Below are 72,089 nucleotides of genomic sequence, written 5' to 3'. Positions count from 1 at the left end.
CCCCCCCCCCTCCACTTCTGTGTGCTCCACTTTTTTTGTCAGGCAGCGTACCTGCAACGACGTTCAGACTGCTGTTACAAATATGGTTTGATACTCAGTAAATTCGTAGTTTGTTCACTTAATGACTGTGTGGAACAGTATCGAATGCCTTTTGGCGTCAAGGAACACCACATCAACATGGGCTCCTTTGTTTTTTGCATACTGAGTTTTGCAACATTTTTTTGTGTAATCAATATTTGTAGAGGAGATTTTCGTTCTCCAAAATGGTGAGAGCATAATACATGTTCCATAACAAAGAAGAATGTGTAACTACGTCATTCTAAGGAACTGTATGTCATAATCTACTTCTAATTCCGACAATCTACCAACAAAAAGTATCCTATATGCCACGGAGACCTCGTTTTTGGAACCTCCTGATAGGATGACGACAGATAAAAATCACGTTATTAGAAGGGCGAGTGGAGAAAACCGGCAGTCTCCCAATGTGGACGATAGACAACAAAAAAAGGCTTATTATCACTAGCTCTTCCAACACCCTGGGGTTGTGTTGATAGTGTCGTCTTTTGCAGTACGAAAATTATTATAGTATCGTAAAAGGGGTATAACTAACTTGGAAAGCAGGCGAAAATCTGTGGGCCGGGGGGGGGGGGGGGGGAGGATCAATTTATAAATATTGAAGAATAAAGTGGCACGAAACTAAGAGTCTCGAAAATGACAAGGATTCCAGAAAATTAAAAAATATCTTTAACACAGGATGCCTACCAGTTGCTAGTTCACATGGATGGACTTGTAGTCTAACTGGCTGCAGAGAACAATGCAGCCAGGAAAAGGCGCCCATTCACTGGCTGACCATAGCTGCTGTCAACAGAAGTCCAACATGATTTGTGAGTCCACAATAAGAATTGCAAACTACCAGAAGTTAAGTAATACAAGCCAGGAAACGAGAGATGCATGATGAAGAAAAACAGTAACAGCGACTGACTTGCCAGGATGTAAATGGAATCCTCCTAGAGAAACATCATTCCTCACCATTTACGCCCTCACATAGCTGTCATCTACAGAGCCATGTTCACAATGATAGTGCTAAGTGAAACACTGATAATAGTGAGCACACACTTTACGTTTATTGTGTTTAAATTAGGTCTTTGTCATGGTTATGAGAATATTTTGCTGTTTAGTTTTTAAATAAATTACACGAGACATGTAAATTTCAATTTTTTGGACAAACGCTTTTCATATTATGTGTTTCTTTGCATTATAATTCCTTGTAGTTTTGGTAAAGCGATGTACTAAGCAATCATCTAAATACATTATTGTTACAATTATTAAATTAACTTTTTAATGCATTTTATTATTTTATTAAAATCATAGGTTTCTGTGACATGTTGGAAGTGAGAGTGAGGGCAAGATATAGTTGAGGGGGGGGGGGGGGGCGGAGGAGGAGAGGCAGTAGCAAACTAGAACCCCCTTCCTCACACCCAGAACAAATGGTAAAAGGAAGTTGTTAGCAGCTGAAAACTGAATTAATGGAAATGGTAGACATACACAGGGAAACGCCAGAAAGGAAGAGAAATGCAGAACTTGAGTCAGACACGGGATTCGCGCAAGAGAGAGAGAAAAGTGAAGCAGAGAGTCGAGCCAGGGTCAGTTTAAGACACAAGCGACACAATCCTCCACTTGGGACGCCAAACTGAGAGAGGTGCCAGATGTACCACAGCAATAAGTTTTCTATCAGGACATATCATAATTAGTAGCAGATGTTTGAGGCATAAAGGTAAGGAGAAAACCAGGGGCACCCAGGTGCAACATTTGTATATAATGCAATTCACAGTTAGTAGTGAAAACTAACATGGATTAAAGTGTGCAAGAGAAAAAGAGGGAGAGGGAAGGGCGCCATATGGTAAGTCAATTGTGTGGATCAATGGGGTGAAGATTCGAGTAGAGCTCAGTGGCTTGTTTTTGTGGTTTTCTTGTAAAACCAGTAAGAGGCGCAGGTTTGGTCGCAATAAATTCCTCCTCCCTCCCCTCTTGACTCAAGACAGGTGATGTGCCTGTACAGTCATTTGCAGCTGAGTGAACAATATGTTCTTTCCCACAGATGCTAGTTATATTTTGTCACTGAGATCCTGCATAGCAGTAAGTATGGCTCTCCTGAACCCTTCATTTCCATATTCACATGATATTCGTGGAATCCTAAACAGCACAAGCAGCAATATCACAGAATGATAAACCAGTCTTGATAGACCACAACCCTGCCACTGTCGAACTACTTACATAAGCATTTGAATGTCAAGGAGCTATTTATGAAACTTTCTCTTGAGTTAGGGGCTAAATTAGAAATAGCTCGCTATTTACTACACAGCAATCATTATCTCTCACTAAATTAGGGATACAACCAAGTGTTACCCACAGTGTCATCATGCAAGACGAACAAATGTTACTTGTTGAATATTTGTGTTATGAGTATATATGCAATTTCTTTCAGGAACTAGTCAACTCTAGAAAGACTGTGGACTAGAGGCCGAAAGAAATTGCACAGATATTCATAATATGAACATGAAAAAATTTACAAATCTTTAGAAACAAACACTGTTAAAGTAGTTTACTGTTCAGTACTATCCAATACAAAAATAGTAACATTCCTCAAGGCAAAATTTGACTAACAGATGTGTCCAAAGAAAATGCAGGGAGTATGGCCAATGACATTTACTGGCTGCATCACTGAAGATAGGGGAAATAGTTTAATTACATAGGGTTCTAGATCACCTGAGTATGCAGACATATGAGCTCCACATTCAACTCCTGTGGAAGGCAGCACAAGAGACACTGTGGAAAAATATATTGGTCTCCAGATGCCAACAGCTCACAGTAAAACATAGAATCCTACCTCACTGAGAGTATCATCAGTCTGAAATGAGAGACAACACACATCGGGTAGTAAAGTCCATCATGAGACACCATACATGTTTTGCCATTCTTAATCTTTCTTTTTTACCCTCTTGGTGAGTCTAAAGATCATTTCAGTCCCACTGGCCAACACCTCCACATTGTACTCTGTAATCTTGTTAATAAATTGGAAGAAAACTTTCCCAGTTGGTGCGCATTGCTCCTCATTAGGCCTGATTTTCTCTCTTCTTCGCCAGGGAGCTCAATCCATCCCCCTACCAGAGTAACCATTTTTCTTGAATGCTGACTATAAATGATTAAGCTCATCTGGTAAATAATTTTGATCCCAAATTTTAGTAGCCCTCGACACCAAGGTTCTAATGACATCTGTTTCTTCTCTTGGAGGTGTCGACCAGTACATCTTGTGGCCCAAAATCCCATACTGTATTTCATCACAGATAGACCCAGAAAATTAAATTGTTCATTGCTCTCTCTTTCCATAGTAATTGAATTTTTGGATTGATACTATAGAAATATACCAAGGAGCCTTCCAATTCCTGTTCACCCTACATCCACACTTATGGAATATCGTCCACATAGTGGCATGAATTGTTATGAGGTTATCACCCAACAGTAAGTACTCTTTGCTTTTGTGTAGAGTGGTTTTTTATACTTTCGATTGATAGTTATCTATTTTTGTTTCCAATGCAAAGCAAAGGCCCAGTTCACACTAGATGTCAACAGAACTAAACAACGATCAGTGTAACTATCAAATGGTGATGTGTTTGTCCACGAGACCCAGAAAGCAGCAGATACCAGCTCCCAGGTAGATGCTGTTTTCTTTGACTTCAGTACATTTTCGCACTGCTGCAAAATGAACAAAATACGAGTGTATGGAGTATTAGACTAGCTGAGTGATTGGTCTGAAGAGTTTCTTGCAAACAAAACAAAGTAACTCGTTCTCATCAGAGAGAATTTTTCAGATGCAAAAGTAATTCTGGGCATACCCGAAGGGATCATTATAAGACCGACAATCTTCACTGTATACAGGGCGTGTCACACGTTCCTACAGGAGGTAGTATTGGTCAAAATTAGAAAAAAATATATATAATTCTGTGTCACGAAACCAATACCTATCTGCCAATTTACATGTGATGAGGAATGTGTAGTATTTTCTGGTGTAGGCTATCTTACTGTTGCAGTTGATTGTGCAATGTATTATCAACACCACTGGAGAACGTTTTCGCTGCACAAGGACCTTGACTGTGATTAAGGTTGATGGTGTAAAACCCCATTTTCTATGCAGTATACCACAGTAGATCACTGCAACATTTCATGGATGACAGATTGGTTGAGGCGATCTAGTAGTATGGCCACCCCACTCAATGCATATGAATACAGTCGATTTCATTCTATAAGGAAATTTGAAGCCTTTGGTGTATTCCCAGCCCATTGACAGTGTGCAGGCATTACGGGAGCATGTGTCCAATGCATGTGACACAATCTGAAAGATGCCAGGTGTATTTAAAAGAGTGTGTGATCAACTGTGAAGAGGGCTGGAAGCTGTGTCAGGATGTGTGGTGACCACATATAGCACTGTCTGTAGTGTCTACAAAAAAAAACCAGACAGATGAGAATGGGAGGACATATTGACTCATATCTCAACAGATACTAATTTCTGACCACTTCATTATAGGAACTTTTCTTCTAGTTCTGACCAACACTACCTCTTGCAGAAATATGGAACACATCTGCAAACATGCTGTATGTAATGACGTAGTGGATAATGTTGGAAGTTCTCTGAGGCTTTCTGGGGAAGATTGTTGTATACAGAGAAGGCACACCACCATAAAACTGTAGTGAAGTGCAGAAGCCCTGCAGCAGGTTGATGCTTGTGGCAGGGATTGACAATCGACCTTCAATATGTAAATAAATATAACATATTACACATAAATAGGCAGAAAGATGCATTATTGCATGTACAACACCATTGTAGAACAATCACTGCAAGCAATCACGTCCATAAAACGTGTAGGAGTACATGTACAGAGCGATTTAAAATTGAACTACCAGGTAAAACTAATAGCAGGTACAAGCCAGATGCCAGACCCAGATTCATTCGGAGAATCCTCAGGAAATGTAAACCCACAAAGAAAGTAACTTACAAATATCTGAATACTGCTTGTCAGTCTGCGATTTGTATCAGATAGGATTTGTAGATGAAAAAAAAAGAAGATCCGAAGAAGTGCAGCACATTTTGTTAAAGATTTATGTAGTAGGCACGAACACATCACAGAGACGCTATGTAAACTCCAGTGCTGCAAGAGAGGTGTTGTGAATCATGATGTGGCTGACTGTTAAAATCCTGAGAGAGTGTGTTCCTAATGCGCCAACTAATATACTGCTTCCTCCTACATCTCCCGAGAAGACCACGAAAGTAAACGTATATTGATTCAAGCTCACGCACAGACTTGCCACAGGCTGTTTGTGACTGGAACAGGAAAGGAGGTAAATGACACTGGTACATAAAATACCCTCTGCCACACACCAGCAGCGATTTGCCGAGTATAGATGTAGGTGTAGATGTAGATGGAACTTTACCTCAACGTCGCTTCGCTGATCCCAGTGCTGAACGGTAAAAGTTGCGTATGAGATATCCCCCATGACTCAAAAAGACGGAATATTATTTCAGAATTAAGGGGCTAGCAGTGATAAGGTTAATTAATGACAAAAGCAAACTTCATAACGGATGTTCTTGATAAAGTTTATCTGGCAAAGTGCTAAGAAGTATGGAACAGTTAAAATTAGTATAAACACTTCAAAACATCGACATTTGTTAGCTAGTGAAAACAGATGCATATAAACACATCAGACATTGTTTATAAGCCAAAACTTAATTTTTTGGTTTTTCTCTTTGAGTACTAAATAACGTCAAAAACACCTGCATTTTTTCCTTCAATAAAGCTGGCTGTTACAACGTAAGGAAAGATTATTTAATGAAATTACTTATAATCATTTTAGGTTTCATTTTTGTCCTAGTATTGAAAAAGCTACATAATTTTCGCTTTCAGGTACCGTCTTGTGGAAGAACACTGAATGTAAGAAATTTCAGAGTCCTCATGCAATGGTTACATAGTGTCATGAAAACGAAGCAAACTAATAAAGTAAAAACTAAGACAATGCAAAAGCAAGAAATACACAATTACAACCAAGAGTGGGCCAGGTGAGAATAATTTAATGTAAATTCTGACTGTCACGTCACGCCACACCACAGCACAGCACGACACCGTCATGCCAGGATGTATTCACACTGTCTGTCACGTCATATCAGGGCGTTTTCACACTGTCTGTCACATCATATCACATCAATTCGCTTAGCCCAATACCAATAGGTGTAAGTGAGCTTATAAGTGACCATATGTGATATACAATATCGTGGTATAGTATCGAAATTAATGAAATAATATCGATAGAGTTTATTGATGGTCAAAGTAAACTTTATAACACATGTTCTAGATCGGTTTTTGTGGTACAGTGAGGAGAAGTGAAACAAGGTTCCAAATTGGCTACTCTTGTCAGGCATAGGTTTCGCTCCTGTTGATGCTATTGGTAGGTGGGACTTCACAAGGCATGGGTTGCATCAATAGGGAAGGGAAGGGAAGGGAAGGGAAGGGAAGGGAAGGGAAGGGAAGGGAAGGGAAGGGAAGGGAAGGGAAGGGAAGGGAAGGGAAGGGAAGGGAAGGGAAGGGAAGGGAAGGGGAAATTGACTAGGATGATAAGAAATCTTTAATGGAGGGGTGGGGGCACTGAAACTTATGGGAGTACCTTTTTTAGGCTAAAAATCCGTGTCCAATATTCAACACTGAATGAAATTAAGCTTAATGGAAATCTCAGAAATTTGAGTACTAGAGATGGTAAAACATCGCAAGCTTCTTATCAGAGTACAGTGAAAAATAGTGTTAGTATGTCACAAGATTCTCATAAAAGCACAGTAAAAAATAATGTCAGTATTTTGCATCAGAATATCAGGAGATTAAAAAACAAAGTACATGACCTTTTCATTTGTTTACAAGATTTAGAAATTGAGGGAGGAATAGGTGCACTATGCCTGTCTGAACATCATATGGTCACAGATATGGAAAAGGTAAATGTAGTTTTCAGCACATGTAAGTAGAAAGGAGGAGTTTCCATATATGTTAAAATTTATCATAGTGTAAAAAATTTAGAAACAAAAAACGCTTCATGTAGAGCAACATATAGAAACATGTATATGTGAGCTTAAACTAAATAATGGTACTTTTATAATTGTAACAGTGTATAGGTCCCAAGTGGGAAATTTTGAGATATTTTTGGAAAACTTGGCTCCTTTGTTGTGCTATCTGTCAGACAGATGGAAGCAAATTATTGCTTATGGGGATTTCACTGTAGATTTTCCAAAAGAGTTTGATAGAAAGCTTCGACATTGAAGTATTACTTGGTTCTTTCAATTTGGTATCAGTTACTGATTTTCCCACTCAGATAGTACAGGAAAGCAGCACAATGATAAATAACGATTTTATAGATCAAGATAAATTTAATCAAATAAAAGCTTTTCCTGTTAAGAAGGATCTGTCTGATCACAATATACAGCTAGTTACACTATATGACATAGCTCCATACAGTAATGCAAAACAGTCCTCCAAAATAGTGGATTCAATTAACGAAATAACAGTTGAAAATTTTAGGGAAAGCTTGCAACAGTTAGACTGGGATGAGGTGTACAGGGGACCTGATGCTAATTTAAATATTATTCTATTTCATGATACCTTTGTGAGTATATTTGAAAACAGTTTCTCTAAAAAATGAGTGAAACATAATTGTAATAAACCACTTTAAAAGCCATAGCTCACTAATGGGATAAAAATATCTTGTAATCAGAAAAGCAAAATGAATCTTATAGCTAGAAGGAGAAATGATCCAGAAACAATCGAACATTATAAAAACTACTGTACTGTGTTAAGAAAAGTTATTAAAAAGTCCACAAGTATGTGTGCTATGCCCAAGATTAGCACCTCTGCTAACAAAATTAAAACAATTTGGAATATTGTTAAAAGGGAAACAGGGCAACGGAGAGCATAGGAAGACTGTATTTCTACCCAACTCAATAAAAAGTAATTTAACAAGAAGTCAGAAGTAGAAAATGTATATAATAATCATTCTTAAGTGATGTAGAGAAAATGCGATCAATCTATTCATTAGAAGATGCAAGGGTGTAAATGTAAGATACCCAAGCAACATGATAAAATTGAAATTCACCCTACCTATCCTACTGAAATTAGGAAAATAATCAAATCACTCAAAAGTAAAAGTTAACAAGGAATTGATGGCATTTCCAATGCAATACTTACGAGCAGCCGCTTGGCCATGAAATCCAAGTTTGCTCACCTCCCGCCGTTCTCATAGTACTTGCAGTGAATCCTGACACAGTTTGGAATTCCTGTGTGATGGTCTGGATATGTTGTTGTTGTTGTTGTCTTTGTCCTGAGACTGGTTTGACGCAGGTCTCCATGCTACTCTATCATGTGCAAGCCTACTGTAACCTACATCCTTCCGAATCTGCTTAGTGTATTCATCTCTTGGTCTCCCTCTACGATTTTTACCCTCCACACTGCCCTCCAATGCTAAATTTGTGATCCCTTGATGCCTCAAAACATGTCCTACCAACTGATCCCTTCTTCTAGTCAAGTTGTGCCACAAACTCCTCTTCTCCCCAATCCTATTCAATACCTTCTCATTAGTTACGTGATCTATCCACCTTATCTTCAGCATTCTTCTGTAGCACCACATTTCGAAAGCTTCTATTCTCTTCTTGTCCAAACTAGTTATCGTCCATGTTTCACTTCCATACATGGCTACACTCCACACAAATACTTTCAGAAACGACTTCCTGATACAGAAATCTATATTCGATGTTAACAAATTTCTCTTCTTCAGAAACACTTTCCTTGCCATTGCCAGTCTACATTTTATATCCTCTCTACTTCGACCATCATCAATTATTTTACTTCCTAAATAGCAAAACTCCTTTACTACTTTAAGTGTCTCATTTCCTAATCTAATTCCCTCAGCATCACCCGATTTAATCTGACTATATTCCATTATCCTCGTTTTGCTTTTGTTGATGTTCATCTTATATCCTCCTTTCAAGACACTGTCCATTCCGTTCAACTGCTCTTCCAAGTCCTTTGCCGTCTCTGACAGAATTACAATGTCATCGGCGAACCTCAAAGATTTTAGTTCTTCCCCATGAATTTTAATACCTACTCCAAATTTTTCTTTTGTTTCCTTTACTGCTTGCTCAATATACAGATTGAATAACATCAGGGAGAGGTTACAACCCTGTCTCACTCCCTTCCCAACCACTGCTTCCCTTCCATGCCCCTCGACTCTTATGACTGCCATCTGGTTTCTGTACAAATTGTAAATAGCCTTTCGCTCCCTGTATTTTACCCCTGCCACCTTTAGAATTTGAAAGAGAGTATTCCAGTAAACAATGTCAAAAGCTTTCTCTAAGTCTATGAATGCTAGAAACGTAGGTTTGCCTTTTCTTAATCTTTCTTCTGAGATAAGTCGTAAGGTCAGTATTGCCTCACGTGTTCCAACATTTCTACGGAATCCAAACTGATCCTCCCCGAGGTCCGCATCTACCAGTTTTTCCATTCGTCTGTGAAGAATTCGCATTAGTATTTTGCAGCTGTGACTTATTAAACTGATAGTTCGGTAATTTTCACATCTGTCAGCACCTGCTTTCTTTGGGATTGGAATTATTATATTCTTCTTGAAGTCTGAGGGTATATCGCCTGTGTCATACATCTTGCTCACCAGCTGGTACAGTTTTGTCATGACTGGCTCTCCCAAGGCCGTCAGTAGCTCTAATGGAATGTTGTCTACTCCGGGGGCCTTGTTTCGACTCAGGTCTTTCAGTGCTCTGTCAAACTCTTCACGCAGTATCGTATCTCCCATTTCGTCTTCATCTACATCCTCTTCCATTTCCATAATATTGTCCTCAAGTACATCGCCCTTGTATAAACCTTCTATACACTCCTTCCACCTTTCTGCCTTCCCTTCTTTGCTTAGAACTGGGTTGCCATCTGAGCTCTTGATATTCATACACGTAGTTCTCTTCCCCCCAAAGGTCTCTTTAATTTTCCTGTAGGCAGTATCTACCTTACCCCTAGTGAGATAAGCTTCTACATCCTTACATTTGTCCTCTAGCCATCCCTGCTTGGCCATTTTGCACTTCCTGTCGATCTCATTTTTGAGACGTTTGTATTCCTTTTTGCCTGCTTCATTTACTGCATTTTTATATTTTCTCCTTTCATCAATTAATTTCAATATTTCTTCTGTTACCCAAGAATTTCTAGCAGCCCTCGTCTTTTTACCTACTTTATCCTCTGCTGCCTTCAGTACTTCATCCCTCAGAGCTACCCATTCTTCTTCTACTGTGTTTCTTTCCCCCATTCCTGTCAATTGTTACCTTATGCTCTCCTTGAAACTCTGTACAACCTCTGGTTCTTTCAGCTTATCCAGATCCCATGTCCTTAAATTCCCACGTTTTTGCAGTTTCTTCAGTTTTAACCTACAGGTCATAACCAATAGATTGTGGTCAGAGTCCACATCTGCCCCTGGAAATGTCCTACAATTTAAAACCTGATTCCTAAATCTCTGCCTTACCATTATATAATCTATCTGATACCTTTTAGTATCTGGATATATGTCTGCCTATTTCACATTACAACCCTCTCCAACTGTTGGCAGTCTCTGTCAGTCAACAGACGAGGTCGGCCTGTACGCTTTTGTGCTGTACATGTCCATTAACGTTTCCACTTTACTACCACATCGGAAACAGTGGACCTAGGGATGTATAGGGGTGTGTAAATTTCATGTACAGACGTATGACACAAGTGACACCGAATCACCTGACGCCGTTTAAAGTTTGTGAGTTCTGGGAAGCACCCAATCTGCTCTTCACGATGTCTAATGACTACTGAGGTCGCTGATAATGGAGTACCAGGCAGTAGGTGTCAGCGCAATGCACCTAATATGAAAAGCATATGTTTTTGGTGGTGTCTGGATACTTTTAATTACATTGTGTATTTTTAAAAATGAAGTACTAACAAAATGTCAATTTAGTTTTCAGAAAACCTGTTCAAAAGAAAATGGTATATGCACTTGCTTATCAAATATTAAATACTCTGAATAACTGAGCATCACCCATTGGGATGTTCTGTTATCTCTCTAAGGCTTTCCACTGCGTGAATCACGAATAGCTTAAGTATTGCGGTATGTGTGGGACAATACAGAAATGGTTTAATTCATATTTAACAGATGGTCTGCAAAAATCAGCAGAGTCCTCTAACTGGAGAGGTATCAACAATGCTGTTCCACAGGTTTCAGTCCTGGTTTCCTTATTGTTCTTAATGTGTATTAATGACTTGCCACTCTATATTCATGAAGATGCAAAGCTGGTTCTTTTTGCTGATGATACAAGTGTAGTAATCACAACCAATAAACAAGAATTAGTTGAGGAAATTGTAAATAATGTCTTTCAGATAATTGTAAAGTGGTTCTCACCAAATAGACTCTCACTAAATTTTGATAAAACACAGAATATTCAGTTCTATACAGTAAACAGCAAACACCATTGATAAATATAGACTTCGAACAGAAGTCTGTTGGTAAGCCAGAATACTGAAAATTTCTTGGTGTGTGCATTGATGAGAAATTCAGAAATGCTCAAATGTTTGTGAATTCCTAAGCGACCAAGGGACCAAGCTGCTGAGGTCATCGGTCACTAGACTTAACACTAATTAAACTAACTTAATCTTACGTATGCTAAGAACAACACACATACCCATGCCCAAGGGAGGACTTGAACCTCTGGTGGCAAACGCCGCACAATCCTTGACATGGCACCTTATACAGTGTGACAATGAGAAATTGAAATAGAAGAAACACATTGATGATATGTTGAAATGGTTAGGTTCAACTACTGATGCTTTTAGGTTTATTGCAAATTTTGTTGATAAAAATATCACTAAATTAGCCTACTATGCCTATTTTCATTCTCTGCTTTCATATGGCATCATGTTTTGGGGTAATTCGTCACTAATAAAAAAAGTATTCATTGCGTGAAAAGATGTAATCAGAATAACAGCATGAGCCCACCCAAGATCACCTTGCACACATTTATTTTAGTAACTTGGGGTATTCACAATACTTCCGCAATACATATATTCACTTATGAAATTTGTTATTAATAACCCATCCCAATTCAAAAATAATAGGAAAGTGCCTAGCTATAACACTGGAAGAAAGGATGATCTTCACTATTTTGCATTAAATCTGTCTTTGGTACAGAAGTGGGTACATTAGGCTGCCACAAAAATCTTTGGTAATTTGCCAAATAGCATTAAAAGTTTGACAGGTAGCCAACCAACAATTAAAATTAAAATAATTTCTTCTACTCAATAGATGAATTTTTGGATATTAAGTAGTAACTATAACACACACACACACACACACACACACACACACACACACACACACGCACACACGCACACACGCACACACGCACACACACATCACTGAATTTTTCTCCTGCATTAGATCTGAATTTTTCCCTTTATTTTATGAAAATTGCTTCATCAACTTGTATTCTTATTTATGTTCAGTGTGGGCACCAGCTCTGTCCTATTACTGTTAAACCTAAATAATCGTTCGCTTTCAGATATCTGACCTCGATTGTTATGGGAGAAGATTTAGTAGAAAAAATATATAAAAAAATAAAGATTAAGAAGATACAAAAGCATGAAATCCATTATTTTAAAACGAGTGAGCGGGGCGAAAGTAAGTTAGCTTTCGATATCAGGAGACGATGAGGCCTTGAAAACTTCCTTTCCAAGAAACTGTGACGTGACGTGACCTGATGGTCCGTTGCTGGCTTGTGTGAATGCTGCCATTTAAACTGTACAGTGGAATGTTTCGACGTAATGTGACGGTCAGTGTGAATTGTGTTTAACCCCTACATTAGCAGACGACACAGTCGCCCCACCAGCGTTCATGCAAGAACCTTCTTCCTAAGTAAACTTGACTTCGACATCCCGTTCTGTTCCGTTGACAGCGTATGTGATTTCCACCATTTGATTTTCCGTTCCTATCCGACAAGTGTGAATCGACGTTAATGGTACTAATAGCTTCGTAATCAACATTCGACCATAGATCAATATCTGTGGTGGAAGTTGTCAACAGCATGCATTGTCATCTTTGGTTGTTTTTGTTTTTCGCGCTTTGATTGAAAACAAATCTGATACATATAAAGTGAAAAATGAAACTATTATTAACTGACGGCATAATAAGAAATGAAACGATTTTGCCGATATTTAATGGTTTCTTCGTGTGTTGTTTATGTGGTTGTCACCCTGATAGCTGTGTACAAACTATACTGTGTGGTTGGTGACAAAGGTACATTACTGTATTTTTCTGACTTTGTTTCTAACTTATGTGTTGCTGGACAACAAAGCGAATGTGTTTTCTGTGCTGGCTATGTACCAGTTTTTCATTTAAGTTGCGTTTGTTCACACAACTGGAGTTAGATAATAATTTAGTTTCATCTGCTCTTGTAACGTGAAAGTATGTTTATATCAATCTTGTGAAGTATTATTGATCAACGGGTACGTCATGGACAGAGGAACTGGTAATACGGATTGAGGAAGGATATCTTTGTTCAACCTGATGCTTGATGTTAATGGTTCAAGGTTGTACAGTTTTCCTTTGAGCCTCAGAACATGCCATATCCCTGACATACCGTTCATCCCGTACTGCCTCTGCATCCTTAATATCATTTGTGATGAAAATTAGTAGATATGTAGGAAGGATTAATAATACCATTGGAAAATCACGCGTTAATGCCAAATAGTGAGCGTAACTCTTTAGACGAGACAGAAACATTGAGAGAGAGGTTTCAAGACTCCAGACGTGATTGTAAATGACAAAGTGAAAATTATAGATTAGGCTACCGATACAGTTTGTTAATTGTGAAAATGAAGCAGACTTTTTTTGCAAATGACGTGCATTATTTACACATTCGTTACACATCAAGCAGGCAGGTCGTGTTATACATAGTTTTATGCAAAGAACTGAGTCTTCAATAAGCAAGGTCTTTATCTTTGTGTGTGCCTGTTGAAAACTGAACACTTCTGCATTTTGGTGAATTAGTGTTACTACGTTTGCTCAGTTAAAATTCTTGAAATAAACATGAACTCTTATGCTTGTGTTTGGAAACGAACACCCCTGCTGTCACACTGAAAGCATTGAGAATAGATAATGATGTAATCAAGTTGTAAGTGTTAATAATCAGAGAAAAACTTCTGCATGAAAGGAATATGCCCTTACTCTCAGTATCAGTATAGGTGCTATCGTAATATAGGACAAAGCTATAGGATATGACCAAAATAAAAGCAGCAAATCAGATGATGCTGACTATAATGGTAGATGGGAATACTGCAATATGGAATAAATCTTTTCCTCTTTGTTGCCATCCTTGTAGCTGAACAAATGCAACGATACTGTACATCAATTTATGCAATGCTAGGTTGTCATGGATTTAAGACTGAGCAGAATTGAGGTATCCAACAGGGAAATGTGTCTTATTCCACGCCAGCAGCAACTTCGGGTGATTCTATCAGTACTCCGTTTAACACTACACTTTTCTGTATCTAATTTCGTGCTCATGTTTCTCTTGAAGAGTGTTTGAATTTGTTAAGCAATCTCTGCCATTGAACATTTGAGTGGTCATAGAGCCAATGTCCCACAAGTTGACTAACTGAGAACTTCATACAACCAGAGGATGTATGTTTCCTAAGTGCAGGGTACAGCACACTTTTTAGGGCATTACAGAAGTGCCCGATTCCACCCGACTGCTTTGACCCATGATGTCATCAATATGACGGAAACAGCTAGTTCCAGTGAATACAATATGGTGAAAATGATGTCACTACATACACACACCAACAAACATGAACAAAAATAAAAATGACACAAATGTTTCACTTCAAAAATAAAATGAAACTAATGGGAGAACTGTGCAAAATTGGGGGTTAAGGGCAGGGACAAGCTAAAAACATAACAATAACAAAAAGACACTGCAACATCCTAAAACAAATAATATATTTAAAAAAATTTTGAATAACAACATTTCGCTACACCAACAAAACCACAGGAATTGTACATCTCCCGTGATCTATAGCTATTGATACCAAAAAACCAATACTTACATGTCTGAAAGGTAGAATTAGACATTTCCCTTGACCTCAATTGCAGCTGTCGATATAAAAAAACCAACACCTACAACTCCAAAAAGTGGAACCAAAACCCCAACAACCCAAATACCGCATATCACAATTACTTTAGAATTAAACAGAAAAAAAGCCTTAGTAACTCACTGGTTACACTTCCACAACCCACATTACTGCACCAACTACCTAAACTATGAACTGCATTAGCACAATGACAATCAAAACTCAAATGAACCCAGTACCACCTGTTATACTCAGCACGTCAACATCCATCACCAGAGGACACCGTCAAATAACAACATCACATCTACAAACACTACCATCTCAAAAACACAGTGCTATAGTAATGTCACCCCACAACATTATCACATCCCGGATCAAAAGAGATGGGTGGACCATTCTGTTGAACTCTTCTTAGTGCAGAAAATGGACTTTTCTTTGTAATTGTTCTCTGGACCCCTGTATAATGATTTGCACTATTGTAGCAACTTCCCAGTAATTGGCTACATATTTTCCTTGAAGATAAATGCATGTCTTCTGCCAGATACGTATGTAATGAGAATGGAAACTCCAATAGTCCAGTTGCAAAACAGCACACATTCTACTTTTGAGTGAAATATTTATTTTGGAAATGACACACAGTCTGTAGCTAAGCCTGTTCTTTGTGATACTGCTTCTTCTGTGAATAGTAGTTCAGCAACTTACACTTCTGTGATATTTGGAAACTGGGAGAGAAGTACTGTTAGAATTTAAGCTCTGAAGATGAGTCGTGATGATAACTCAGTGAGTAACATGATCATGAACATGACAGGCAGCCTGATTTGAGCTCCTGCCCAGCACATACTTCTGGTGTGCTAGGAAATTGTAAAGATGGTGATAAACTGATTTTTGAGTGCAGTATGTGGTTGGTTGGTTTGGGGAAGGAGACCAGACAGCGTGGTCATCGGTCTCATCGGATTAGGGAAGGATGGGGAAGGAAGTTGACCGTGCCTTTTCAGAGGAACCATCCCGGCATTTGCCTGGAGTGATTCAGGGAAATCACGGAAAACCTAAATCAGGATGGCCGGACGCGGGATTGAACCGTCGTCCTCCCGAATGCGAGTCCAGTTTCTAACCACTGCGCCACCTCGCTCGGTGCAGTATGTGGCTTTCTATTGTTACAAAAAAGCAAAGGTTTGTGAATGTGTCACTAGCATTATTTATTTTGCTGAGCATTATTCATGTCACCCTGCAACACGGAGTTGTATACTGCAGTTATCGTATTTCTGTCAAGAAGGAAGTTATGAACAGCGCAGTTTCTGAAACCCGGTAAACAGTTGCAAAATCTTTGCTTGCTGACAGTCGAGTTTGGATTTTGATTTCTATCCTACTTACCCTTCATTCTGCACGTGTCCTCTTGCTCCCTGGGTTGCAGTGAGGGTGACATGTGGAGCAGGTTGCAATTTTATTAACAAAAACTTCTCATGTTGGTGCAAAATAAATGGCAACTGCTATCATATGTATTTCCTGTTTTTCTTTCTGAGGATATAAAGAATCAATCTTCCAGACATATGACAGTGCCCAAAACATTCACAAAGATTAGCCCAAGTACTCACAACAATTATGCAAGCCTATCATTTAAATTCTGCATATTCATTTCCTTAAGCAACATGATTACTGGTACATTTTTTGGACCAATCAAATACATAATATCTTGACTAAACAACACTCTTGAACTGTGATCACACTCTGGTCAAAATCTCGGATGATTTGACCCATTTGTTGACAGCAAAGTGGGTAATATGAAATTGTTCATAACAAGGGGATATGTATCCGATATTTGCTCACTGCACAACTTATGAGGGATTAGAAACTGAAAGAGAAGAAATTAATCTTACCCTCCATATGGTCCTGTATAAGCTTTGTGTATATTAATATGGCTCCTGTGCAGTGTAATATAACTAGCTGTAGTCAAGCATAATGAACATGTTTATTATTATTTTCCGTGGACATATGGTGGCTAGTGGTTGGAATTACAGCTTGGCAAGATGGTAGTAATTCAGTGATGATTTTGTACACTTTTGCTTTAGTAAGTACTGCTTTTAGATTTTTGGTCACTATACTCACTACTAGTGATGATGATGATAATAATAATAATAATAATAATAATAATAATAATAATACTGTTTTGAAGTATGATGTTCATTTTTCAGAAAGTGATGGCATTTCCCAATTGCATTATCCTGGCACGAATACTCATATCTCCAAAACAGAGTACTTGAAAATCAGTTTGAACAGTGAGACAACAGTTAAAAGAAGTAATGTGGAAATTTGGGGAAAAGCTGCTATAGCGAAATATCTGTGGCATCATATTTTGGATGGAAAAGTTGAAAATGGAGAAGGTGGTTTAGTTGAGACAGGTTTCAAAATACTGCATGGCATCAACTTTACGTATCGATATGGACCAGGTGTTATACAAACTACAGTGCCTAGTGATGTGGAAAAACTTGTGCTAGTGTTAAATGGTCGCTCAGAAGAGAAAATTAATGTTGCAAAGCAGTGGTTAGATTATGTTCCTCTTTACAAAAAACTGACCCACATTGCAGTTGTGTTATTAGGAGATGAAGGTTGTAGTAACGATTGGCTCCTTCCATATATGAAGTCCAGAGGAGGAAGAATTGATGTTGCCTTTCTGGTGTATGATTCACCACTGATCGATAATGTCCAGTTTTACCAGTGGCCTCTTGGAGTTGCGGTGTAAGTAATTATAGTACAGTTATTGATGCAAGTATATAATTTAATAATTATTAGCGAACTATACAAATAATGCTGTAACTACTAGTTGATTTCAGTTTTGTGCTTATATGTACTTTTTTTTTTTTAAGCGAAATGTGCAAGTTAAGAAGTACAAGAGATTAGAATTATTGCTCCCTGTTGGGACATTAATATTTTCACAAGTGTTTCGTTTGATGTTGAACATGGCTGTTGTTTGATTTATTGGTAGCCTATGTTTCTCAGATGATGACAAGAATTGATTATTGATTTGAAGGAAAACCTTTTTTGCAGACTGAAAATTAATGTGGAGGAAATCCATTTTTTTGTGCGTCATGAAGAAGTGATAGAATGTTACATCAGTGGAACCTCAATATCTCAGGAAGTTCTTTTATTTCTTCTTCTTCTTCTTCTTCTTCTTCTTCTTTTTCGCGGATGGATCACTTAGGACCATGAGAAATCAACATTTGTTAGCCTTCCTTTTCACCCAGTATTCCGTCATACATAACGAATGGGCAATTTTTCATTGCACAGACCACATATGTTGGTTAGTTTTTCTCTCTTCTTCCTCAAAACCCGGTGTGTTTGTGATTTTTCTGATTTCATTTCTGTCATGCAGTTTTGGAGACCCTAATTCTCTCAGGTATTTTTCCATCTGTTTGTACCAGTTCAGTTTTGTAGTTTTTGTTCTTTAAAAATGAATGGATTTTGTGCATTAACCTGTTTGAATCCATTGTTTCTAAATGCCCCATGAATTGGATTGTTCTCGTGCGCATTTTGTCCATTATTTTGGAGATATTTTTATATATTTTTGCATTGGGTTTCGGATAGTGCACACCATCTTTAGTTCTTGGTCCTAGGATTTTCCTCATTATTTTAAGTTCTTTCACTTTTAATTCCCCTTTTAGTGTTCTGTGTTGAAGATTTAGTGTCTCAGATGTGTAGAGAGCTTCGGGTTTAATTACTGTTGTGTAGTGTCATATTTTGCAGCTTCAGGAGAGACTCTCTAAGTTGTAAATGTTTATTGTTAACTGAAACACCGTCTACATTTTCAGGACTCTTGATCTGACAGATTGCTTTTCCTTACAGTTTTCTGCAATCCATTCATCTATATATTTAAATTCTTTTACTCGAGAGATGTAGTTATTACCAATTTTGAGATCAGAAGCTGCATCTTTGATGTCAGTCATAAATTTTGTTTTTTCAAATGAAATTTGTGATTCTATTTTTGCTGCCTGCTCTTATAATTCCAGCTGTTTCTGTGGATCGGTAACGTCCTGTGCGATCAGTGCCATGTCGTCAGCAAATGCTAAACAGTCTAATTCTGTGCCCTTATGTTTTGGTCCCAGTCTGTGTGCTGGTGCAACTGCTTTTGTCCATTCCTGAACAACTTTTTCAACAGCACAATTGAAGAGAGCTGGGGACAGCACTTGCCATACTCCTGTGCCTACTTCAAATTCTGTATTTAATTCTCCCATAAATTTTACTTTGGATTTGGTTTCTGTGGGTGTTTCTTTTATGATGTTTGTTGTCTTTTGATCTAGTCCTAATTCTGCAAACACTTCAAATAGGGATTCACAGTCTGTACTGTAATATGCTTTTTTTAAATCGACATATGTGATGACATAACTTTTGTTTGAAGTACTGTGCAAATATTTTCAGAAATATGATTTATTTTCCCTGTAGGAGATATGTCTGCCGAAGATGGCTTTATAAATATCGAGGTAACAGTGATTGATTAAGTTTATTTATCCATGATTAATAGCATGTCTCCTCTGACGTTGACTGAAACAAAACATAAAATAAGTCATTTCTTGAAACAGATCAATAATACTTCTAGTGAATGAAGGCCGAATAGATTCTTACTGAGCCTAACTTCATTAAGCACATTTTATATAACTCAAAGTCCCGTAGAATGCTAATTGTTAAAACAAAAGCTGAATGGACAAAATTTAAGTCCCTAACGCACCAAAATTGTTTTAAGTCCAGTGTGTAGCCATTTGAAAGTTAAACAGGAATAAATTTACAGGTCCAGAAGTCTGTCACAAGAACAGAGTCCTTGTCTTATTCGGCAAGGAGGATGTGAAAACCTGTAAGTCCACAGCTGGTAGCTTACAGGGTCATGAAGTCAGATGTGAATGGTACCAATATAATGAAGACAGCTGTTGAATGAGAATTCTGATTGATGGAATCTTTGCAGAATCAGCACCTGGCCTAAAAAAACTCACTCAGAACGAACTGGTTTGCCCTGAATACCACTTGGTGCTAGGGTACAGCTGTGTCTATTTTTGATATTGTGTCTTACAGAAGAGAATATGTCTGTGTGGCCCATGGCCCATACTGGAGCTTGAGTCGCCTCCTGGAGGATGGCTGGAGCATGATTGTCCATCTTTCAGAAAATTGTCGCCTGTTTGTTAGGCATCCCTCTCCACTTCCTCCACTTGTTGGGGCAATTGGGGAGATGATGTCTACATCCAACCATTGCCCGTTCCTTGCACAGGCATAGCCAAACTAAATCTTGCAACAAAACCCATCCACCTGTGGGCACCAGAAAGTATAGAAGCCTCGTCGGTAGCTTTGGGAGAAAGATTAATACTCTTACACACTTTGAAAACAGATGGCCTAAAATGCCTTCTAACATAATGTCGACAAGGCATCGTGCGGCTGCAGGCTGACTGACGTCATCTTCCAGCCAAACCTGGGGGGGGGGAGTGAAAGATAGAAAGTTGGGACCAATAAGAAGTTTCTCAGCAGGAACCAAGCTGTCCTGTGCTGTTGACCTGTAGGATGCCAGAGAAAGGATGGCGATGGTGAAGTTTAGACTTTTGGGTTTTAAAAGTATATACAAATTGTTCCACTGGTCCATTTGAGGCAAGGTGAAAGGATGCCGTGTGAATGAGGGCAATGCATTTTTGTCACAGAAGGTGGAGAATTCTGCAGATGCTAATTCGGGACAATCATTTGTGAGAATGGTGTCAGAAACTCCTTTAATGGAAAAAAAATGTGAGATGGGTTTGAATAACAAACATTAGGGAAACATATAGGAACCTGCTGCCAGTGTCTATTGCAATGAGCCAAAAAGTGTGGCCCAAGAAAGTCCTATGAAATCCAAATGAAGCCTCGACCAAGGACTGCAGTAGTCTAATCAAGGGAAGACAGGGCTTTGAGGGATGGCCTACATGTTCTGGCACATGGTGCAAGAGGATACCATTTGAGTAACAGCAGTGTCTATGCCACACCAATAGGCATGGTGGCAGGTCAGACATTTAGTGAGCACCGTGCCCAACATGGAGAAGAGTCAAAACGTGCTGCTGGAAATCTGCAGGGATGACCACCCAGATGCAGCCATTTTGATGGCCAGCTGCGGCACACTAGGCAGAGGATCTCTCTGAGGGTCAGGTCCTCTGCGGTGTGGCGCGCGATGAGTTTGGCATCCAGTGGGAAATTGGCCATAGGTTCTTCCACAATAATGTTGAGGTGGAGGGCACGCTCAGACCACAAACCCTTGACTGTGGAGCCAGTCTTGGGGAGACATGAGATTTCCCAAGGCAACATCGAAGACGGGGGCCAGGCACTCGATCTGGTATTTGTGGGTGTGCTTTATCTGCTGGAGTAGAATCAACATCTGGGCAGATGGATCCACTGGTTCCATCACACTGTCACCAATGCTATAATGGGCATACTATCAACTGCAAAACACATGCAAGCAGTGACTACCTGGACCAGAGCACACCCGTGATCCAGCTGTGAACACAAAACCTCATTGCCAACTGATGTCCTCCGATGGTGGCAGAAAAAATATCCCTTTAGCAATGATTGAACAAGTTTATTTATCAAAGTTTAATAGCATGTCTACTCTGATGTGGATTGAAACAAAACCTAAAATAACAATATTACACAAAGGATGGGGGTATACTCACCATATAGAGAACACTCTGAGTCGCAGACAGGCATGATGGAAAGACTGGTATACAATTTAGCTTTCAGCCAAAATCCTTCTTTTGAAGTAGAAAGTGCACACACACACACACACACACACACACACACACACACACACACACACACGTGATCACTGTCTTTTTCCACTGTGGCCAGACTGAGTCATAATTACACCTAATGGGACAGCAATTCTAAGAGGGAGGGGTAAAGAGGTGAGGAAGTGGGGGGGGGGGGGGGAGATAACAGGATGGGGTGGGAGAAGGTGTAGTGCTGCTTGCTGAATTGTGCAGGGATGTTGTGGGGACAGGGTATGGCTGCTGGGTGCAGTTGGGAGGTTTGAGGGGAGGGGATGGAAAAGGACTAGTTAGTGGATTTGGTGGTGGAATGAAAGACTGTGTTGTGCTGGAGTGGGAGAAGAGAAGGAAATAGGTGTGGAGGACAGGGACTAGTGTAGTTTGAGGCGAATATATCCTACGATCCCCTAACCCCCTGACCTCATCCTTTGCTAGTCCATGTTCACTTACCTATCCCATTCCCTGCTCCCCCTCCAGCACAACACAGGTTTCTGTTCCAACACCCCTACGAGTCCTTTTCCCCTTCCCTCCTCCTCTCCTTATCCACTCCCCATCCCCAGCCCCCAAATGTCCCAACTGCACCTAACAGCCCTTCCCTACACTCACCATATCCCTGCATGCTCCCACAAGCAGCACTACACTTTCTCCCACCCTACCCTTCTGTACCCTCCCCCTCCCCTCCCCCCCTTTCCTCTCGACCCTATGCCTTGCTTTACCCCCACCACCAGATTGGGTAAAAGTCTAGAATTGAGCCAGTGGCATACTTAAGTGTTTTATTGCAGGAATATTGTCAGTGTTTGGTGTACAGTATGATGGGAACAAGTGAAGGTGTGTCAGCTGTTTGTGTTATGCAACCAGTGAGAGAGCAACAAGCAGACGGTGTGTGGCAATGTAATACTTTGGAAGACAGGGCGAAACATTGCTGTAAATGGGGATTATAAATTTAATTGCTCCTTGTTTGAGTTGCTGTTGTTTAAACTGTGCCAGAATCTACAAACCAAGGATAGTGTTGCAACCTGTGATATATTCAAAAAAGCAGTGAAATATTTCTCTGCTCTATGTTGCTACGCAATCAATCTGTGCGAGCACAATGAGTAAGTGCATCAATGTTTTTTAATTAAATTATGGGAGGAGGTAGGTGAATCAATGTTTTTCATTAGATCTTGGGAGAAGGTGGGTGAATAAATGTTTTTTTAATTAAATCATTGTAGGAGGTTGGTGGATCAATGTGTTTTTTAATTAAATTATCAGAGGAGGCAGGTGCATCAATAATGTTTGTTAATATGAACATACATTGACCCACCACTCTTCTCCCATGATTTAATTAAAAAACATTGATCCACTTACTCAGTGAGCTCACACAGACCCCGACTGCGTTCTCATTTCACGACCACATTTGATACATTTTAATATTTCTGCAACTAATCCATGAGACATGCATGCAGCAACGTCGGTCCACTTTATAGTGCTCACTGCCATAATAACAAAATTTTCTCTCAAAATTCACCAACACACCAAAAACCAGGAAGCAAGACAATGGTCTAAATTTTGGTGCTAGAAACACATTGCCTCTCTTCTCGCCCCTCATTAGTTATGTCAAAGAATCATCCCATTGGCTAAGCAAAACTGTCATGTTACCAACCTATGAGCAGTAGATAAGCAGTTTTAACCTCCGCTAACCCTGATCTAAACCTTAGCCCCAGATTGCTGTGTCCATGAGGCACAGTTATGACTCTGTCCAGCCACAGCAGCCAGAAACAATGATCATGTGTGTGAGCTGTGCGTCTGTGTGTGCATGGGGGGGGGGGGGGGGGTGTGCACATCAGAAGAAGGCTATATTTAGCTGAAAGCTAAAATGTATAGTAGTGTTTCCTCCATTTTCATAGTATTGTTGTTAATCCACCCTGTACTTTCCATTGATTGGAAACATAAACTAAGTCTCTTCTTGAAATAGAACAGTACTATTACAGGTAGATGAAGGTAAGTTAGATTGTCACTGGGCCAAAGTTCATTGAAGACACATTTTGTGAAAATCAGAGTCCTGTATGACGCTCAGTGTTAAAGTACAAACAGAATTTAAGTCCCGTAGGGAACAAAATTGTTTAAGTCTGACATTTAGCTGTTTGAAAGCTAAACAGGAATAAATTTATGAGTCCACAATTCTGCCACGATGACAGTGTCATGTCTTCTTCGTCAAGGAGGCCACGAACACTCTACGTCCACTGCTGGCCACTCCTGGGGTCACAAAGTGAGATGTGAATGGGAGCAACATCATGGGGGTGGCTCTTGAGTGAGACTCCTGGTTGATGGAATCCTTGCAGAAATGGTGCCTGGCCCAGGAAACTCACTTGGAGTGAATGAGCCTTGTCTGGATTGACCACTGCCTTACATACTATTCCTCGCTAGGATATAGCTGGCATTGCAGAAGAGAATAGCTCCATGCAGCCTATAGCGTCACTTAGCCTTGTGGATGGTCAGAACATGGCCATCTAACTTCAGGAAAATTGTTAGGCATCTTCGAAGAACTGATGTGATAGTGGTTGCCGACACTACAGGTGCGAAGCATTGATACAGCAGTATGGTGACTGTATTAACATTACATAAAGACCATTGGTTACAGAGCTGTTCATACCAATAGTGATTTATGTCAACTGTTCACAATATACAGAATGTAATGTACAATTTTTAAGCCAGTAGAGGCTAGTGTTTTTTTGAAGTTGGATGTGATAGACAAATGTGACTTGGAGAGATTAGCAATGCAAGAGATGGTGCCGTCTGGGATTTCCACTAATCCAGTGGACTAGGGGTATTTGCTTTGAAACTGGGATCTGATGGATTAGTTTTTCTCTAATCACCAAAAGTTAGCTGTCAGTGAGATTCGAAGTGATTGGTGAATTAGTGTTCCACATTTGTAAGGCTAGCTTGTAGATTTAGAGATTTTCCAGAGAATTACTGTTAGCAGAAGGAATGGATGATAAATGGGACTACATCTACATCCATACTCCCCAAGCCACCTGTCAGTGTGTGGCATAGGGTACCTTGAGTACCTCTATCAGTTCTACCTTCTATTCCAGTCTCGTATTGTTCATGGAAAGACAGATTGTTGGTATGCCTCTGTGTGGGCTCTAATCTCTCTGATTTTATCCTCATGGTTTCTTTGTGACATATGCCTAGGAGGGAGCAATATACTGCTTGACTCCTCGGTGAAGGTATGGTCTGGAAACTTCAACAAAAGCCCGTACCAAGCTGCTGAGTGTCTCTCTTGCAGAGTCTTCCACTGGAGTTTATCTATCATCTCCGTAATGCTTTCGTGATTACTAAATGCTCCTGTAACGAAGTGCAGTGCTCTCCATTGGATCTTCTCTATCTCTTCAATCAACTCTATCTGGTACGGTCCCACACCGGTGAGCAGTATTCAAGCAGTGGGTGAACAAGAGTACTGTAACCTACTTCCTTTGTTTTCAGACTGCATTTCCTTAGGATACTTCCAATGAATCTCAGTCTGGCATCTGCTTTACCGACGATTAATTTTATATGGTCATTCCATTTTAAATCACTTCTAATGTCTACTCCCAGATAATTTATGGAATTAACTGCTTCCAGATGCTGACCTGCTATATTGTAGCTAAATGACAGAGGATCTTCCTTTCTATGTATTTGCAGCACATTACACATGTCTACATTGAGATTCAATTGCCATTCCCTGCACCATGTGTCAATTTGTTGCAGATCCTCCTGCATTTCAGTACAATTTTCCATTGTCCTCTCAATATACTACAGCATCATCTGCAAAAAGCCTCAGTGAACTTCCATGTATATGAATAGCAATGGTTCTACGAAACTCCCCTGCGGCACACCTGAAATCACTCTTACTTCGGAAGACTTCTCTCCATTGAGGATGACATGCTGCATTCTGTTAACTAAGAACTCTTCAATCCAATCACACAATTGGTCTGATAGTCCACATGCTCTTACTTTGTTCATTAAACGACTGTGGGGAACTATAACAAATGCCATGTGGAAGTCAAGAAACATGGCATCTACCTCGCAACCTGTCTCTGTGGCCGTTTGAGTCCAGTGAACGAATAGTGCGAGCTGGGTTTCACACGATTGTCTTTTACGAAACCCATGCTGATACCTACAGTGTAGATTTTTAGCCTCCAGTAAAGTCATTATACTCAAACATAATACATGTTCCAAAATTCTACAGCTGATTGACATTAGAGATATAGGTCTATAGTTCTGCACATCTGTTTGACATCTCTTCTTGAAAATGGGGATGATCTGTGCCCTTTTCCATTATTTTGGAACGCTATGCTCCTCTAGAGACCTATGGTACATCACTGCAAGAAGGGGGGCAAGTTCCTTCATGTACTCTGTGTAAAATTGAACTGGTATCCCATCAGGTCCAGCGGCCTCCTCTTTTGAGTGATTTTAATTGTTTTTCTATCTCTCTGTGATCTATTTTGATATCTACCATTTTGTCATCTGTGCGACAATGGAGAGAAGGAACTACAGTGCATCCTTCCTCTGTGAAACAGCTCTGGAAAAAGACATTTAGTATTTATGCCTTTAATCTGTCATTCTTTGTTTCAGCACCATTTTGGTCACAGAGTGTCTGGTCATTTTGTTTTGATCCACCTACCACTTTGACATAAGTCCAAAATTTCTTAGGATTTTTTTCCAAGTCAGTACATAGAACTTTACTTTCGAATTCATTGAACGCCTCTCGCATAGCTCTCTTCACACTACATTTCGCTTCGTGTAATTTTTGCTTGTCTGCAAGGCTTTGGCTATGTTTATGCTTGCTGTGAAGTTCCCTTTGCTTCTGTAGCAGTTTTCTAACTCTGTTGTTGTACCACGGTGACTCTTTTCGATCTCTTACGATCTTGCTTGGCACATACTCATCTAATGCATATTGTACGATGGTTTTGAACTTTGTCCACTGATCCCCAACACTATATGTACTTGAGATAAAACTTTGCTGTTGAGCCATCAAGTACTCTGAAATCTGCTTTTTGTCACTTTTGCTAAACAGAAAAATCTTCCTACTTTTTTTTAATATTTATATTTACGGCTGAAATCACCTATGCTGTAACCGCTTTATGATCGCTGATTCCATGTTCTGCGTTAACTGTTTCAAATAGTTCGAGTCTGTTTGTCACCAGAAGATCTAATATGTTATCGTCACAAGTCGGTTCTCTGTTTAAATGCTCAAAGTAGTTTTCAGATAATGCACTTAAAAAAATTTCACTGGATTCTTTGTCCCTGCCACTTATTATAAACGTTTGAGTCTCCCAGTCTCTATCTGGTAAATTAAAATCTCCACCCACAACTATAACATGGTGGGGAAATCTACTCAAAATATTTTCCAAATTATCCTTCAGTTGCTCAGCCACAACAGGTGCTGAGCCAGGGGGCCTATAGAGACATTCAATTACCATGTCGGAGCCTGATTTAACCGTGGCCTTCACCAAAATTATTTTACATTTCGGATCTCCGTCAATTTCCTTTCATACTATTTCACTTGTTATTGCTATAAACATGCCTCCTCCTTCACTGTCCAGCCTGTCTCTGCGGTATACATTCCAATCTGAGTTTAGAATTTCATTACTGTTTACATCTGGTTTCAGCCAACTTTCGGTCCCTATTACTATGTGGGCATTGTGACTATTAATGAGAGCAGTTCTGGAACCTTTCTATAGACGCTCCTGCAGTTCACTATTACCACATTAATATTGTCATTGCCTGTCGCGTTTTGCCTACTGCTGTCTTGTCATGTTTCAGGAGGCGTCTTGTCGGGCCTAGGGAGGGATTCTCTAATCTTATAAACCCACATGTGCACTCCACACGTACTATGCTAGCCTTGTAACCGCTTCCTGTCTGTAGTGCACCCTACATTTCTCCACCCGATAGCAGAGGTCGAGAAATTTGCACCCCCAGATCTCCGCAGAATCATCTGAGCCTCTGGTTTAAACCTTCCACTTGGCTCCAAACCAGAGGACTGCGATCGGTTCTGGAAACAACACTACAAATAGTTAGCTCAGATTCCACCCTGCGACCGAGGTTTTCCACCTTCACCAACTCCGCCAACCACCTGTGTGAACTGAGGATGATCTCTGAACCCAGACGGCAGGAGTCATTTGTGCGGACATGAGCAACAATTTGCAGTCAGGTGGATCCAGTGCTCTCTCTCGCTGCCGGCAGGGTCACCTCCACATCTCGGATGAGATCCCCTGGCAAGCAGACAGAGTGAACACTGGCCTTCTTCCCCGATCTTTCCGCCATTTCCCTAAGGGGCTCCACCACCCGCCTGACACTGGAGCTCCCAGTTACTAACAACCGCCCCCCCACCCTCCCCCCCGTGTGCCTGCTTGGACCGTGCTGAAGGAGTGGCCACATGTCCACTCACAGGCAGAGCAGGCGATACCACATGGCCAGCCTCCACATTGACCCTTCGCCTCGTGCGACGCGAACGCCGCTGAACCTGCCACACCCATTGGGTAGAGGGTAGCCCAACCGTGTCCGCTAGCTGTGAAGATGTCTCGACAGCAGGGACCGTGGGTGAAGCATGCAACACCTGGGGTGCACCATGCAGTGCACCAGGCTCCCCACTGCTGCTACACTCCGAGGCAGCAGCCTGAAGACGACTGACCGCGGCCATCAGCACGTTCAGCCGTTCACAAACAGTGGCCAGCTCCTCCTGCATCCGTACAAAGCAATCATTCTGCAACTCAAGTCTTTTTAGTTGAAAATCTTCAATGTTTAAACAGTTTTTGTGTTGCCTGGACCTTGAAAAATCTAGGCGTCCGTTGGCAGCATCTCTGAAAGTTGGTTGTCGGGTCATGGACATTCTGGGACTGAGGCACTGTTTGATAGTGTTGTGTCTTACGTCGGAATTTAATGATTCAGAGAAATCAAGAAAATTATTCTTCTAGTACAAAAAGCTTCGACATTTGCCAGTGCATTTTCATGTGTGAACATGGATATCTGGTCAGTTGTTGTAGGCAAGAGTTGCAGCTTAGTATGTGTGTAAGTGATTATTCAACAGCAGGCCTCACATTAGATCATGCATAGATCTGCCTGATGTGATTGTGAGATAACGGTTTCTTGATTTCTCTCTTGTGCTGTCTTGCGGTGCCTTGTTTGACATAAGAATATAGTAAACTGTCCTGTTTTATGATGTAGTCTCATTTTCTCCAAGTAATCCAAGGGTGTTAGCTGATACCAACGTGAATGTAAATCCAGTGTGTTAACTACTGTGTCACCTAACGTGGTAGCTTACAGAACTCAACAATGTTGTCACTTTTGTTGCATTTCTATTGCTGCTGCATGGTAGGCAGAAATAATTTGTTTCTGTATTTAATGATAGCTACATATTGAGAACCTTTCTTTTATATTTAGCATTATCTACATCTACATCCATACTCCGCAAGCCACCTGACGGTGTGTGGCGGAGGGTACCCTGAGTACCTCTATCGGTTCTCCCTTCTATTCCAGTCTCATATTGTACGTGGAAAGAAGGATTGTCGGTATGCTTCTGTGTGGGCTCTAATCTCTCTGATTTTATCCTCATGGTCTCTTCACGAGATATACGTAGGAGGGAGCAATATACTGCTTGACTCTTCAGTGAAGGTATGTTCTCGAAACTTTAACAAAAGCCCGTACCGAGCTACTGAGCGTCTCTCCTGCAGAGTCTTCCACTGGAGTTTATCTATCATCTCCGTAACGCTTTCGCAATTACTAAATGATTCTGTAATGAAGCGCGCTGCTCTCCGTTGGATCTTCTCTATCTCTTCTATCAACCCTACCTGGTGCGGATCCCACACTGCTGAGCAGTATTCAAGCATTGGGCGAACAAGCGTACTGTAACCTACTTCCTTTGTTTTCAGACTGCATTTCCTTAGGATACTTCCAATGAATCTCAGTCTGGCATCTGCTTTACTGACGATCAACTTTATATGATCATTCCATTTGAAATCACTCCTAATGAGTACACCCAGATAATTTATGGAATTAACTGCTTCCAGTTGCTGACCTGCTATTTTGTAGCTAAATGATAAGGGACCTATCTTTCTATGTATTCGCATCACATTACACTTGTCTACATTGAGATTCAATTGCCATTCCGTGCACCATGCGTCAATTCGCTGCAGATCCTCCTGCATTTCAGTACAATTTTCCATTGTTGCAACCTCTCGATACACCACAGCATCATCTGCAAAAAGCCTCAGTGAACTTCCGATGTCATCCACCAGGTCATTTATGTATATTGTGAATAGCAACGGTCCTATGACACTGCCCTGCGGCACACCTGAAATCACTCTTACTTCGGAAGACTTCTCTTCATTGAGAATGACATGCTGCGTTCTGTTATCTAGGAACTCCTCAATCCAATCACACAATTGATCTGATAGTCCGTATGCTCTTACTTTGTTCATTAAACGACTGTGGGGAACTGTCAAACGCCTTGCGGAAGTCAAGAAACACGGCATCTACCTGTGAACCCGTGTCTAAGGCCCTCTGAGTCTCGTGGACGAATAGCGCGAGCTGGGTTTCACACGACCGTCTTTTTCGAAACCCATGCTGATTCCTACAGAGTAGATTTCTAGTCTCCAGAAAAGACATTATACTCGAACATAATACGTGTTCCAAAATTCTACAACTGATCGACGTTAGAGATATAGGTCTATAGTTCTGCACATCTGTTCGACGTCCCTTCTTGAAAACGGGGATGACCTGTGCCCTTTTCCAATCCTTTGGAACGCTTCGCTCTTCTAGAGACCTACGGTACACCGCTGCAAGAAGGGGGGCAAGTTCCTTCGCGTACTCTGTGTAAAATCGAACTGGTATTCCATCAGGACCAGCGGCCTTTCCTCTTTTGAGCGATTTTAATTGTTTCTCTATCCCTCTGTCGTCTACTTCGATATCTACCATTTTGTCAACTGTGCGACAATCTAGAGAAGGAAGCACAGTGCAGTCTTCCTCTGTGAAACAGCTTTGGAAGAAGACATTTAGTAATTCGGCCTTTAGTCTGTCATCCTCTGTTTCAGTACCATTTTGGTCACAGAGTGTCTGGACATTTTGTTTTGATCCACCTACCGCTTTGACATAGGACCAAAATTTCTTAGGATTTTCTGCCAAGTCAGTACATAGAACTTTACTTTCAAATTCATTGAAAGCCTCTCGCATAGCCCTCCTCACACTGCATTTCGCTTCGCGTAATTTTTGTTTGTCTGCAAGGCTTTGGCTATGTTTATGTTTGCTGTGAAGTTCCCTTTGCTTCCGCAGCAGTTTTCTAACTCGGTTGTTGTACCACGGTGGCTCTTTCCCATCTCTTATGATCTTGCTTGGCCCATACTCATCTAATGCATATTGTACCATGGTTTTGAACTTTGTCCACTGATCCTCAACACTATCTGCACTTGAGACAAAACTTTTGTGCTGAGCCGTCAGGTACTCTGTAATCTGCTTTTTGTCACTTTTGCTAAACAGAAAAATCTTCCTACCTTTTTTAATAATTCTATTTACGGCTGAAATCATTGATGCAGTAACCGCTTTATGATCGCTGATTCCCTGTTCTGCATTAACTGATTCAAATAGTTCGGGTCTGTTTGTCACCAGAAGGTCTAATATGTTATCGCCACGAGTCGGTTTTCTGTTTAACTGCTCAAGGTAGTTTTCAGATAAAGCACTTAAAAATATTTCACTGGATTCTTTGTCCCTGCCACCCGTTATGAACGTTTGAGTCTCCCAGTCTATATCTGGCAAATTAAAATCTCCACCCAGAACTATAACATGGTGGGGAAATCTACTCGAAATATTTTCCAAATTATTCTTCAGGTGCTGAGCCACAACAGCTGCTGAGCCCGGGGGCCTATAGAGACATCCAATTACCATGCCTGAGCCTGCTTTAACCGTGACCTTCACCCAAATCATTTCACAATTCGAATCTCCGTCAATTTCCTTCGATACTATTGCACTTCTTATCGCTGTAAACACGCCTCCCCCTTCACTGTCCAGCCTATCTCTGCAGTATACATTTCAATCCGAGTTTAGGATTTCATTACTGTTTACGTCTGGTTTCAGCCAACTTTCTGTTCCTAGTACTATATGGGCGTTGTGACCATTTATTAATGAGAGCAGTTCTGGGACCTTTCTATAGACACTCCTGCAGTTTACTATTAGCACATTAATATTGTTATTCCTTGTTGCATTTTGCCTACTCCTGCCTTGCCGCGTCTCAGGTGGCGTCTTGTCGGGCCTAACCTAAAAAAACCCCATGTGCACTCCACACGTACTCCGCTACCCTTATAGCCGCTTCCGGCGTGTAGTGCATGCCTGGCCTATTCAGGGGGACCCTACATTTCTCCACCCGATAGTGGAGGTCGAGAAATTTGCACCCCAGCTCTCCGCAGAATTGTCTGAGCCTCTGGTTTAAGCCTTCCACTCGGCTCCAAACCAGAGGACCGCGATCGGTTCTGGGAACGATACTACAAATAGTTAGCTCTGATTCCACCCCGCGAGCGAGGCTTTCCGCCTTCACCAACTCCGCCAACCACCTGTACGAACTGAGGATGACCTCTGAACCCAGACGGCAGGAGTCATTGGTGCCGACATGAGCAACAATTTGCAGTCGGGTGCACCCAGTGCTCTCTATCGCCGCCGGTAGGGCCTCCTCCACATCTCGGATGAGACCCCCCGGCAAGCAGACAGAGTGAACACTGGCCTTCTTCCCCGACCTTTCCGCAATTTCCCTAAGGGGCTCCATCACCCGCTTAACGTTGGAGCTCCCAATAACTAATAAACCCCTCCCCCCGTGTGCCTGCTTGGACCTTGCTGAAGGAGCGGCCACATGTCCACTCACAGGCAGAGCGGGCGATGCCACACGGCCAGCCTCCACATTGACCCTCCGCCTCATGCGCCGCGAACGCCGCTGAACCCACCACTCCCCTTGGGGAGAGGGTGGCCCAACCGTGTCCGGTACCCGCGAAGATGTCTCAACAGCAGGGACAATGGGTGAAGCATGTAACACCTGGGGTGTACCTTGCGACGCACTCGACTTCCCACTGCCGCTACACTCCGAGGCAGCAGCCTGAAGACGGCTGACCACGGCCATCAACACGCTCAGCTGTTCGCGAAGAGTGGCCAGCTCCTCCTGCGTCCGTACACAGCAGCCACACATCCTATCCATCCTAAGTAATCAATTTACTATAGAGTGTTAATCAACTTTTAACTAGACTGCTAATTCACTAAAGGCGGTTGATTATTGACGAAACTGTGATTGCTAACCACTTCTTGTAGAAAACAAGGAAAATAGCACTACCTGTCTTTGGACTGTATTCAAAACAAACACTAGCACTACTAGCACTATGGCTGACTAAAGGGACTCTCTGACTGTATTCAAAACAAACACGAAATCTATGGAACACTATTAATAGCACTCGACAATTAAAGCTTCCTAAAAGCAAGAACATGCAGAAGAAGAAGTGACAAGTAAGAAAAATACAGTTAATACTTAAATTAAGGTAGCTCGCTGCACAGCAGACGTGAAGCAGACGGCGGCTGTATTTCTTCAAAAGTGTGTCCCTGATAATCACATAGAGTTTACCACTCTACAGTGTGCCAATTGAGTCTTACTTGTGTGTTCTTTACATTCGTGCTGCATTCATTCAATATTCTCAGCCTGTAACATCAATCCCATTGTTCCTGGTCTCTCTACTATGAGATGTAGTTTGTTGTTTCTGTTCTGTAACCACTTTTGAAAGTTACCAATTTTTTAAATTTAGAAACCTAATATCTGGTGCCTCTTCGCACAGAATTCTGTTATAATGTGTTTCTATTATCTCTAATTCTTCCTCCTTCCCTGTCAGATACTTCCCTGGATTTTCTGGCCAATACTTAGAATCTAAAATCATGGTGCACTCAGACAAATCGGCATCATCTCCATGAAGCAGTCACTTTCCAACAATTTTTTTCAGACATTTATAAAAATCAGATGATTTAACTGCAGAACTGTGTCTTTCATTTTTGTGGAGTTTAGATCTATTGAATTTCATGATCTGTCTTCTTTTTCTTTCTGAAAGTGATGGATAAGGGCTTCAAAGTCTTGCAACACTCCAGAAATGGTGTGAAAGCTATATGTAACCCTTTGAGTGCATAAAATTCTGTCAATTTTAGGAACCTGAAGATCCAGAGTGACTGCTCAAGCCTGTAGTGTTCTTAGGTGAAGCATGATAAGTTATGTAAAGTTAGTTCTTAATACTACTGAAGTGGCTCACTACTGCCACTCTGTTCACCGTGTAACTGTTCACTGTTTAACTAGCAGACAATTCGAGGGAATGATTAACAAGTTGCCAGGAAATAATATTGGGAAACTTTTCTTGCCTTAGGCTCCTTACACTTTTTGCATGCCAAATTGCATGGCTGCACCATCAAAAGATGTAGACAATAGATACACCTTTAAGTAATCTCTAGAGATTCCCAAATCCTCAAAATGACTGAAGATTTTACAATTCCATTTGCAATTACATCTGATAATTCTATTAAATATTGGAAAAGAACCTCTGGAGCTGAAAGTTTTGGAAGAACTACACATGTAATAACAATGAATGTGCGTTAGTTGCTCACAGTTGTCGATTCATCAATAATTAATGACACTTAGTTCTTGGACTACACTATATTGTGTATTACCATTTTTCTCATTTCATTTACGATGTTGCACACAATGTTGATGCATACATTTGCAGAATAAAGAATATATCCTATGTGTATGCCATTGAGTTCCTGTGACTTTATTTTGTCTTCAAAGTTGTTAAGTGATCGATTTTTATTCGCAACTTTATTAGCAGTTAGAAAATTATTTTCTTTTACATCTTTATTGTAAGAAAAAATGTTTAAGCAAACTTTCTCCAATATTTGGAACGTATTTTATATTCTAGGCATATGTCGTTGTTGAAGGGCATGATGTTAAGAAGAATTTTGCTGACAGCTGGTAAAATTGTTGTTCTATTGACGCAAAACTGGTTTCACATCCTAAAGCTGTGTCGTCAGGTACAACCTATGTGGTAAAGAGAAATATACTTTATTAAAATTAAAGAAAAGGTAATATCTAAACTATACTCACAATGTTAAAAGGTCATAGGTGCTTCTAGTGAAGATACATTATTCAGTGAACACTGTCTGCATTACATTGGCGAACAAAGGGTTACATAGACGTTACCTGTTAATTTGGTTAAAATTGCTGGTGGGTAAATCATGTAGTTCTAGAGTCTTTTTTTAAGATTTTCCAGTGGCTAAAAGAAGAAAAAATATTTTATAGTGAGAGTGTTGTATCCTGCCTACTTGTCAAATATGGGGTGCCTAGGAAACCTGCTTTCTCAGATCATTAAACAACAATTCAAGCAAATCATATTAATGAAGTTTATTACAAAAGGAAGTGATTACAATACTTAACTTTGTGAAATACATATATGTCACAGGCAAAGGGTGGCAGACAAAACAAGAAATCTCTTCAGTATAGACAATGCTACATAGTAGCAAGAAAGTGACTAGTCTTGATGCTCTTCTTGAACTCGCTGCTGTAGAACTTGCAGAACTGGAAGTCTTCAAATGGGCCGCGGCCAGTTGGGTGCAGCGCTTATGTTCTCTTCGTGTAGAGAGCACTGCCATTGCATTGTCGTCCTAGGGAGGAGTCTGTCGGCTTGCAGTTGGCTGGACGCTAAAGAAATTTTTTAAAAAATGAGCTGTATTGGCTATAAAATAGTCACTAGTAACCAGTAATGTGTTCAGCCAGGCACAATGCAAATTATTGTGTGGAATGGTGTAAAGTGGCACTTTCTTACTGGTGTGATATCAGGGCAACACAGATGTTAGGAAGAGGTGCAGTGGCCCGCTCAAGTGATGTAAGACAGACTAACAGGCTGGCGGAATGTTAACTGTCTTGTAGACGGTGTGACCTCGTGTACTCATGACAGAGGGGTCACTCCCTCTACAAGCCAGTTTCAAATTGAATTTTATTGCATACTAATGTTGTTGTTATGGTCTTCAGTCTGAAGACTGATTTGATGCAGCTGTCAATACAATTCTATGCTGTGCAAGCCTCTTCATCTTCAAATAACTACGTCAACTTGCATCCTTGTAAATCTTCTTTCTGTATTCATCTCTTGGTCTCCCTCTGCAATTTCTATCCCCGATACTTCTCTCTAATACTAGATTTGTGATCCCTCAATGTTTCAGTATGTGTCCTGTCAAGTGATCCCTTTTTCTAGTCAGGTTATGCCACAAATTTCTTTTCTCCCCAGTTATTTTCACTACCGCATCATTAGTTATGTGACCTATTCATTTAATATTCAAATTTCAAAATCTTGTATTCTCTTCTTGTCTAAGCTGTTTATTGTCCATTTTTCACTTCCATACATACAGGGGATAGGCAAAATAATGACACATGGTGCAGGGAATGGCAATTGAATCTCAATGTAGACAAGTGTAATGTGCTGCGAATACATAGAAAGAAAGATCCCTTATCATTTAGCTACAATATAGCAGGTCAGCAACTAGAAGCAGTTAATTCCATAAATTATCTGGGAGTACCAATTAGAAATGATTTAAAATGGAATGATCATATAAAGTTGATCATCAGTAAAGCAGATGCCAGACTGGGATTCGTTGGAAGAATCCTAAGGAAATGCAATCTGAAAACAAAGGAAGTAGGTTACAGTACTCTTGTTTGCCCACTGCTTGAATACTGCTCAGCATTGTGGGATTCATACCAGATAGGGTTGATAGAAGAGATAGAGAAGATCCAACGGAGAGCAGCACACTTCGTTACAGGATCATGTAGTAATCGTGAAAGTGTTACGGAGATGATAGATAAACTCCAGTGGAAGACTCTGCAGGAGAGACGCTCAGCAGCTCGGTACGGGCTTCTGTTGACATTTCGAGAACATACCTTCACCGAGGAGTCAAGCAGTATATTTCTCTTTCCTACGTATATTTCGCGAAGAGCCCATGAGTATAAAATCAGAAAGATTAGAGCCCACGCAGAGGCATACCAACAATCCTCCCTTCCACAAACAATACGAGACTTGAATAGAAGGGAGAACCGATAGAGATACTCAAGGTACCCTCCGCCACACACCACCAGGTGGCTTGCGGAGTAGGGATGTAGATGTAGAATGTGAACAACTGTATTTGGGAAAGGTTTATTAATAAGGGGTTGGACCCCCACTTGCCTGTAATACAGCCGTGATTCTTCTTGGAACACTACCATATAATGATTGTGTAGTCTCCAGTGGAATTTTATGCTACTCTTCGATCAGAACTTCTTCTAACTCATGTAGTGATGAGGAAGGTGTAAATCTGCTCCTGAGTCTGCTCTCAAATACTGCCCGCAAGGGTTCAATAATGTTCAAGTCTGGGGACTGTGTTGGCTGGGGAAGACGCTGCAGTTCAGTTGCGTGTTCCTCGAATCGTGGGGGTGCACCTGATCACCTAAAATGTTCACATAATCATTGGCTGTAACACGACCTTAGAGAGTAATGATAGGACCAGCAGAATACCACTATGTGGCTGCCCACACCATCACACTTTCACCTCCATGGTTAACCATTGGAATCAAACAGTCAGGACTGTAGGTGTCTTATGGCATTCTCCAGATGTAAACCCAGCTTGATGTGGGAAATAATGAAAACATCTCGTTGGACCATATGACGTGTCTCCACTGATCAGCTGTCCAGGATTTATGCTCCTAACACCATGTTTTACTCTTCTTTCCATTGGTTGTCTTCACTAATGGCTTCGGTATAACAACTCATCCTTGAATATTCACTTTATGGAATTCTCAGCCGACAGTGTCAATAGACACGGGGGCTTGATGATGGCTATTGAGCTTTGCAGTCACTTTAGCTGCCGTAGTTTTGTGTTGTTCTGACACAATTCATGTTAGCTACGATGATCTCTGCCATTTAGTTTTGATTCACATCAAATATTATGTTTACACGATGATGTTTTTCCATGTTTTGTGTAGGCTGTCATGACTGTTGAAACAGTTGCTCTTGAAATGTTCAAAAAGTTGGCTGTCTTGGTTACTTATGCTCCAACTAATCAGGTCCCCACCATCTCCCCTCTTTGGAACCCTTTTAGGTCTTCTATTGCACGTCAACCTCAGCCTCTGACTGCAAGTATGAAGTGTGCACTACTTGTATACAACCCGCACTGATGTCTAGTCTGTACTGAACATAGACAGTCCAGCGTGACACGTGCCGTACCTGCTTTGTTGACCGTCAAACACAACCATCTGATTCACTGTTCACATTATTTTGCCTGTCCCCTGTAGCTACACTCCATAAAAACACTTTCAGAAAGGACTTCCCAACACTTACCTATATATTTGATGTTACAAAGTTTCTCTTCTTCGCAAACACTTTTCTTGCCATTGCCAGTCAACATTTTATATCCTCTCTATGACAGCTATCGTCAGTTATTTTTCTGCCAAAATAACAAAACTTATATACTACTTTTAAGTGTCTCATTTCCTAATCTAGATCCCTCAGTTGTTCCTGTTTTAATGTGAGTACCATCCATTACTTTTGTTTTACTTCTGCTGATGGTCATCTTATATTCTCCTTTCAAGCCACTGTACAGTCTGTTCAACTATTCTTGCAAAATTTTTGCTGTCTCTTGACAGAATTACAGTGTTGTCTGCAGACCTTAAAGTTTTTTATTTCTTCTCCCTGAACTTTAATTCTTACTCCAAATTTTTCTTTGGTTTTCTTTACTGATTGAATAACACCGGAATTGGCTACAACACTTCACACTCCCTTCTCAACCACTGCTTCCTTTTCATGACCCTCAACTCTTACAATTGCTGTCTGGTTTCTGAACAGGTAACACATAATGGCCTTTGCTCCCTCTGTTTTAGCTCTGATACCTTCAGGATTTTGAAGAGAGTACTCCAGTCAGCACTGTCAAAAGCTTTCTCTAAATCTACAAATGCTATAAATGTAGATTCTAAGATAAGTCTTAGGGTGAGTATTGCCTCACATTCCAGCATTTCTCCAGAAACCAAATTGATATTTCCAGAGGTTGCCTTCTGCCAGTTTTTCAATTCTTCTGTAAAGAATTTGTGTTCGTATTTGCAGCTGTGACTTATTAAACTGATAGTTCAGTAATATTCTCACCTGCTTTCGTTGGAATTTGAATTATTACATACTTCTTGAAGTCTGAGGGTGTTTCACCTTTCTCATTCAGGTTGCACACCAGTTGGAAGAGTTTTGTCATAGCTGGCTGTCCCAAGGCTATCAGTAGCTCTGATGGAATTTTGTGTACTCCTGTGGCCTTGTTTCAACTTAGGTCTTTCAGCGTTCACTCACATTTTTCTTGCAGTATAGTATTTCCCATCCCATCTTCTATGTGTCCTCTTCCCTTTCTATAATACTGCTTTCAAGTTCATCTCCCTTATATAGACCCTCCACATACTCCTTCCACCTTTCAGCTATCCCTTCTTCGCCTAGGACCGGTTTGCCATCTGAGTCACTGATACTCATACAGGTGCTGCTTTTTTCTCCAAAGGCATCTTTAATTTTCTTGTAGGTGGTGTCTGTCTTTCCCCTCATGAAATGTGTTTTATGTACTTAGATTTGTCTTCTAGTCATTTCTGTGTAGCCATTTTGCACTTCCTGTCAGTCTCATTTTGTAGATTTGTGTTTCCACTTAAATGCTTGATTTGCTGCATTTTTATGTTTTCGCCTTTCATCAGTTAAATTCAGTGTCTCCTATGTTATCCAAGGATTTGTACTAGGTCTTGTTTTTTTGCCTATTTGATCCTCTGCTGCCTTCACTATTTCATCTCTCAAAGCTACCCATTTGTCTTCTTCAGTATTCTGTTCCCCTGTTCTAGTCAATCATTGTGTAATGTGCACTCTGAAATTCTGAGCCACTTCTGGTTCTTCCAACATATCCAGGTCCCATCTGATTAACTTCCTACAACTCATAAGCAGTAATTGTGGTCAGAGCCCACATCTTTGTGACCAGAGTCCACATCTGTCCCTGGAAATATCTTACAATTTAAAATCTGGTTCCAAAATCTCTGTTTTACCATTATATAATCAATCTGAAAGCTTCTGATGTCCCCAGGTCTCTTCTACATATACAACCATCTTTACTGATTCTTAAACCGAATGTTAGTGATGATTAAACTATCCTCTGTGCAAAATTCTACTAAGCGGCTTCCTCTTTCATTCCTTTCCCCCAGCCCATATCCACCCATTATTTTTCCTTTTCTTCCTTTCCTACTATTGAATTCCAGTCCCCCATCACAGTTAAACTTTGGTCTCCCTTAACTATAACTTTTATCTCATCATACCTTTCTTCAATCTTTTTAGCATCTGCAAAGCTAGTTCACTTATAAACTTGTAATACTGTGGTGGGTATGGGCTTCGTGCTTATCTTGGCTATGATAATTCCTTCACCTTGCTGTTCACAGAAACTTACCTGTACTCCTATTTTCTTAAGTCATTATTAAACCTACTTCTGCATTACCTCTATTTGACTTTGTATTTATAACCCTGTATTCACCTGACCAGAAGTCCTGTTCCTACTGCCACTGAACTTTGCAAAGCCGCCCTACATCTAACTTGAATTGTCCATTTCCCCTTTTGAATACATACTAATACTTAATCATAGAAACAACAAAAAATTTTCATTTTTATGAAGTATTTTAAATTTTCTGAAGGTCTGGTGATTCAGTGCGCCACTTCACGGAAGTGCATTCTTAATGCAGATCAGGGATTATTTGAGTTAAGGTGTTGTTGAAATCTGTTTCTGATGCACAATTAATAGAAGTATATTAAAAAAGAAAAATGTTCTTTCCCATAGCAGGTCAGAGGCAGATCTCATAATGCTTACACCAGCCAATAGAAAGAACACTAATTTCAGTAGAATAACATATTTGGGTGCATTATCCCCCCCCCCCCCAAAAAAAAATAAAATAAAATAAAATAAAATAAAAAACGGCTGATGTGTAAAGCCTAAAAACATTTTTCCAGCTTGTTTTATGCCTTCGGATCTATGCAGTAAACTCAGGTGTAAGAAAAAGCTGTGGTAAATAAATAAAATGAAGTGGGTATATATTGCATTACAGGCAGTGTTTGCCCTAAGAAATACATAAGGCAAAACAATAGGTCATTTTGCAGAAGTTTGCAAGAACACCTTAACTTAAATAATCCTTGGTCTGCATTAACAACACACTTACACAAAGTGGTGCACAGTGTCATAAAACCATCAGAAAATTTAAAAATACTTCTTAACAAATAAAAAAAAACAAATTTTGAATATACAGGGTGGCACACAAAATGTGTTACCATTTTGTGTTTGAATATAAACTTTATTGTCAATACAATCTGAAAGGAACATATACTACAATGAAGAGCCGTCCATGGAGATTTGTTCTAACTCAGCACATGCTCAATATGTCCACCATTTCGTTTCCTAACTTCCTTCAAATGAACACTGAAGTTAGTGATTACCCTACAGCACATGTCTTCCGTAATTTCACTGCAAGCTTGAAGAACAAGTTTTCTGAGCTCCATTAAATCACATGGACATTTTGGGAAATTTTTTTCCTTTAGGTACCCCCAAGGAAAAAAGTCACATGGATTGAGGTCTGGACTATTGGGGGGCCAATTTTGTACATCATTGAAGTGACCTGGAAACCTGAGTGAAATGATCCTCATGTCGAAATGCTCGTGTAAAAACTCCAACACAGTGTTTGCAGTATGTGGCCTTGCTCCATCTTGCATGAACCATTGCGTGTTGAAGGGCAAGGCAGTAGCAAGAAGCTGTGGAATGAAGCTATAGTGAAACATGCTAAAATAACGCTCGCTGTTCACAGTTTCTTCAAAGAAAAAGGGTCCAATAAGTCCATGACTGGAAATTGCTGTAATCCTTGGAGCATAATGTTGTCGCTTGTGAAGCTCTTGGGGGGGTTTCAGTGGCCCAAAAGCATACATTTTGTTTGTTAACCACACCGTCTAAATAAAAATGCACCTCATCTGAGAACTAAATGTTGTCCACTGAGCAAACAGTAGGCTCTGCTGCTTGTGTTCTTTAGTGAGCTTCTGTGCACAGGTCATCTTGTATGGGTACATATGGAGGTCACTTTTAAGAATGCATTGAACGGAGCATCTGGATATTCCTAGTTGCACTGCTGCCTTTCTACATGATTTCCCGGGACTTCTCTGTACAGCAACTCTTACCACTTCAATATTCTTCGGTGAACAAACAGGCTTAGAACGAGGTCGCTTCGCTTCCAATACTGTGCCTTCCTGTGCAAATTTATTGTACAACCTGTGGATGGTCTTCCTGCAAGGGACCCACCGTGTGCTTCAACTGTTGTCGAAAACACCTCTGAGTCATAACAAGGCTTTTCGTTTCATGAAAAAGTAACACAATTGCCGATCATTGCTGTGTCGTCAGTCTTTCATTGTCAGCCATTGCTGCTTACTAGTCTCCTAGCAGCAGTATCGTGAATACACGTCATTTCATAACTCATTTGTTTTTACAAGCTCTGCTGGTACTGCTGTAGAGATCCCTGCGGGTTATCTAATGTGCGTCGTAAATTGTGAAAGAAACAATTGGTAACACATTTCGTGCGCCACCCTGTAGTAGAGGAAGTAGACATTTTCAGGTGTAAAAAAATAAATAAAAAATGCACTGTTCACATTCAGTAATCAATTAGGATAGAAATTTGATTATTTATACAATCAAGTATTAGTACATAAGAAAATTAAGTATTAAATTGGCTTGTAAATAGAGCAACCCAGTACTTCTAGTCATGAGCACATGACGTCATACCATCCTCAAGATAGTTTCCATTCCACCAGCCTGTTAGTCTGACTTAGTCGCTTGTGCAGGCCATTTCTACTCTCTCCGACATCCGGGTTGCTGTGCCATCATACCAGTAAGAAAGTTCCACCTTGTACCATTCCATACAGAAATTTGCATTATGCCCCTACTAAACACTTTAGTAGTGACTATTTAATAGCCAATATGGCTTTTTACAAAAATTTCTGTAGTGTCCTCTCACTATAAAATGTCTTTTCTTCTTTTAGATGCTGGCAAATATTAAAATAAGGATCTATAACTACAAGATCCACCCACCAGCAGTTTTAACAAAATTAACAAATCATTCTTTGTCACCCTTATTTGCCAGGATGTAATGTAGACAGTATTCACTGAATAATATATCTTGACTAGGAGTGATGAATACACTTATGACCATTTAACACTGCGAGTGTATATTAGATATTATCTTTATTAATTTTAATAATCCACATAGTTGAAACAATGTGTATTGTTCTTTCCATGTAGGTTGCACCTGATGATTAGGCTTTATGCTGTGAAACCAGTTGTGTGTCAATGAAACAAAAATTTTGCCAACTGTCAGTGGAATTCTTAACATCATACACTTTAACCATTGTTTTCTTTTTTCCTTCAAATATTATGTTTTGGTAAGCTTTTTGCCTCACACTCTCCTTGTGGTTGTGTATCTAACTGTTGTTTACGAGAGTCTCCAAAATGACTGATTTTACGATTTGCTCTCTCCACTGAAATTTTCATTCCCATCCTTTTATTAATGGCGAGACTTCAGATATCATTACACTCTTTATTGCCCAACATTTTATTCTTGACATGCAACTCTTCATTTCTCTGACAAAAGTGATTTTTCTGCAATAGTGTCCAACATTGTGGCCATTCATAAACAGTATCTTTCTTTTCTTGACCATGTGTAGGTTCAACAAATTCTGCAAGCCTTCCTTTTTTTACTAATCATGTAAGAAACTATCTATTCAGCTCATTTTGAAGAATTATTGCAGTGATTTAACTTAGACTCAAAACTGACATTAACAGCTCCAAAATAGTTGCTTGTAATGGTGAAAACACCACAGAACAAGAAAAACTGATATATAAAGTGAACTGAATGCAACTTCTTGTTTTGATATCAACATATGAAACAAAAAAAGTGTGGGGATAACTTATAAGGAGGAAAACTGGAAATTTGGTTTGCAGAGACAGTGCCATCTGCCAGGATGCAATTTGCCCTAAATAAATCAAACTCTTTTAAAAGTAAGGAAAACGGTGTAGATACTGTGTACCATTGCATACCTCCAGGAAAAAAGAGTTGCAGGCTACAAGTTGTAATCTTACCCTCCCACACATCACTATTAAAATTCTCATTCTTTGCACAAATGTTGTTGTTGTTGTTGTCGTCATCATTGATGGCTCAAAGTCTTGTCTAGGGGTACATTCTTGCAGCTGAACCTGTGCAAGAATTGTTAGTGGAAAAAAAAAAAAAAAAAAAAAAAAAAAAAGCTGATGTTAGTGGAGGGTGATTCATTATTCTTGATTACTAAATAACTTATGAAGATTTGCCTGTATTATTCTTGAATTTTATTCTTTGTTACATCTTTCAACATCACACCGTATTTACATTTTCCACATTAAAAAAAAACAATAATTACATTGTTAGTGACAAACTTAGAAAACATCTACTTACATCAGAGGCATGCCCACCATACTTACATTCTGCGGTACTCACATTAGTTCAAAGAGTTTACAAAGCAAAAGAGTTTACAAAGTTTCTGCATCAAATCATATCATTATTTTTACAAATAAATCCAGAAATAAATTTAATAATTAGAGTTAAATTGTACAGTTAATAATACGAATTTTAAGTATGCCAGAAATTTCGTAATTTCCAATATTTTTAAAAGAAGAGTAATTTTAAATGTTAGTACCTATCAATTGTAACAAATGTATTTCTTTTTTATACATTTTAGCCTGAAATATAATGCATCACATACAAAATAATATAAATTCTTTTAGTGAAACAGCTGAGATAATTTTAACCTGTTCAAGAATTGTTAGTGTACATAGTATCAGTTACCTCTACAAAAAAAAAAAAAAAAAAAAAAAAAAAAGTTAATATTAGAGGAGGGTGATTCATTATAAAGTAAACCTGATATTTTGGAAAATGTCACCAGAAAGAGAAGGATTAGTGAGCATGATGCTGTTCTACACATACATGATAACTCTGCAGTTCACAGTAAAGTGTTTGACAGATGGTTCATTGAACCATTTTCAGACTGTTTCTCTGACTTTTCACTCTTCAATAGTGTGTGGGAAAAATGAACACCTAAATCTTTATTTTTGAACTGTGATTTATGTTATTTTATTATTATGATAATTGCTCCCTATGTAAGTGGGAGTCTACAGGATCTTTTCACATTTGGAAAGGAAAGTTGGTGATTGAAATTTTGTGTAAAGGTCTTGTCGCAATGGCAAATGCCAAACTGTTAGATATACACTGATCAGCTAGAACCTTTCACCACCAACCTACTATTGATATAAACCAGTGCAGGTGATAGCAGCATCTCCTAGTGAGGAATGACTGTTAGTAAGACACTCGCATGGTGCACGAAGTATCAGTGAGCATGCTGTCCATGTGTAGAATGGGAAGGCATGTGATCAATCTGAGTTTGACCATTACAGACTGGGGGCTCAGCATGAGCATTTCAAAAACTCGATGACTTGTCAGGTGTTCGTGGAGTGCTGCGGTTAGTGTCTTCAACACGTGACAAAACCAAGATGAAATCACATCAGATGTTGTGGGGTTATGCAGCCACAACTCATTACAGATGTTGGACATTGTAGGTTGGGCAGACTGATAAAACAGGACAGGCAGTGAACTATTGTGGAACCAACATCAGACTTTAATGCTGGGCAGAGTGTAAGTGTGTCTGAACACACAGTGCACCAAACACTCCTAATGATTGCCCTCGGCAGCTGATGACCCATGCATGTGCCAGTGTTAACACTATGACATTGGCAACTATGACTGAAATGGGCATGTGACCATCAGCTCTGGATGTTGGTGCAGTGGCAGAATATCACATGGTCTGATGAATGGAGATACATTCCTCATTGTGCCAAAGGGAGGGCATGAATCCGTCATCTTCCAGGGAACAGCTCCTTGACACCTGTAGTGTGGGATTGAGAAAAGCTGGCAGCAACACCATTATGCTCTGGGGAACATTCACATGGGCACCCAATGGAGCTCATACAAGGCACCATGATGGCAAAGAAGTATCATACACTGGTTGCAGACCTGGTCACGTTTCCTATCGGCAGTATCATTTTTCAACAAGATAGTGTGCCATGTCACAAGACCAGGAGTGTGACTGAATGGTTCAAGGAACGCAGTGGTGAGTTCCAGTTGATGTGCTGGCCCCCCGACACACCAGATCTGAATGCAATTGAACACATCTGGGATGTGATTGAACATGGCCTCATATTTCATCACCCTTCTCTCTGGAATTTACAGGGATTAAGTGACTTGTGTGTGCACATGTGGTGCTAACACCCTCCAGCAACCTACCAAGTCCTCATTGCTTCCATGCCACGATGTGTCGATGTTGTTATCCATTCAAAAGGTCGACATACCAGCTATTAGTTACATGATTGAATGTTCTGGCTGATCAGTGCACACCATCAACCTATTTCAAACATGAATTGAGGACATTCAATTTAAAGAGGTCAACCATGTTCCAGACAAAAACATACCATGTGAAGTAATAAAAGACAGCAAATACCCACCTTGGTTTAATGCTACCATTGAGAGAATTGTTTCATAAACACAGGTTACTACTTCCTCACTACAAAAGAGAGTGCTGGGAAGGTCACAGATAAAACATAATTTAATTAGGTGCATCTGTGAAAAGATATATGAGTGAAGCATGGAGTGATTTCCACTCCGAGATCCTCATGTAAGATCTGTCAGAATATCCTAAAAAATTCCGTTGTATGGGTAAAGTCAGTGAATAGATCCAAGCATTCCATACAGTCTGTCATGGTTTAGTCTGGTCTTGAAATTGAAGACAGCTGACACAAAGTGGAAATCTGAAATTCTTCACTTAAAAATGTATTCACAAATATGGAACTACCATAGCAGTGTTGAATGCCTCACATTCTCACAGATATGAGATACTGAAATAAGCATCCGACAAAATCCATGGAGTTGCGTATGTGATGTGAACTCTTCCTGACATAGGGGCTAAGCAAATTCTTCAGGTGATTAGCAAGTGAGTACATCGAGACACCGGCGTTGGTAACAATGGGTCGTAAAAGGCACTGCATCTTTGTGAGGTTTTGGCTGTTCATAAAGTCTCAGTGGATCTGGTGCTGTCTGTAGTAGCTTCTTAACAAAGTTGTCTGGAAAGCTGGATTCTTCGAGAAACACTATAGTCTTCTTCCCCACCCTTTTGGTAGGATCAGTTTCAGTTTTCTGGTCTTCTCAGAGGTCCTGATTGTCAGACATCAAAATTAGAGTGTATATGAGAGAGAGAGAGCTATGTGATGCTCGCTGCAAGGATGTCTAACTTCTGGAACTGTGTTCTTAAAGAATCTGTCAAGATTTGAGTGAGGGAACCACTGATCAGTTGTGATAGCAGCTACATCCTTAGTAAGGCTTGGGAACCTGCACTGAGTCTGATTAAGAAGAGCAAGGAGGTATCCTACTATGACTCAAGTGTGGAGGCAAGAGGAGGAACAGCAAAGGTGACACAGCCTGCATACCTGGACTCGAACTGCCAGCACACATACGAGTATGGAGCAACCATGTCGGTGAGAGGTGTGGGGGAGATTATGCTGGGCATAGATGACAGACAGAGTGGCAGAATGCAGGGAGGGGGGGAGGGGAAGAGAGGAAGAGAGAAAAATGCAACTATAGCCCCTAAGCAGCCAATTCATCAGTGTACCTGATAATGGCAACAAGATCACTTGGCCAAAATACTTTGCCTCTTCGACACTGACATCTGGCCACTCACCTGTGAACTATTTTGTCATGGAGTATGCCACGATAAGCCGAAGAGGCACAGACTGCTTATTGTTGTCATAAATCTAAACATTTTAGTGTGATATTTTGAGATTTACTGTTGCTTTCGATGTCTAATTTCTGAAGAACAGATGTCTCCTACCACATTTCTTGTAAGCATTACAAGAGGTAGTTATAAAGTTTGCATTATCACCCCAAAAATACAGAATTGCATAACTAATTTTTTGTTCATTTGCAAATACATATGTGCAAGCCTGGTAAACATTGAAATCCTTGTGCTACAGTATCATAGCACGCTGCCAGAGGAGCCAAGACACAAGGCACAGCCCATTGATAAAATTTAGTTGGGGGTGTGTCAGTTTGTACTGACTCCTAATTGTGTGGTGTGGTACTGAGGCCCAAGAATTTCAATATGTACCAGGACTTTAGACATTTACATGCAAACATAAAAAAATTGTCTACATGATTTGATTTTTCGAAGTAATAATTAAAACTTGATGACTACCCATAGTATGTAATTGACTTTATTAATGGGCTGCATCAGTTTGTTTCCACTCCTGTAGCAGCATGCTGTTGTGCTGTGGCTAGGGGATTTCAGTGTGTATCAGGATTTTTTTATGTACACGCAAGCAAACAATAATAAATACATAACTTTTTTCCTTGAGGCAGTGATAAAATTTAATGGCTACCCCTTGTAAAGCTTGTTAACATATTGTTACTATCACTGGTATTGGTTTGTAGTGACTACTCGCAGCTGATCAGTGTTCTCGGGTTTTATCCTATGAGAAAACTGATAGTTCCTCTGAATACCTCTGCTGCTTTGCATATAAATCGGTAGTAAATTTCAATTTTTTTGCTCCCACGTTGTGCTTTAACACTTCATCTACCACAGTGCTTTTATTTTGAATGCTGACTTTAGAGTTCTTAAAAATTAAATTATGCTATTCCAGTATGTTATCAATTTGAACCATAGTGCTCATTTTATAGCTACATTTCTTCACATGAGTACCAGACCATGACTTTTCCTTTTGTGTAAAGAGAGGTTATAGGTTTTATACTTAAAATTGCATTTTATCACTGAAACACAAGTTCCGGTCTTTTCTGTTTGTTCTGACACCAACAAGAAGCACAATTCTAAATGTCACTCCTTGATGATGACATCGAAGTATTCTATTACTTGTACTGAGTACATTATTTGTTTGAAAATCAAATGATGGGTTGTTGTTGTTGTTGTCATCGTCGTCGCCATTGTCATTGTCGCCTTCAGATGTACGGTTAAATACTTCTACATTTTGTAACCTAGAAGACTGTAAATGATTGCAGGAGATAACAAGCTAATCATATGGACATAGTTAAATAGAAAGAAACTTCCACTTTCCGCTCCCGGGATTGGCATGACTCCTTACCCTCTCCCTTAAAACCCACATCCTTGCATCTTTCCTTTTCCTTCCCTCTTTCCTGACGAAGCAGCCGCCGGTTGCGAAAGCTCGAAATTCTGTGTGTGTGTTTTGTGTTTTATTCATTGTGCCTATCTACCGGCTCTTTCCCGCTTGGTAAGTTTTGGAATCTTTGTATTTAATCATATGGACAGTTTCTTTTTAATTTCTTTAAAGTGACACAGGAAATTTCTCTTAGTGTATATGCATAAAATAATTAATTTTAACTTGAGTGTCAAACATTACTTTTCAAACATGACTTATTAGCTTATGAATTAGCTCACATTTTCATCTGTAACTCTGTTAAATTATATATTTATTCTTTCATTTTCAGAAAAACACACTACATCCATTTGGCATCATTTGATGCTAATGAAATGTAGATGCCAATGAAATATAAATATTTCAATTTTTGATAACTGCACATAGTAGATTAGTAGTAGTCACAAAATAGTGATGTGAGCATCCTTTGAACTGCAGCGAAGAACTGTTGTTGGATTAGTCATTACCTGCATGGCTGATTATTGAGAAATTTTATGAGGAAAAGGAACACATTATCTTTATTATCATTGATTGAAAGACTAGTGATTATGGTGGTGATAAAAAAAACTCAGAGACTTAGTAATGTGTGGAACATAGATGTACACCACACATATTTATTAAGTCAAAATGATGAATGAAAAATTTCAAAGTTATGTTCAGTGGTAATCAGTGTTCCAATTGCTTCAGCCAAAAACAAGACAACATACAATACAAGCTTTTATTCATTAATGTAGTAGTTAAAATAAAGAAGAGAATTAAATTCTGACAAATGCAAATAAAGAAGAGAATTAAGTCCTGAAAACTATCTGAATTTAAATATGCTTGCCATGATTAATGATGTTGAATGAGGCAGAAGTGAAATTTAAGTAAAAAGGAACTGCATTCTAGTGTCAATACAGGTCACAAAAAACTTTGGTGTCACTGCTCATTGCCTAACGATAAGTACTAATGCTACATTATACAGAAAAGAAGTTATGATAAGTGCACATTTCAAGAAATTGTAATAGTAAAAGATGGAAAACAGCATGAGTTTACTATTTCAGAATAAAATAAGTTTTTTTTTCTTTCAGAAAAGCATTCTACAAGAGCTCCTTTCTAACAGTTACCACATACATTCTAAATACACTACTGGCTATTAAAATTGCTACACCGTCAGGAAGAACATGCTGTGATGTGCAAATGACTAGCTTTTCAGAGCATTCACACAAGGTTGGCGCCGGTGGCGACACCTCCAATGTGCTGACATGAGGAAAGTTTCCAATCAATTTCTCATACACAGACATCAGTTGACTGGCGTTGCCTGGTGAATCGTTGTTGTGATGCCTCGTGTAAGGAGGAGAAATGCGTACCATCACATTTCCGACTTTGATAAAGGTCGGATTGTAGCTTATCGTGATTGAGATTTATCGTATCACAACATTGCTGCTCGCGTTGGTCAAGATCCAATGACTGTTAGCAGAATATGGAATTGATGGGTTCGGGAGGGTAATACGGAACACTGTGCTGGATCCCAACGGCCTCGTATCACTAGCAGTCGAGATGACAGGCATCTTATCTGCATGGCTGTAACGGATCGTGCAGCCATGTCTCGATCCCTGAGTCAACAGATTGGGGCGTTTGCAAGACAACAACCATCTGCACGAACAGTTCGATGACATTTGCAGCAGCATGGACTATCAGCTCGGAGACAATGGCTGCGGTTACCCTTGATGCTGCATCACAGACAGGAGCGCCTGCAATGGTGTACTCAACGACGAACCTGGGTGGACGAATGCCAAAACGTCATTTTTTTGGATGAATCCAGGTTCTGTTTACAGTATCATGATGGTCGCATCCGTGTTTGGCGACATTGCGGTGAACACACATTGGAAGCGTGTATTCGTCATCGCCATACTGGCGTATCACCCGGTGTGATGGTATGGGGTGCCATTGGTTACAAGTCTCGGTCACCTCTCGTTCACATTGACGGCACTTTGAACAGTGGACGTTACATTTCAGATGTGTTAAGACCTGTGGCTCTAACCTTCATTCGATCCCTGCGAAACCCTACATTTCAGCAGGATAATGGACGACCGCATGTTGCAGCTCCTGTACGGGCCTTTCTGGATACAGAAAATGTTCGACTGTTGCCCTGGCCAGCACATTCTCCAGATCTCTCACCAACTGAAAATGTCTGGTCAATGGTGGCCGAGCAACTGGATTGTCACAATACACCAGTCACTACTATTGATGAACTGTGTATCATGTTGAAGCTGCATGGGCAGCTGTACATGTACACGCCATCCAAGCTCTGTTTGACTCAATGCCCAGGCATATCAAGGCCATTATTATGGCCAGAGGTGGTTGTTCTGGGTACTGATTTCTCAGGATCTATGCACCCAAATTGCGTGAAACTGTAATCACATGTCAGTTCTAGTATAATATATTTGTCCAGTGAATACCCGTTTATCATCTGCATTTTTTCTTGGTGTAGCAATTTTAATGGCCAGTAGTGTAGTACCAGATTGGAAACAGAATTTTCAAGAAAACAATGGGCAAGATAAAGAACAATAGTATATGTCACCAAATCTATATAATAGAGCCACTCAAGGTGCTCTGTGCTATATCAAATTAAAAAAGTTTGCTTGTGTTAGAACAGCCAGAATATGGTTTGTAACAGAAGTGAAAGGTATGATGTCAGGGTGCTGCTTGAAAGGAAGATGAGTGGTACCAGATAACCGAAGACCTTAAAAGGCAGTAGACTAAAATGGCAGCAGCATATGAGTGAAACTGCTTTTCTAACTAGGCCAACTGCAGACCACTCACTCAATGGAACCACACGACTGTTTCCTGGATTGATAAACGAAATTTTCACCTATTAAAGACACCTGGCCCTTTGTGTATCAGATGTAGGAGTGTTAAATTCAGCAGTATTCAGCTTTTTTATTTTATTTTATTTTTGTTTGAGGAGGTATGGCTTCATGCAGTGGTGCTCGTAGTTACCAAACCTGTAAGATGTTGCTGTGATAAACCATAAAGCCTAACATAGCTAGGAGCACAATGTTCAAATATGCCTTGTGAGAGTGAGCAGTGCCTTTGGCAGTTCTCACGTGTGTGCTCATAATTTTCAGTGAGCAGTTGATGATTTATTTCCATTGCACATTTTAAATGGTATGTTTTATTTTTGCACCAGTCTCTCTCTATTCTTTTTTTTTTTCTTTCCAGTTACCGTGGCTTCCCGGATGTGAAACCTAAAGATTTGGATCTCAAGTCATCTCGATCCCTCACCTGTAACTTTTTGGGAACAATATACGAGAACTCATCACGCCAGTTACTATCGGATGTAATAAAAAAGTCTGGTTTGCAGGATAGTTGTTACATAAAAGGCCGTAAGAAGTTAGTATTTTTCTTTGTTATCTGTACCATCTTTAATCTCTAATGACTGCGATATACCTTTTTTGAACAACATGTTTTCTGTTGTGTTAGATTTTAGATTGAATTCCTTCTTCGCTGTAGCTGATTTTCTTACACAGACCTATAAATATTCTGCATTGTTCTAGGTCTATATATAAATGACAGTAGGCAGTGAATGTTGGCTGTCAATATATCATGCTGTGAAGCAACCTTTGCCTGTTGTCATGGTGCATGTGAACATTTACATCATGTGCAAATATGCTTAAATTGTTTACAGGCTTCTATCTGAAATTATTTCAAGTTCAGTATATTGAAGATTTTAGTTCTATTCCTTTTTACTTCAGTTGTGTGTATATGCTGCATGAAGCAAGATACATCAAAGTGTCTTGAGAAACACAAAACAAATTCTCCATAAGCAAACCTAATTATACAAAGGGGGAAATAAATATTGCTATCAGTTTTCTAACAGATGATGTTTTTAATGGTGAAATCAGCAGTAGCTTAATTTTTTTAACGGGAATTTCTAGTTTTTTATTGGAGTGTTAAATCCCATGAGAAAAAATTACAGTCCTCCTAACTAACTAAATAGCTGGATCAGTGAGTTGGAAAAGATGTCATGTGCCAGAAAGTAAATTTTTCAGGAGGGACAAAAAACTGATTTACTACGCAGTGGGATTAAGCATGGTGTCATGAATTTGCTACATAGCAGTTGGCCCCAATGTGGAACAATATACATCATTACAATATACTTTAGCCATTGACTGCGGTTCATAATAGAATTTGAATGTACTGGAGAACATCCCTTTTCAAACCTGGCAATGTTGATGAGGCAACTAGCAGTATGTTTCCAGTTGAAGGATTGTGCTATGCAAATTTATATTTTTTGTAGTCATTATAGCAATAAAAATGTGTGTTATGAGCACACAGGTTTATTCATAGTGTACTCAAAATACAACTACAAGCAAAATACAGCAAAAATCTGGCAGATGCTGTTATAAAATGGTTTCTGTTCATCTGCTATGTATTATAGAATAATCTTCACCTCGTTTAGTTTCTTCTTTTTTATTGGAACATATCCCCTATAATCTTGTTTATACATACATGGCTCCTTCTTTAACTCAATACCCTTCTAAGAAGAACTTCCATTGATTTGACCTTGTTGTACCAAACAAAGCGTACAGATGTAATGTTAAAAGTTGTTTTCTATTTCTGTCTATTGTCCTACACAAGGAAAATCTACTTTATGCTGCAGTAAGAGATACATCTATCAGGCTCACTTTAGTTTGGCAGTGTCGTTCATCTAGTTTCACAGATAGGGATGCCTAGTACAAACATTATTTGTGGTGGATCTGAAAGAAACATATACATGGCTCTTAACATCTGTAATAAATAACCTTGTGCTTTATTAATTATGTTGTTGATGTGTTTATTGTCAAAGAAAGTGGGTGCTAACTAGAAACATGAAACAGTGAATTACTTTTACTCAAAAAAAATTTCTGTGATAGCAGTTGTTTCTTCTACCTCACATTGTGTAATTACTTGCATGATACAAATGTACACAAAAAACTGTTGGAAGCATTGGAGAAATTTCTGGGTGTTTCTCAAACTGGTATTATGAAAATACTTAAGCCATGTAAATTTCACAATTTTCGTGTTTTGATGCTTCAGTAGCATCATGAAAATGGTTTTCATAATCGTATTTTGAGAATGGGGACATGAAAAAAATGGAAAGACAAATAACATAATGTGAAGGGCAATCAAACAATTTAAAATCAAAGATGATAAAATTATCTATGTTAAACTGAGTGAAAGTCCAAATCCACAATTTTTATTTATTTGTTTGTTTATTTATTTATTTTCCCCCCTGCATGATGACTGGTTTCGTACCTTGGAGGTATATCTGCAGATCATATAAAACCAATACTTCTAGCACCATGACTTCCAAGGTGCAAGTGCACATAAGAACCTGTCACTCCGCAGTAAAACCATAGATGAACCGGCAGATGGTCATCCGATACAAACCATGTATCTGATATGAACCCTTTCCGTACTCCCCACTTGTCTCTCCCTGTGTGTGTGTGTAAAAGAATTACTTTGGAAGCTAGCAAATTTACTTTATATTTTTGTGTGTGCCTTTCAGCGACTCAACACTTCTACTTTACAAACCATGTATCTGATATGAACCCTTTCCGTACTCCCCACTTGTCTCTCCCTGTGTGTGTGTGTGTGTGTGTGTGTGTGTGTGTGTGTAAAAGAATTACTTTGGAAGCTAGCAAATTTACTTTATATTTTTGTGTGTGCCTTTCAGCGACTCAACACTTCCACTTTTCGGTGCATGGCTTCCTTTAAACCTAAAGAATTTACATTCTACTGGAACTTTCCTACAAAATTACTTCCATTTCTGTTGAATGTTTGCAATCCAGTGTGACATACTGTGTCAAATCAGTGTAAACTTTCTTGAGTCAGTCATGTACCTGAGAATATACTCCTTTAAATAATATCTTGGTTATTAGTAAATGATATGGCACAGTTTCTGCATGTGAGAGGTGTGACACTGACCATAGTAAAGAATTGCTAGACAACTTATGTAGGAAGATTTACATTTTCTATGTAGATGCATTTTACACATTACCCTCTGATGAAGATATCAACTAGGACAAGATGGCAGAGAGCTTCTAATCTTCAGGCAGAACTGGGTGGGATATGCAAAACTAGTCCAATTGTTGCTGGGGGGGGGGGGGGGGGATGCAGCATACTGTGACCAATAACAACACTGTCCTGACACTCAGTAAAATGCGTACGTGAAGTGACAGTCATATACCTGTATACTACTCGGCTCTCCTTTGTTTATACTTCAGACTTTGCTCTTAATTTCTCAACCGGGCTTGTGACTACTTGTCTTCTATTTTGGGTACAATTTGGTTCTTGATTCACTTTGTAAGCATTTCACCAGCAACTACACCCTTCTCTGCATTGTTTTTTTTTTTTTTTTCTGTAGTTCCACTGCTTCAAACCAGGCTTGTGCACCTCTGCTGCTATTTCAGAACTTATGAATATATTAAGTGTGGTCCATTGATCGTGACTGGGCCAAATATCTCACAAAATAAACGTCAAACGAAAAAACTACAAAGAACAAAACTTGTCTAGTTTGAAGGGGGAAACCAGATGGCGCTATGGTTGGCCCGCTAGAAGGCGCTGCCTTCAAACGGATATCAACTGCTTTTTTTTTTTTTTTTAAATAGGAACTCCCATTTTTTATTACATATTCCTTGTAGTACATAAAGAAATATGAATTTTTAGTTGCAGCACTTTTTTCGCTTTGTGATAGATGGCGCTGTAATAGTCACAAAACATATGGCTCAAAATTTTAGATGAACAGTTGATAACAGATAGGTTTTTTAAATTAAAGTACAGAAAGTAGGTACGTTTGAACATTTTATTTTGGTTGTTTCAGTGTGATACATGTACCTTTGCGAACTTATCATTTCTGAGAACGCATGTTGTTACAGCGTGATTACCTGTAAATACCACATTAATTAAACAAATACTCAAAATGATGTCCGTCCACCTCAATGCATTTGGCAATACGTGTAATAACATTCCTCTCAACAGCGAGTAGTTCACCTTCCGTAATGTTCGCACATGCATTGAAAATGCGCTGACGCATGTTGTCAGGAGTTGTTGGTGGATCATAATAGCAAATATCCTTTAACTTTCCCACAGAAAGAAATCGGGTACATCAGATCCGGTGAATGTGCGGGCCATGGTATGTTGCTTTGATGACCAATCCACCTGTCATGAAATATGCTATTCAATACCACTTCTCCCGCACCCAGGCTATGTGCTGGACATCCATCATGTTGGAAGTACATGGCCATTCTGTCATGCAGTGAAACATCTTGTAGTAACGTCGGTAGAACATTACGTAGGAAATCAGCATACATTGCACCATTTAGATTGCCATCGATAAAATGGGGGTCAATTATCCTTCCTCCCATAATGCCGCACCATACATTAACCTGCCAAGGTTGCTGATGTTCCACTTGTCGCAGCCATCATGGATTTTCCGTTGCTCAATAGTGCATATAATGCTGGGTCACGTTACCGCTGTTGGTGAATGACGCTTCGTCGCTAGATAGAGCACGTGCAAAAAAATCTGTCATCCTCCTGTAATTTCTCTTGTGCCCAATGGCAGAACTGTAAACGACATTCAAAGTTGTTGCCACGCAATTCCTGGTGCATAGAAATATGGTACGGGTGCAAACAATGTTGATGTAGCATTCTCAACACCGACATCTTTGAGATTTAAGATTCTCGCGCAATTTGTCTGCTAGTGATGTGCAGATTAGCTGCAACAGCAGCTTAAACACCTAATTGGGCATCATCATTTTTTGCAGGTCGTGGTTGATGTTTCAAATGTGACTGAACACTTCCTGTTTCCTTAAATAACACAACTATCCAGCGAATGGTCCAGACACTTGGATGATGTCATCCAGGATACCGAGCAGCATACATAGCACACACCTGTTGGGCATTTTGATCACAATAGCCATACATCGACATGATATCGACCTTTTCCGCAATTGATAATTGGTCCATTTTAACATGGGTAATGTATCACGAAGCAAATACTGTCAGCACTGGCGGAATGTTATGTGATACCACTTACTTATATGTTTGTGACTATTACAGCGCCATCTGTCACAAAGCGAAAAAAGTGGTCCAACTAAAACATTCATATTTCTTTACGTACTACACGAATATGTAATAAAATATGGGGGTACTTATTTCTCTAAAAAAAATGCAGTTGATATCTGTTTGACCTATGGCAGTGCCATCTAGTGGGCCAACCATAGTGGCATCTGGTTTCCCCCTTCAAGCTGGACGAGTTTCATTCTTTGTAGTTTTTTTGTTTGACGCTTATTTTGTGAGATATTTGGCCCGGTCGCTGTCAATGGACCACCCTGCATAGCTTCACTGCCATCATAGTGCTCTGAACCATTTACTACAGAGTACAAAAGAAAACCCAGTATTTCAGAGATGGGGGCTACATATATTGCTTTTGTGGGAACATTACCTCATGCAATGAAAGGTTTCAAATGTTGTAAGTGAGGGAATTTTTTGGCACTGTGTAAGGGGGACAAATGACATGTACACATGATAATCAAGGGGAAAACTTCTGAGGTGGAGGGGCAGGGAGAGGTCAAAATCTGCGTTTAGGTAGATTACAACAAAAATACTTTAAGTGTTGATTTGTCTGAATAGCGCTTGATGTATGGAGTGTTTGAGCATTGTATAGTGAATGGGTAGAAAATGTGGCTTTCCATATACATATGATGGTGTTGGTAAAGTCCCACATTCTTTCAGAATAGTGTCAGATAAATATTTAACACTGTGTATGTTTATTACACAATGATATGGAGACCTGGAAACAGTGCCCAACTCATTTAGACACTCTAAATAATTAACAAACAGTTAAAAAAAAGTAGGGTACGAACTAAGCTGAAAATACTGTGTAGTGTGTTCCTAGAGGGGCAAGAGACTAAGCAGAATTGTGTGCTACAGAAGTGCTAGCTACCAGTGCAGAGTATGTAAGGTAGTACTTTGTGAGTTACATTTATTCAAAATTATCATATGGAACAAAAAATTACACTATAAGAGCTTCCCAAAGAACATTCCTTACATGTTATGTGCTGTGTTGTTTGTTGTAAAATAATTGTTTATGAGCTCTCCAGCACATTTATTTTTTTCAGAACCGTTATCCTTCTAATGGGGTAGTGGTCTTGTTTCTGGCACATGGATTAGTGAGTGGGACGGGGTCTGTCAGATTGGAGGCAATCACTGATAAAAATGTGGAAAGTGAGCAGAAGCCCCAGAGCAAGAGAGAATGAAATGATAAACCTAAAAATAAGCATTATTAATATGTGAGAAGTTGGGGACTGAGGTACATGTGGCAAAATGATTAAGTGTGAACTTTTATTATGGGTAGGTAAAGAAAGAAAGATGGTTACGGTTTTCTAGTATAACGAGGTACATTAGAAAAGGCAGGTGGCAAGCCAAGACTGCTGAACATTGAGACAGTAGGGTTACAGATCCATAGGATCTTCAGGAGGTATAATTCCTATCTGCAAAACTTAGAAAAGGTGATTATCAACAGGATCCAGATAACATGGCTGATCAAACAGCCATTGGAAGTTCACTGCATTGTGCTGAGCAGATTGCTCTAAAATTTGGTTCCTGATTCTGTTTTTTTGTCAAAATGTGGCCATGACCATTTGTGTATGTGGCTAGTCGATCGCATCCACAATGAAAGGTGTCCAGTGAACACAGCCGCATAGTATGCATGCTTTAGATTCTCTTTGTAAAATCTTTTCATTCGTTCTTCTGATATTTCTGTATCAGGTGGCAGCCAAATGAAACTCCGGAAACGCTCAAGATATATATGTCAGCTCTTCTTAAATCAGACTTAACACTTAGTCCAGTGGGGAAAAATACTGAGTGTTACCGTATTTATGAAGCAATGTCATTAGGAAGTGTCCCAGTTGTAGAAGATGTTGTTACTCCAGGAAACTGTGATACGTCTGCAGACTCTCCACTAAGGTTATTGAAGCAGTATGGGGCCCCTATCATTTATGTTAAAAGCTGGCACCAGCTTCATATTGTGCTTCACCAGGAATCACAGTTGACTGTTGAAGAAAAAGCTGCAAGGAGGATACAAGTCACTGAATGGTACAAAAATTTCAAGACACATATGAGTGCCTCATTTGTTCAAGTAATTGAAAAGAAATTTTTATAAAAAAATGTACTTTTCATTTTGTATACTACAAGTTACAGTTTCTATATTCTATTGTTCAGTATTAGCAGATAATTTTTGTGGAACTAATATTTCTGGTATATGATATTTAAATAGAGTTAAGAACCTTATATGATCTGCTGTTGTCATTGTGACAGAAAACCAGAACAAATTTATTACTGTATAAGAAAAAAACTGTTTGAGCTTTTTGCTCTTGAAATACAAAGTATGTGTTTGCTAAAATTTATTGTTTAAAGTAACAAATGTACATACATTTTATCTAATGTGCCAAATAGGAAAAAAGATAGTGTGCCACACTTTGTTTTGTGTATCTTCAGTATGTTATAAACTTCTTGACTTGGTATTTTTTGTATGTTGATGTAGTTGATTTAATAACTCCAATAAAATTTATCGTGAGTGGAACCCAACTTTCACATGTTGTGAAACTGATCACATGAAGTCAGTGATCATGCACTTAATATTAAGCTAGTTTTTATAGCTATGAAAATAGAAAACTCTGGGTGGAAGGGAAGAGTAAAGATAACAACTCATCCTACAGTTGAGGTGTTGAGCAGACAGTAGGAACATAAACAACAAACAACATTGGGAACATTAATAAGCTTTCAGTGCCTTCCTGCAGAGCTAAGTAAAACAGAAATCAAACACACACACACACACACACACACACACACACACACACACACACACACACATGAGGTGTGTGTGTTGAGACGAGTAGTGGTGAGGAGAAAAGCGGAGAGGTGAGAAGGGTAGCTGATGGCTGGAAGAAAGAATCAGAGATTAGCATCTTAAAAGGTATAGCTAGAAAGACAAAGAACATGCAGAATATTCTGTACAAGTCACATTATTTTTGATGCCATTTATTATAGACAAATAATGTCTGAAGTAAGCCATTTATGGTTTGAAATTGAGAGCAACTTCCTTAAATCATGAGTGCACCCTTCATCAGGCACCATCAATTATTTTTAAGTTACTATTAAAGTTGGAGACAAAAACACTAACTACCACAATAAAATAACAAAATTTTTTGTAGCCCATAGGATAAGACTAATTAAGACATTTACTTTTGCAGTTATATGAAAAACATGTCAGAGGCTGAGATGTAATGTTATGTGCAATGTTCACATGCCTATCCACTCCTGAAAATTTCTATGCAGTAAATACTACAAAGCATTGTTTTTATTCAGAATAGATTTATAGATTCAACTTCATCTGCAACACTGGAGTGCAATATTTGGTTACCTATGGAAAATGGATTTTGAGCCACTTCTCATTTTGCACTGGATGCTCAAGAAGTCGGAAACTATTAACACCTTTGTGACATGTGGGTGATAATTCTGTATCTAACATCTTTAACTTTTGTAGCCCTGTCTTTGTCAGCTGCTTGGTAATGTTATGGTATATTGATAATTTTTACTTTGGAACTGTCTAACTACAACTGAATGAAAAACAATTTTCATGCCATACACATTTTGCCTTTATTTTCTGCAAGGCATTTTCAGTGGCCAGGAATATTTTTACTATTTAGTTTATCTCTTGGGGCAATGTATCTCTATCCAACCACCAGAATTGTTTATAACCTGTAGATAAATCGCCCCAAAATGTAAACTGAATAGTAAAAATATGTACATATTTCAGGCTATTGAAGATGCCATGTAGAGGAAAAAGGCAAAATATGTACGGCATGAAAATTATTTCATTCAGTTGTAGTTAGAACGTCCAGAAGTAAAAATTATCAATGTACTGTATTTCTGTATCTCTTTATGGATCTCCTAATACTGAAATGGTTAAAACCAAAACAGTTCATTGTGTGATAATTAAGATTTTCTAGTTATTTCTATACATCGTATCTCACACAGATAAAAACAGTTTGTTGCATCATATGCATCGAAGCATGTGGTCCTCAGAAAATGCTAATCTTTTATATTGAGTGTTAAACATGTTTCAAGTTAAGAAAATACATTAAAAATTGTATTCCAACTTATATTTGGAAATTTAAACCCTTTGTTAATCCATTCAGACATTTAAATGATTTTATTCAGTTAGTTATGGAAATCTTACAGTTTTCACAAGATTTCGTTTCCAGTATTCAGTACATCTTTTTGTGCCAGCGCTATGCTGTGCAGTTTAATTTTGTGTGTACTGTATGATTACTTAGGTATCACATGTGGTAGGTACTTTGATTGATAGTGGTCATGTTGCCACTAATTTTCAGCAGAGTGCATACTTCACCTGTGGAAATGTTTCACCTTTTAGAAATGTATTCCTGCATCTGAAATAGGAGTAAATATAGTGACCTTAATCACATCACATCACATTTTACATGTAGAGATGCTAAAATCCCGTCCCTACCTCCTCACCTCCCCCCCCCCCCCCCCCCGCCCCCCACACACACAAAACCACAACCCCACCACTTACTTCATACCATTGTTACTTTGATTCCCCATTCTCTTTTATTGGAGAAAGGTGGTGACATAAGCTGTTAAATCTAAGATGGCAATGGAAAGTACTATGTGGAATGTGAGTTGTAGAAAAAGGTAGAATAGATGCGCAGTCCTTCCTTGCCTGTTGTAAGAGGCGACTAATAGGATTCTTTTTGTTTGGGCATGTTTTTACCTTGGTATTTTGACTATACTTTGGACTTCCTAAGGTTTTTAATTTTTAACGCTTCCCCCCCCCCCCCCTCCCCCTCACCTTTTTTGGATTTTTAAATTCTGGTCCCCATTTTGGGTTTGACCTCCACTTTCCAAATTTTACAGAAGTGCGAACCACTTGGGGAAGGACACCTTACTTTCATGGATTAAATCTCCACTATGCGTTGTTATCTTTTGCACCTACCATTCAAGAGGATCTGCCTCTGCACCTGAAATCTGGCACAGTAGCCAGTCCATTATAGTGTGGTTGTCATGTACCCTCTCGGAATTAGCCCCTGACAATGTAGGCATCGCACTGCTGATGCCTGATACCTCCTCGTGTCAGCTAAGGAGTAGGTACCTATCAACTTTGGGGTACTGGGACTTCAGGCAATGGCTGCTGAGCCAGGTGGCCTTTGCCTTGGCAGGATAGTGCCCATAAGGAGAGCCTGTGATCAGAGTGAGTGGCATTGGGGTGGATGGTCTGCAATGAAATTGATCAAACTTGATGGCGGCTGTGTCAACACAGCTGTCTCAACAGTCGGAAATAGTGATTTTAACACAGAGGTTTACAATCTTACGGCATTTCCATTTTTGACCGTGCCTCAAGATGAGAGCCAGATAAAGAAAAATGGAAGTGGACAGTTTGCTGAGTTCTTGGTTTGTTTCTAAACTGACGGTGGACCGTTTGCTGCAACAAAGCCACTGTTTTTTGTTGAAAATATTGAGGATTGATTTGGGGAGGTTTCAGAAATAAAAAGTATGAGAGATGCATCTTTGCTGATCAAAACATTGTACGCCAACTGATCACATGCGCCTCAGGCATATGTAAAGATAGGAGATATACTAGGCACCATTTCGCCTCATAACAAGCTCAACAGAATCAAGGTGTTATCCTCCATCTGGACCTAACGCTACAAACTGATGAAGAGCTGCGTACTAACCTGACACGGTGTGGAGTCCATTTTATTCACCACATCCAGAAGGCACCCAAAGATAATAGAGTGGGCAATGGAGCTTTTATCCTGGCCTTCAGTGGCAACATTTTACCCAAGAAGGTTAAGGTCATGGTTTATACTTGTGATGTCAGGGCTTATCTTCCTCCTCCGATGAGATGTTTTACATGCTAGAGGTTTGGACACATGTCCTCCCACTGTTCTAGTGAGTCTATCTGTTGGGCATGTGGACAGGCATCCCATGAGGGCAGCCGCTGTGACCAACGATCCCTTGCTCCTGTGGCTCATCCCAACAACCGGTGGTGCCATGGGGGTCTGAAGATATAGCCACAGCTATCAGGGAACATTTCAGGGTGCTTCAATGGCACAAGCACTATCCGTCAATGAATAATTGAATAGCATTCAAGAGACTCCAGGTGAAAATGTGATTTTTAATCAAGAAAAGGAAGCAGGAATGTTGGGAGCAATATGTATCATCTGTGCGATCCTACACTCCATCGCCCCAAGTATGGACTAAACTCCATTGCATTTGTGGCTGTCTACCACCCACAGCGGCTCCTGGCATTCTTGTCAATGGTTATATATGCACTGATTCCGTGGTGCTTGCCGATTGTTTTGAGGCTCACTTCGCTGAAGTATCTGCTTGCAGTAATTACCACCCTCAGATTCTAACCCCTAAAAACCGTTCTGACTGCTGCCCACTATCCTTCCATGTACCCGGCTTTCTATCATATAATGCTGCTTTCAATGAATGGGAACCTTGCAGTGCTTTGGCGGTGTGTCAAGATTGGCCCCTGGACCTGACAAAATCCACAACCAAATGCTCAAACATCTTCGTGCTGACAACATGCAACATATTCTTAGACTTTTTACTTATATTTGACGGGAAAGAGGCCACATATTTTAACTAACTTCTGGCCGATCTTTCTGACGAATGGTCTGCATAAGCTATTCAAACAGATGGTCAACTGCAGTAGTTGGTGGTGCCTTGCAGCTGGAGGGCATATATCACGAAGGCTTGTGGGCCTTCTAGTCCACCACAGTTTGCCTGGTTCATTCAGAATCTGCAGTGCACAATGCTTTCACACATCACCAACATCTGATTGCCGTGTCCTTTGACCTACAGAAGGCATATGATACCACCTGGTGACATCATATCCTGTCTTTATTGCATGAGAAGGGGTTTCTGGGGCAGTATACCCATTTTTATCCAGAATTTCCTATCTCCGATTTTTTCAGATTTGGATAAGCTCAACTCTCAGCAACAAATATGTACAGGAAACTGGAGTACTTGAGGGATTAGTTCTGAGCGTATCACTGTTTGCTATCACCATCAGTGGCATCATAAATGCAGTGGCTCCCACTGTCTCTCCACCACTGTATGTGGATGATCTTTGCTTGTACTTGTGTGCTAAGCATCACTGCACACTGTGGAGGGTCAGCTTCAGGGGGCTGTCTGGAGAGTACGTGACTGGGCTTTGAATCATGGCTATGTGTTCACATGCATAATCATAAGTTGTGCATATTTGCAGACTGTGCACATGCACCCAAAAATTTATCTTAGTGACCAGTTACTTGAAGTTGTTGAAACTTTCAGTTCTTGGGTATTTTATTTGAGAAGAAGGTAACTTGCCTGCCACATGTCCACCAGCTCAAGTCCACCCAATGAAGAAGCTAAATGTTCTCTGTTTCCTTAGTAACTCCTCATGGGACATAGACCACATAGTTCTTCTGAGATTTTCAAAGTGCTTTTTTTATCCCACTTGGACTATGGATGTGTTGCCTATGGGGTGGCAGCACCATCCGCACTTAAATTGCTGAACCTTGTTCACTGCACTAGTGTGTGCAGTTGGCAATGGGGGCTTTTGTACGAGCCCTGTTGACAGCCTCCTGGCAGAACCTGGTGCCATACTGCTGCGGGTTAGACAACAGCAACTTGTAGCTGATTATGCAATCACAATCAGTCAGAGGCCTGCTCAACTATGTCACTCAACTCTGTTCCGCAACCAACAGTTCAGGCTGTTCGCACACCACCCTAAACTGGGTTGACCAGCTGGTATCCGACTTCATACTCTACTGAAAAACCTCCAACAGCCTCCTTTAGTGTGTGTTACTGGGGCTCACTTTCGACCCCACCCCCCTTGGTTGGTTGGTTTTTGGGGGAAGAAACCAAACAGCGAGGTCATCGGTCTCATCGGATCAGGGAAGGACAGGGAAGGAAGTCGGCCGTGCCCTTTCAGAGGAACCATCCCGGAATTTGCCTGGAGCGATTTAGGGAAATCATGGAAAACCTAAATCAGGATGGCCGGACGCAGGATTGAACCGTCGTCCTCCCAAATGCGAGTCCAGTGTGCTAACCACTGCGCCACCTCGCTCGGTCCACCCCCCTTGGTCTGTACCCTGTCCTGTGATATGGATGGGCCTTTTTTTGTGGCTCCAAGAAGGATGCTGATTCTAACCTTCTCCAACATCTGTTTCGTTCAATTCTCCATGATCATTCTAATTTGGTAGGCATCTACACAGATGGATTGAACGTGAACGACAGGGTTGGTTACGCTTCTATACACGCAAGGGGACACAAGAAGCACTCCCTGCCAAGCGCCTGCAGTGTATACTCTACAGAGGTGGTTGCTATATCTCAGGCATTGCTGTACATCAAATCCCTTGCCACGACGAATTTTCTGATTCGTAACAGTTTTACAAGTTGCTTAAAAGGCATATCCTTGTGCTGTCCCAAAAATCTTTTGGTCATCAACATCCAGGACCTACTGGTTGACCTCTACAGATCTGGAAAGACAGTGGCCTTCATCTGGACACCGAGCCACATAGGCTTTCCAGGAAATGAACTTGCAGATCATCTCACTAAAGACGGCACTACAGGGGATCAACTTGATCTTGGAATACCAGGCTCTGAGTTAAGATTACAACTTCAACACAATATTTTGAGGCTCTGGGAGGTGGGATGGCAGGCTACTATGACCCAAAACAAGTTAAGAGTGATTAAGCAGTCCACTAAGGTGAGATGTACATCCTCAAGGCCTCTCGGAAAGATGCCGTTGTGTTATGTTGACTACACACTGGCCATATGAGACTCCCCCGCAAGTTCCTTCTGCATCGTGAGGATTGTCCTCACTGCAGCTGAGGTAGTCTACTGATGATGTGCAAGTTCTTGTTGAGTGTGCCCTGCTGGCTGATCTGTGGCATGCTCTCAGCATGCCTACCTCACTACCTCACATGCTTGCAGGTGACGAGACAGCCACTACCGAAGCGTTGAATTTCCTGAGGGAAAGTGGATTTGACACTAAACTGCAACCCCCACCCCCCACTTTCAGTGTTAGAGGTTGGTTGTGTGTGGGGGACGATGGGGGCCAGAGAGCCTCCCCTTGTGGCAGGTACACCCCCCTCCTACGACCACAGGTTACTTTCTTCCTCACTCATCTTGTTGTGCATTCAGACTGCTGCCTGAGTTATCTCAATTTTCTTGTACCTATCTTGTTACAAACACTGTCATGCCCTTTTAAATAAATGCCTTTATGCACACTGTAATTTGTCTAATATTGTCTTTGTGGTACCTAGAAGGTTGTAGCATATTTCTCACTTAACAATTGTTCCTGAAACTGTAAGTAGGGCTTTCTGCCATTGCAGGTCCTTCAATATCCCCTGTTAGCCATATCTGATATGGCTCCCATATACTTGAGCAATATTCTATGATAAGTCATGCAAGAGGTTTGTGAGTAATTTCCTTTATAATCTGCTTGCAATTCCCCAGTATATTCATATACGAAAACGTGAGAGACAGCTGATGTGTTATTCAAACACTGGAAAATCCAGGATGGAATGTAACAATATTGTGAAAAGGATAGTTGCTACTCACTATATAGCGGAGATGCTTATTCGCAGATAGACAAAACATAAAGACTGTAATAAATTTAGCTTTCGGCCAGTAAGGCCTTCGTCAAAATGAGATGTCAAACACACACACATACACACTAGTTCTGATGCTCGCAATGTGGCCTCAGTTGCCTGAGACTGCAGTCATGTGTGTGTGAATTGTGTTTGCATGAGTGTGTATGCGTGTGTGTTTGTCATCTAATTTTGACAGAGGCCTTACTGGCCGAAAGCTACACTATGTGATCAAAAGTATTCGGAGACCTGGCTGAAAATTACAGCAACAAGGTGCTTAAAACATCAATGTAGGCCTGCACTGTGATAGTGCCATGCAAAACAACAAGGGAACAAGCCCCCTCCATGAGAAACACGACCACACCATAACACCACTGCCTCCAAATTTTACTGTTAGCACTACACAGTCTGGCAGATGATGTTCACTGGGCATTTGCTATACCCACAGCCTGCCATCGGATCTCCACATTGTGTACCGTGATTCGTCACTCCACACAATGTTTTTCCACTTTTCAATTGTCCAATGTTTACGCTCCTTACACCTAGCGAGGCATCGTTTGGCATTTACCGGCATGAGGTGTGGCTTATGAACAGCTGCTCAACCATGAAATTCAAGTGTTCTCGCCTCCCACCTAATTCTCATAGTACTTGCAGTGGATCGTCATGCAGTTTGGAATTCCTGTGCGATGGTCTGGATAGATGTCTGCCTATTACACATTATGATCCTCTTCAACATTCGGCGGTCTCTGTCAGTCAACAGCCTTGACGCTTTTGCACTGCCCTCCACGTTTCAACTTCACTATCACATAAGAAACAGTGGATATAGGGATGTTTAGGAGTGTGGAAATCTCATGTACAAACATATGACACAAGTCAACCCAATCACCTGACCATGTTCAAAGTCCGTGAGTTCCGTGGAGTGTCCCATTCTGCTCTCTCACGATGTCTAATGACTACTGAGCTTGCTGATGTGGAGTACATGGCAGTAGGTGGCAGCACAATGCATCTAATATTAAAATCGTATGTTTTGGGGGGTGTCTGGATACTTTTGATCACACAGTGTATATTTGTGGAAGTCTTTTTGTTGTGCCTATCTGCAACTCACCATCTACGCTATATGGTAAGTAGCAACTTTCCTTTTCACAATACTGATGTATTATTCACCAGATATAAAAACTGAAGCAGGCACTATTGACAGTAGTACATTACGATGATGATTCCATAATACAGAAGCAAAAGGTAAATGAAAGTATCAAAGATGAAGTCTGCAGTTGTAGATAAAAGTACTGAATGGAAGCAAAGATGCGAGTAGGCCATTTAGGTAAATGACACTGCTAATTGCTGTAAGGTCCGGAAACTTAGAATTTGTAGCAGGACAGGAAAAATTCAGAGCTCCATTACATCTGTAGAATCATTAAATTGGTTTTCAATAAGCATAACTGACTGTTAGTGACATGTGATCTACATCAATATCCATAGTCTGCAAATAACTGTCAAGTTCATGGCAGAGAGTGTGTCCAATTGTACCAGTTATTAGGGGTTTTTCCCCATTCCAGTAATGTATGGAGCACAGGAAGAATGACACAATGCCTCTGTCTATGTTGAAATTAATCTAATATTGTACTCGCAATCCGTATGGAAGCGATTTGTAGGGTGGGGGGTTGTAGTATATTCTTAGCGCCTGTGTTCTGTTCACAGGCACAACTGACTGCTGTATCATTCTCAGCCAATGGCATCATCAAAATGTGGTGGCACATCACTCTCCCACTATTGTTGGATAACAGACCTGTTGCTGCCACTACTCAAGTAGCTCCTCAGTTGGTATCACAAGGCTGAGTCAATCAAAACTTGATCCCCTGCATGGCAGTCTGTTGTGCTGACCACTTAGTTATCGAAGCAGAGGGTATATTCCTTGAGTCATCACTGACAGCTGGTTCTTGAGATCTTGTAAGTAGACTTCATAGGGATAGTTTTGTTGGGCTTCAAGAGTCAGTTACTTAATTGTTTTCAACATCTCATTGCCACTCTCCAGTGGGTCAAACAAATCTGTGACTATTCATGTTGCCCTTCTCTGTATATGTACCATTTCTCCTGTTTGCTATGTTTGGTCCCACACACTTGAGAATATTGTTGGAATGGTTGCACTAGTGATTTGTAAGCAGTCTCCTTTTTAGACTGATTACATTTCACTAGTATTCTACCAATGTAACACAGTCTGCTATCTACTGCTCCCGATAACTGCTCCTATGTGATCATTCCACTTTATATTCCTACAAGATGTTACATCCAAGTGTTTCTGTGAATTGACCAATTTCAGTTGTGATGCACTGATACTGTAGGCCTAGTCATAGGAAAATATGTTTTTTCATTCTGTGAAGTGGACTGTATCAAGTACCCCATTTTGAAATCTTATCAAGTTCCAACTGAGCATTTCTGCAGCTTCTTTCAGACTGTATTTCATTATAAACAATTGCATCATCTGCTATATTTCTGACATTACTATTAATATTGTCAACAAGGTCACTAGTATACATCATGACAGCAAGAGATGACCCAACTCACTTCCCTGTAGCACACCCAAAATTACTTCTGCATGTGTGAATGACTCTCCATCCAAAATAACATGTTGAATTCTCTCTACAGAGAAATCCTAAATCCAGTCACAAATTTCACTTGTTACTGCCAAATGATTATATTTTTGATAAGAAGCTTGGGAGTGGTACTGAGTCAAATGCTTTTTGGAAATTGAAAATACTGCATGTGTCTGGCTGCCTTGGTCCATGGCTTTCTGGATGCCACATGAGAGTAGTGGAAGTTGCATTTCACTTGACTGATGTTTTCGAAATTCATGCCGATTGAAATGGAGGGGATCATTATGTTCAACATGCCTCATTATTTGTGAACTCAGAATATGATCTAAGATTCTACAACACATGGACATTGAGGATATGGGGTGGTAGTTTTGTGGGTCTCTTCTGTTACCCTTCTTGTAGACAGGTGTGACCTGTGCTTTCTTCCAACTACTGGGAATGGTTTTTCTAGGGGTCCACAGTAGATTATGGTTAAATGAGGAGCTAACTCAGCTGCAAGTTCAATGTAGAATCTGATAGGGATGCCATCAGGACCTGGAAGTCCGTTCAATTTTAGCGATTTCAGCTGTTTCTCAACACCATTTACACTAATATCTACGTCATCTTTGCAGTGGTGCAAGGATTACACTGAGTCAATAGCCCAGGATTCTCATTTTTAAAGAAATGTATGGAAACTGAGTTCAGCATTGCTCTCTTGACAGCTAAACAAGTTTCATTTAGCATCTCTTTATCTATAGTGCTGTGCTTTGTTTTATACCTATTGTGTAATAGTCCCCATTTCTTTACAGTATCTGTAAACCATGGAGGGTACCTCCCCCCCCCCCCCCCCCAAAAAAAAAAAGCAACAAAAAACATGAACACCCTTATAGGCACATTTCTATCAAGTGCATGGTCAACTGTTCTTTTAAATCTGAGCCACAGTTCTTTTACATCCTCCCCGAGCTAAATGTTCTGAGTTCCTTACTGAGATATGACACTACTGCCTATGTCTAGTTGGCTGAAAATATAAATCCTTTTATTTCTTGTAGTTTCCCTTTGTACTTTTGTAATCAGTGTTGCTATAACTGCCTCAAGATGATTGATACCGGTTTTGATGTGAACGTCCTCAAAGAGGTTTGATGGGATGTTAAAGCCTAATCTTCCTTCATTCTTCCCAAAGGGGTCAGGTCTATTTGTTGCCATTAGATCTAATATATTTCCATCATGAGTGGCATTGCAAACTATTTGTTGTAAGTAGTTTTCAAAGAGAGACATTATAGTGAAATATGTTGTAATTTGTGCAGAAGGTTATAATTCACTGTGAGAAAAATAAGTGTTCATTTCAGACTTTTACACATATACATGTTCAAATTCCATGATATAAATACAGATTCTATGTGTAGTGGTTACACTATTTATTCATCTATGAATTATTTTGGAATGCGTTTGAAACATAAAATTACAGAATTATGCAAGCAATTTACAAACATAATTACCCTATAACCATAACAATATTCTAAGCACTCTTATAGTTACAAACTCCACTTCTTTCTTCACAATGGTTGTTTCAGTATCTGTTGCACACTTTAAAGCAGCTGAAACAAGGACAAAAAGAGTAACAGAATCATTCATATGTACTTTGTCTGCATATCTACTTTAATTGAAGAGGTTTGTGTGTGGAAAATGTGCCCCACTTTATAATCAGCTTCTAAATTTTCATTTATATTATATAAATAGGCTGACACAAAGTAACTGTCATGGGCATTAAAAAGAATATGACTGGAGAAATTAAAGCGTTTCTTAGAAATTTGAGGGTTGCTCCTCCATAAATCACCAGAAAAGTTTTCTACTATACTGGGTGGTTACAATTAAACTTTCCCTATTTAACACATTATAACATGGAAACTAATTACTGTATGAGTACCACAGTTGGTAGCATTAATGTCAAGGATATGGGGAAGAGAAATAATGCAAAATAATTCAATTGAAACACTTTTAATGTGCTGCTACGATACATCATACGATACATCAGTACCATTACTGCTACAAAAGGGGCTCAATGGGGCACTCATCAGTGTCCAGAAGAGTCGGAAAGCCAGGACTACATTCTGCACAGCAGAATGAAGTATATCTGTAGGTATGCTGGCTACCTCTCTTGAAATGCTGTGCTTCAGATCAGCCCATGTGTGAATGTTCCCCTGGTAAACCCTGTCCTTCAGGTAGCCCCACAACCTGAAATCACAGGGTGTGAGATCAGGTGATCATGCCGGCCAAGCATTTGGAAATGATTGGCTGATAATTCATTTACAAATCGATGCAATGGGGCCTCATCTTGCATGAAAACTGTTGTCTCTTTGTCCATTTCCTCCACCCGCTCTCTTAGGCAATATCTTCCTTACCCTCATGCTTTTCCACGTGCCCACTACCCCTCCACACCTTCCACCTGCCTCATGCATCTCCCCCTCA

General features: G+C 40.0%; 1 protein-coding gene across 1 annotated transcript; it reads left to right on the top strand.

Annotated features, from left to right (window-relative positions):
• Positions 1-13,098: 13,098 nt before the first annotated feature.
• LOC126297560 (ribitol-5-phosphate xylosyltransferase 1-like) lies at positions 13,099-59,968 on the top strand. The gene is made up of 4 exons (XM_049988492.1): positions 13,099-13,389; positions 17,414-17,957; positions 52,559-52,729; positions 59,150-59,968. Exons 1-4 carry the CDS (start codon positions 13,287-13,289, stop codon positions 59,541-59,543), a joined length of 1,212 nt encoding a protein of 403 aa, XP_049844449.1. The 5' UTR covers positions 13,099-13,286; the 3' UTR covers positions 59,544-59,968.
• Positions 59,969-72,089: the final 12,121 nt, after the last annotated feature.

This window comes from Schistocerca gregaria, chromosome X, assembly GCF_023897955.1.
Source record: "Schistocerca gregaria isolate iqSchGreg1 chromosome X, iqSchGreg1.2, whole genome shotgun sequence".
In the NCBI taxonomy this organism is placed as follows: Eukaryota; Metazoa; Arthropoda; class Insecta; order Orthoptera; family Acrididae; genus Schistocerca; species Schistocerca gregaria.
Note: the sequence above shows the minus strand (reverse complement) of the source record. Positions and strands in the feature narration are given on the sequence as shown.

Excerpts from the sequence above, each read along its gene's own strand:
- LOC126297560 (XM_049988492.1), top strand. The coding sequence starts at position 13,287 with ATGAAACGATTTTGCCGATATTTAATGGTTTCTTCGTGTGTTGTTTAT. Across the intron at positions 13,390-17,413 it reads CTGTGTGGTTGGTGACAAAG|AAAGTGATGGCATTTCCCAA; the intron begins GTACATTACTGT and ends TTCATTTTTCAG. Across the intron at positions 17,958-52,558 it reads TGGCCTCTTGGAGTTGCGGT|TTACCGTGGCTTCCCGGATG; the intron begins GTAAGTAATTAT and ends TTTTCTTTCCAG.